At 41.8% G+C, this 72089-nt stretch overlaps 2 long non-coding RNA genes and 2 other non-coding genes across 5 annotated transcripts; 3 read left to right on the top strand and 1 right to left on the bottom strand.

The window, feature by feature from the left end:
• Positions 1-23861: 23861 nt before the first annotated feature.
• Positions 23862-39730, bottom strand: LOC121719379. Its single transcript, XR_006034259.1, has 3 exons — positions 39634-39730; positions 38592-38687; positions 23862-23929 (listed from the first exon to the last, which is right to left on the bottom strand). It is a non-coding gene; the product is annotated as an uncharacterized LOC121719379 (long non-coding RNA).
• Positions 39731-51153: 11423 nt separating this feature from the next.
• Positions 51154-51238, top strand: trnal-uaa. Its single transcript has one exon. It is a non-coding gene; the product is annotated as a tRNA-Leu (tRNA).
• Positions 51239-51370: 132 nt separating this feature from the next.
• LOC121722601 lies at positions 51371-58941 on the top strand. Of its 2 annotated transcripts, XR_006034884.1 has the most exons (6): positions 51371-52474; positions 52595-52677; positions 52803-52850; positions 52980-53241; positions 53335-53575; positions 56635-58941. It is a non-coding gene; the product is annotated as an uncharacterized LOC121722601 (long non-coding RNA). The 2 variants fall into 2 exon arrangements; XR_006034883.1 differs by having other exon boundaries at positions 51371-52677.
• A 4210-nt stretch (positions 58942-63151) lies between these two features.
• trnaf-gaa lies at positions 63152-63224 on the top strand. The gene has a single exon. It is a non-coding gene; the product is annotated as a tRNA-Phe (tRNA).
• The last annotated feature ends 8865 nt before the right edge of the window (positions 63225-72089 follow it).

The following is a 72089-nucleotide window of genomic DNA, read 5'->3' as shown; positions in this document are numbered from 1 at the left end:
TAACTATCCCAGTAGACGATGCTCACTATCCCAGTAGACGATGCTCAATGCTGCCAGCCCTCTTTGGGTCCCTTCCTGCTCCTTTTTATCAGTGTTCTTTCCCCGGTAGGCCGTACTCTGTACACTGAATGTGTTTTCCGGTAGGCCGTTCCCTGTTTGATTAGGCCGTACACTGTTGAATTAGGGCACAACCTGTTGAATTAGGGCACAACCTGTTAAATTAGGCTGCACGCTGTTGAACTAGGCCGCATCCTGTTGAATTAGGCTGCACACTGTTGAATTAGGCCACGCCCTGTTGAATTAGGCCACACCCTGTTGAATTAGGGTATAAACTGTTGAATTAGGCCGCACCCTGTTGAATTAGGCCACACCCTGTTGAATTAGGGTACAAACTGTTGAATTAGGCCACACCCTATTGAATTAAGCTGTACACTGTTGAATTAGGCCACATCCTGTTGAATTAAGCCGTACACTGTTGAATTAGGCCACATCCTGTTGAATTAGGCCGCACACTCAATCTCTGCTCTTTCCTTCATGTGTCTTGTCCTTCACTCCTCTCTCTGCATCTGTCCTGGAATGTGTTTCCTTGCAGTGTTTTTAACCAATCACGAAGAGACTAGCGATAAAGTGTGTTCCAAATGTTAATCATTTATCTGATAGTTTGAAGATGCATCCCTGGGATCTTCCTCCTCTTCGTCTTTTGGATCTCTGTCCTCATCACTCACCATCAACTTCCCTCATTCTCTCTCTCTCCTTCTTCTCTTTCTGTTGCTCTGTATCTCTCTCTCTATCCCTCATTCTCTCTCTCCGCTGCTCTCTGTTGCTCTGTATCTCTCTCTCTATCCCTCATTCTCTCTCTCCGCTGCTCTCTGTTGCTCTGTATCTCTCTCTCTATCCCTCATTCTCTCTCTCCGCTGCTCTCTGTTGCTCTGCATCTCTCTCTCCTTCTTCTTTCTGTTGCTCCTTATTACTCTCTCTATCCCTCTAGCTGGAGGGTGTGTGACTTGTTAAAGAGCTGGAGTGTGTGGGACTTGCTGAAGGGCTGGAGGGTGTGTGACCTGTTAACGAGCTGGAGGGTGTGTGACCTGCTGCTGATGGCCTTCGGTCAGTCAGCGTGTTCTTTGCTGGTGACCATTACAACAGGCTGCTGCATTGGGCTTGTGCTTGTCCATCTGAATTATGAATGTAATTATGCTGATAAGCTCCATTATTAAAACACAGTTTACAGCCGAGAGGAGTGGACTGCCATTAAACATTCATCCAACTGCCCCACTCAGTCTTGTCACCTCTTTGGAAAAGAAATGCAGATAAGAGTCAGGTAGAAAATGAGTGATTCTAGTCAGGACAGTTGTAGCTGCAGGCACTCTGCTCCTCACCTGCTCTTCCTCTCCTGCTCTTCCTCACCTGCTCTTCCTCTCCTGCTCTTCCTCACCTGCTCTTCCTCTCCTGCTCTTCCTCTCCTGCTCTTCCTCACAGTGGTCGTCTTCACAGCCAGACAGCAACACACAGACTTGCACCCAAACATCCTTTCTGTGCCCAGATACAAAGATATTCATTTTATCTCCATTCATAGAACTCAAGCAGTAAATGGAGGCAAGATACTTTCACACCCATTGGGCCATGTGTGACTACACACACACGCGCGCGCACACACACACACACACACACACACACACACACACACACACACACACACACACACACACACACACACACACACACACACACACACACACAGACTGGAGTAATCAACACACTGGTGAGGAACCAGGACATGCAAACACACTCGCACATGTGAACTTACACATTTGACTTAGGGGTGCACCAGGGTTTCCGCTGTCCGGTAATCGCCAACAAACAACAAAATTAAATCACTCCGGTCAAATTGTCCGATTGAAATTGGCTAATAATCCCGTCTCCCTAACACAATCTGAATTTAATCATGAGAAGCCTATAGGCTACTAAAGCAAGAATACGTCCTTTGGCTATGTTTTAAAGGAACAGGCTCTACCGTTTGAAAGTTATTAAACAACACGCATATGCTGCATTTCAAATAGGAAGCGCACGCTTAAAATGTCTGTTAAACAACAAACGAATGAGTGAGACGGTTCAAACATGGCCAGGCCCAGGCAGACTAGCCTTAAAAGATTTTTTCAGAGGCCCGAAGTGATGGATGATGGTGTCCGGTCAGTTCCACCACCACCAGAGAAAAAGCCGCAGTGTCAGGCGTATCTGTCAGAATCAGTGACGTTGGAAGTGGAGGTGCGGCCGCACCAACAAACTTTTGTCATTTTCCGTGTAGACAGACCCATGGCTACAATGGACATGCAACTGTGTTCTATTCCCAGAGCATGCGTTCTCTGTCTATGATCTGCACGGTTAGGGCCTCCTCGACAAGGAGATTGCTGGTCCGCGGATCATTTGCGGCACAATCGAATAATAGCCTATCATTGAACCGCGGACCGAAAGAAAAATAAACTAAACATTGTCCAGAATAGGAGATATTTCTTAATTTAGTGTTAAGCTTGGTGTTTGGTTAAGTTTGGTGTAAGCGCTCATTCAATGTGTGTGCGCATCTGCGCAAGTGAAAGTGTTGAACCACTGGAGATAACAAACAACGTAGCCTATTTAAAACAACGAACGAAGCGGATTCTTTCTGTCCATGAAAACAGCATAGAGACTGGCTAGATCTTTAAATTGACACTACAGTAGTTAAGCATGTTTAAGTTAGACTAATGAACATGTTGCATTCTATACAGCCTGATTATGTAATTCTTTAAGCTACATTGCCTGTCTCCAGTTTTCCTCAACATGACTAATAATAAAGCGATAACAGGATATTTGACCGGCATATCATCGAAATGTACGGAAAACGAAACCTCTGCCGGTAACCATTTTTTTCTAGAGGAAACTCTGGCGTGCACACTCACACAGGTGAACTTACACAGGTGACTTGGCCGTGTTGCGAGCAGAGATGAAAGAGCCGTTTTACTTCTTCTCTCAGTCTTTGCGTGCTGGGGACTCATAATTCCCAAAGTCTGATTGACAGGTATATGTAATTACCACCATGCACCCGTCCCTTTTAATTGAATTCTCGTTCAATACGCCTTAATCAAATGAAAAGGTGTGATTGAATCCGTGGCATCTATTTGGTTTAATTTGTGGCATTAAATCCGGATGGAGCTCCATGGTAGGACATACTAATGCCTGTGTTACAGCAGAGCGACCTGGCTGCCTAGATTACATTACTCCTCTGTCTGAGCTCATAGATGGAGAATGATACAATGAAATGATATGAAAAGGAAAAAAATAAGCTCTCAATTTATCTTGTTCTGTTTGTGTGTGTGTGTGTGTGTGCATGTGTGTGTGCGTGCGTGTGTGTGTGTGTGTGTGTGTGTGTATGCAGTCAATAGTCAATTACAAATTGTTACAATTTAAGGACATGGAATTTCTGATCGGTATTGATATCTTGAGGGATGCTGGCAGATATTATGCATAGTTTATAATACATAGCTGTTAGCATGCACGATACATAGTTTATAATACATAGCTGTTAGCATGCACGGTACATAGTTTATAATACATAGCTGTTAGTATGCACTGTACATAATTTATAATACATAGCTGTTAGCATGCACGGTACATAGTTTATAATACTGTAATGATCTGAGCCTAGCTGTTTATGACTGTGCTCCCATGATGCTGTGCAGTGTGTGTATGTGTATAATGTTCATGTGCTAAACCATGCAAGTTACCAATGTTGTACGTCCTGTCTGTCGTGTTTATGTTTATAGTTGATTACAGTGTTCATAACCGGGTCTAACTAGTGTGTGTTGAAGATACAGCCTCACCGGGATGTTTAGTGCTGGAGCATAGGGCCAGGTCTGGCCCGGAATTATGTGTTCGTGTGTTTTGGTGCTTACCAATAAACCAATAAAAACCATTCTGAGACAACTGTGCAGTTTGTTACAATACATAGCTGTTAGCATGCACGGTGCATAGTTTATAATACATAGCTGTTAGCATGCACGGTGCATAGTTTATAATACATAGCTGTTAGCATGCACGATAGCAATGTCATCTGGCCTTTCCCACACAGAAACAGACAGGCGAAGAGAAAAAAAAACTCTTCTTGAATTTAATATTCATCATATTAATGAAATATTTTCTTTATTATTGATATGTCTACATGTACATGACAGACTAAGGGTGAGTTATTCTGAAAAGAAGCTGTGAAAAAATGGATACATGTCAAAAGAAAAGAAAAATCAATGGAGTTTAATGCACTTTTAACTGGATGTGAATCTGATCCAATGATTTTATATCAGTCAGTCTGTTTGTCAAAGGCTTGATTCTGAAAACCCTGCCTCCTTACAGTCAGTAGGCCTTTCTGAAAGCAGACCTTGACAGGCAGGCTAGCGTGACCTTGATAGGCAGGCTATAGCGTGACCTTGAGAGGTAGGCTAGCATGGATTATTATCAGAGACTTTCTAATGAGGAGACACAGCAATATGTCCTAAAAAACTATTTGACTATTAAAAGCAAATATATCGGCGCAATGTATGATTCGTATTTGAACCTGAAGCATAGACGGTGGCGCAGTAATATCAACGTGCAATGAGTCTTCCAACAGAAATCAATGGGATTTTACAAAATGCCAAATAAAAGATGACAGAAACTGTATTTCGCTACGCTACTTGTTTTGGAACATCAACGAACACCACTAACCACTCTGTGAGTTGTACAGTTTTGAAAACGAACGTTAAGGGTTGTTTTAGGACATGTTTGAGTAACCTACGTATGCCCATTGCCAGCCACCATGAGAAGTCAAAGGCGATTCAAAACGAGTCAAAAAAGTCGAGACGGGACCAATCGTCAAAATTTCGGTGTCCACCACTCTAGTTCATCCAAAACAAACCAGAAAAGGGCCTTAAAGTGCTAAAAACCGGAATTTTCCTTTAAAAGCCTTTGTGAAATTGGCTGCCTATTTACCGGATGGCCTGGGTCGCTTCGAGCGTAGGCTAGGCTACGTTATATGGCCTTCGGCCTTGTACCTACGGCTAAATTACCAACCCCACTTCCACTTGTAAATATGCCAACAAGAACGAGACGTGTCCTGGGGAGTTTCTGTTTGTATACTTGAAATATGGATGACATCAGGTAGCCTAGCCTACTGGAAACAACAGGCTATGACCAAAATGGAGGATCTTCGACGGAGGTTCCTACCTAGTGGGGGGATATTTTCAGATGGGGGTGGGTAGTCAGCGCCCTATATGGCTCTGGGGGTAATATTCACATTTTCCTTATTGTGACGTCTCAATAAAGGAGATTTCTGACTAACTCACCGAAGCACATACAGTAGTTTTAGAGAGACATCAACCTCTCTCAACTAACCAACAAAAACTTGCATGGTTTTGTTTTGCACCTGGAGTGTTTGTAAAAGCATCAGAGACCCAAATAGAAGAACAAAAGCACAGAAAAGGGAGTTTTGCATAATATGGCCCCTTTTAAAAAAGAACAAAAACTATAATTTCTCCTGGGAGAAATTGCTGAATACGTACAATCCTGCCACATTGAGAGAACTCCACATAACTATCAACAATAATTAATATTTTTTCATTATTATTATTTATTATTATTATTATTATTAGTAGTAGTAGTAGTGTTACTGTTGTATTTGTTATTTTTAACTTTTCTTTTTTTTATTGTTTGTATTTATTTGTATTTGTATTCTTCATTTCATTGAATGTCATTTTTAGTTCTATCATCATATAATGAGCGCATTCCATGCAGCCAATAAATGTGTTCGAATCAGTTTATTGGGAATAAACCAAATATGTGTGTGTCTTGTAAACATCTTATTCTGATTGAAATAAACCGAAAAAAAGTCAATATTCGGTTTACTAATAAACCGTTTGCACACCCTAGCATATGCCTGTTTTATACGGAATATTGGGTCATGAAAACACCTTAAACGGAATATGCTCACAGAAGGAAGAGTGTTGTAGGCCTGCGAGGAGGTGACTTAGTGTCCAGTGGCCTTGTATCTGGCAGTCATTTCATTGTTTTATTACCTGATGAAAATGACTTCCTTTTATAGAAGGCCATGCAGGGGAATCACACAGCAGAGTCAAACACAAATCATTTTGGAGTGTCAGACAATAAATCTACTCTTTTGGTCAAATCACTATAATGAAGAATAATGCATGTAGTTGTTTAAATGGGCTTTATTGGCCCTGACTACTATCATTAGTTTGATCTTCACGGTTGTTTGACTTTGTCATGTCTCACTAGTCAGATTTGTTTTTGACACTTGATACCACTGGTACCACATTTCCATTTGGAGGGCATATAACACTACACGGCACAGCAGCTAGGAGGCCATGGCTACATTTGAGGGCTATCTAATACAGTGGGAGCAGCTAGACTCTTATTTGGCACGAGGGGAAACACACAGGACCAGGTTACATAAGGTCATCTGAGTCCTCCTGCTGTCAGTCAACCAATCATATCTGGCTCTCCAGATGCATGGGCTGTGCCCTGAGCAGAGGAGGCTGAGGAAACGAAACTTTCACTGTGGTAATTAAAGATCCCATGGCACTTATCGCAAAGAACAGGGGATTCCCCGGTGTCCTGGCTAAATTTCCAACCTGGCTCATTCAATCTGGCCCCCTAATCATCCCCCACTGTAATTGGCTCATTCACTCCCTCACTCTCCACCTCAAGCTGGTGTGTGGTGAGCATTCTGGTGCATAATGGCTGTCGTGCATCACCCAGGTGGGTGCTACACATTGGTGGTTAGTGAGGTCCCCCCTTCCATGTGAAGCACTTTGAGTGTTGAGAAAAGCGCTATAAATGTAACATGTTGTTGTTGTTGCAAATTTTCAAAGGAAAGTTCAATGCATTAAATATACATACATTTTAAAGGGGAGGAATGTAGACACATTTTAAAGGGGAGGGATGTACATACATTTTAAAGGGGAGGTGAAGGATCAGCTTGACCCCCCCCCCCCCATGAATGATTGACGGATGCTCCAGACGTTGGTCCCTACCCTCTAATTCTGCTTATAAAAAACAGCAGGAGCAGAGGAAGTGAGAATAAAACAAGTCTTCTAGAAGATGGGCTGCTGGGAGTTGCGTTTTTTTTTTGCCATGTCATCAATAACAAGGACAGCCAGTAAGCTCCAATCGCCCACTCTCTCAGTGTTTGCCAATATTGAAAGAGAAAAAGAAGCTACTCTATGGAGGCCATCAAGATGCTTAAACCCTGACAAGGAGAGATAGACAGAGTTTTAAAAATGGAAGGAGGGAGAGAGTGAGAGAGAGAGTAATGTAGAGGCAGACAAAGAGCGATTAATGCGTTCAAGGTTTCACATGAATTTTTAGTCTGCTCAGTGTCACCATTTAAGCCTCTCTCATCAAATGGATCCATATAACACTCTTTCTCTCTCTCTCTCTTTTTCTCTCTCTCTCTCACACTCACACACGTTCCATCAGAGTGGCCGCACTAAAACAAGATAGGAGAGAAATCACACACACAAACACACACACACACACACACACACGTTCCATCAGAGTGGCCGCACTAAAACAAGATAGGAGAGAAATCACACACACACACACACACACACACACACACACACACACACACGTTGCATCAGAGTGGCCGCACTAAAACAAGATAGGAGAGAAATGACACCCGTGTCCCTCCCACCCCTTGTCCATCCAGGATGATAAATGAGCAGACAGCAGCGGCGTGTTTTAGTGTTTGTCTGGTGAACAGGAGCGAGAGAGACAGCAGAGGGGCTGTTAGAGAGAGAGAGAGGAGGGGGAGAGAGGGAGGGAGGGAGAGAGGCAGCAGAGGGGCTGTTAGAGAGAGAGAGGAGGGGGAGAGAGGGAGGGAGGGAGAGAGGGAGAGAGGCAGCAGAGGGGCTGTTAGAGAGAGGGAGGAGGGGGAGAGAGGGAGAGGGGGAGAAAAGGAGGGGAGATAGGGAGGGAGAGAGGAAGGGGGGGGGGGTATCAGTAAGTGTCTTCATTAAAGGCTACATGCCCAGAGTGGAGCAGCGTGCTGGAATCTCACTAATTGGAACAAGTCGAGCACATTTGTTTCAGTAACGGGGGCAGCATTCTGATGAAGAACAGAACAGATAGAGGAAGGAGGGGGAGGGAGGGAGGGAGAGAGAGAGGCAAGGAGGGAGAGAGATGGGGGGGTAGTGATGGGGAGGTGAGCAGGAGAGTAAAGGAGGAGAAGTGATGTCTTGTCTCCTGCTCGGCAGATGCTAACACGACCTTCTGTCACCAAGCTGTCGCCACCTTACTGCACACACACACACACATACACACTGGCACACACACACCTTTTCTCTGAATGAGTAACAGCTCCTTTCCACTGCCCTGGCGTGTGTCTCTGTGTGTTCTATCTCTTTTATCACCCCACTCCACCTCTCTTCTCATCCTCTCTTTCTCTTCTCATCCTCTCTTTCTCTTCTCATCCTCTCTTTCTCTCTCTCCTCATCTTATCTTCATTATCTTCTTCACTCACCTTTCCTTCTAGTCCATCTCCATCTGTTCTCTCCTCCTCTCTTCTCTTCTTTCCTCTCCTCTGTTTACCACCTCATCCTCTCCTCTCCTCTCTTCTTTCCTCTCCTCTGTTTACACCTCCTCCTCTCCTCTCTCTCTTCTTTTCTTTCCTCTCCTCTGTTTACCACCTCCTCCTCTCCTCCTCTCTTCCCTGTTGTGATACTGCGGAGTCCTCCTGTGGGCTGATGGAGGGGGTGAGGAGTCACACTATAGTCCAGCTCATGATTATGATACAAGCAACACCTTCTCTCTCACTAAGACAGCCTCTTGTGTGTGTGTGTGTGTGCGTGCATGCATGTGTGTGTGTGTGTGTGCGTGTGTGTGTGCATGCGTGCGTGCATGTGTGTGTGTGTGCATGCGTGCGCGTGAGTGTGAGTGTGTGTGCTTGTGTGCGTGCGCGTGAGTGTGTGTGTGTGCGTGCATGCGTGTGTGTGTGTGTGTGCATGCTTGCGTGTGTGTGTGTGCGTGTGTGTATGTGTGCGTGTGCGGGTTTGTGTGTGTGTGTGCGTGCTTGTGTGTGTGTGTGTGCCCCGAGATGGATGGAGATCAGTGGAGTGTTCAAGGTGCTGGCTGTTACTCAGTATTTGGCATTGGGGTTTGTTCAGGCAGCCAGCCCTTACTCTCACTCTTTATCTTTCTTTCTATCTCTCTCTCTCTGTACCCTCCTCTCCATCCCTCTCTCCACCTCACTGTGTATATCTCCTCTCTCTCCACCATTCATCCCTCTCTCTATCTCTTTTTAATCCTCCCATTCTTGTCTGTCCTCCCTACTCACCTTTTTCTTTCTTTGTTATTCCCCCCCTCCGCATTTCCATCATACTTGCCCCCTCTCCCTCCATCATACTTGCCCCTCCCCTCTCCCTCCATCATACTTGCCCCCTCTCCCTCCATCATACTTGCCCCCTCTCCCTCCATCATACTTGCCCCCTCTCCCTCCAACATACTTGCCCCTCCCCTCTCCCTCCAACATACTTGCCCCTCCCCTCTCCCTCCATCATACTTGCCCCCTCTTCCTCATCATACTTGCCCCCTCTCCTCTCCCTCCATCATAATTGCCCCTCTCCTCTTCCTCCATCATAATTGCCCCCTCTCCTCTTCTCCAACATACTTGCCCCCTCCCCTTTCCGCATCACCATGTAACTGTTATAAATGGGTTGAGCTGCCTGTTTATTTGCCCGTGGTACTGCCGAGAGCATGTGAGTGCACGCTTGTGTAAGTGTAAGAGAGGGAGAGAAAGAGAGAGTGTGTGTGTGTGTGTGTGTATGTGTGATAAATGATGGTCCCTACACACACTTTATTCCAGTAGTTTGGTTGCAGGAAGTAAAGGTCATGACCTTTTAACAGCTCAGTGAATGGGAGAGCACACCGAGACAGGGTCCTACCCAGGATGCACCTCATGCCTGGCGAACCATATTCCACCTACCCAAGATGCACCTCATGCCTGGCAAATGAAATTCCATATTTCTGGGAAAACAGCCATAGTCCTGAGACACTGAAATTGGATTTTCTAATTATTTCAACTCATTGTGTATGGTCTAGTTGGTCCAAGTTGATTTAACTGGTTGATTTAACTGAATAGTACTGGGTGATTTAACTGAATAGTACTGGTTGATTTAACTGAATCGTGCTGGTTGATTTAACTGAATAGTACTGGTTAGTTCCGGTTGTCTCAATTTGCCATATAACTTATGGCCACAATATGTCCTCCATGTGCATTGGCTGATCCTGCCAGCATTAAATTGCCAGCTCATCCACCAATCCACACAGACAACATATGTTTGTGTTCACCAATCCACACAGACAACATACGTTTGTGTTCACCAATCCACCCAGACAATAGATGTTTGTGTTCACTAATCCACACAGTAGGCCTGTAGCGAAGCCTCAACGTCATATTTTTGCGTCGATGCTTCGCCACAGCTCGCCACACACACGTGGAAGACCAAAACTTTGCAGAATCAAGGACGAAACAGCAACCTTCTCACAGAATTCCCAACAAAGCCCTGCAAAAAGCCCCAATTAAAGAAAAAGTCCTAAAAAACAGCTTGCCCTAAATCATCGAAGGTATGGGAATACTTCAAATTTAGTCCCAAACGTAAAGGTATCGTTATTTGCGCTCTTTGCCAAATGGAGTTGGTATACCACACAGGCACAACAGCAATGTGGGAGCATCTGAAACGGAGGCACCCCCAGCTGCTAAACAGCTGCTAGATCTAGCTAATGGGAGCAAACAGATTGCAGTAGCTTTTAACGTTATCTGACTAACATTAGCTAACTAATGCAACTTAACGTTAGTCATACTGTGATCATTTACGAGTCGTACATAACATTAGACTAACGTTAGCCAGCTTATAGTATCATGATTCAGTACGCTAGTTCACCAATGTCAACTAACGGAGCCAAGCAATGTCCAGGCCAGGTTGGGACCAGTGGTGTAGGCTATTTATTATATGTGATACGCAGGACTATGCAGTATACCCACTTGAAAAGCATCACCACCATCTCAGTACACCCACTTAAAATAGGCGAGGATACGTATAAACATTTGGGGTTGATCACAGTATACAGCTAACAGCTAACTATAGACTACACCACTGGTTGGGACTGTAAAACTGAAAACAGGAATTTTATATTGTGTTAAACACTCTCAGAAATGTCAATACTGTGCATTGCACAGTGTTGTTTTTTGCACTACAACTTTTGAATTTTTTGAACAAGAGAGTTATGTTGGTATTGTAAAAGAGTAAACAGGCTGGCCTTTCATTTTGTATAACAGTAAAATAATTGTATTTATTTTATTTTGTGTAAAGCAGAAGATTTTTTGCTGTGCAAAACTGTTGTTTAATAAAGTATTTTATTAAGATTTTTTTGGTATTTATTTGAGATACATTATGATTTTTATTAATCCAGCAACAGAAAAATAATTGTTAGATTAATCGTCTAATTAGTCGTTAGATTAGTCGACTAATCGATAAAATAATCGCCCGATTAATCGTTTAATAAATAATCATTTACCCCCAGCCCTAGCACCCTTGTGTTCACCTGTGATGTATCACCTCATTGGCCTGTTTGTGAAAATGTAGACGGTAGTGAGAACTTGAGGGGGGCCATTTTGTGTCCTCTCTGAGGCTCTAATAGTGTGTTTGGGTTTTCCTGGACTCAGCTGGCTATCAGCAATGGTGTGTGTGTGTGTGTGTGTGTGTGTGTATGTGTGTGTGTACTCTGCTGGGGGGCGGTAATGACAGGTGACAGTATGTGTTAATGCAGGCGTGATCATCTGCAATGTGACTCATGTACATTTGTTTTTCTTTTTTCTGACAGGCACTAATGAAGACGCCTTTGTCTGTTTTAAGCCCCCCTGTGCTCACAAACTGGCCTCATCGCCACAATGGGATACAACACCTCAGCCTGCTGTGCGTCATTCTATTGATGTGTGTGCTTGTTGTGTGTGTGTGTGTGTGTGTGTGTGTGTGTGTGTGTGTTTTGAAGCTGGTGAGGTGATGGGTCTCCCCTGTAGGGCTGTGTTCTCCTCCACAAACACAAAGTGTGTGTTTAACAGGCCTGTGGGCCTTTGTGGAGCTGCGGCTGCTTTAAAGAGACTAGAGGGAGTTTGGATCAGAGGACACAGAGGCCCATGCTGCTGGAAGCCATGCTGCTGTGTGCTGCGCAAACTTTTTAATGACACACACACACACTCCTCCTATGCAGAAACACACAAAATATAGATGACACAGATACAGACACATCAACAAAGAAAACAATAGTCACAAATGTCACAGCCAGACCCAAACATGGCTATGTTGAAGCTTACACATGTATGTTAATGACCAGGGCTTCAAGCCGAAACGTTAGCCACCCCATTATCATGCTGACAGTCCCTCTCTGTTGTCCTAGATTCCACCCACAATGCCACCACGATGTAAACGTCACGCAGGTCAAGTGTAGGACGTTCAATGCCACCGCGATGTAAACGTCACGCTCAGGTCAAGTGTAGGACGTTCAATGCCCCCTCGATTGAAGCCTGACTGCTTCAAATTCATTTTTTGTGGTTGTAAAGCTAAAATACTCTGATAGTGGTCCAATCAAAATGCTCTGATAGTGTACAAATCAAAATGCTCTGATAGTGCACAAAGCAAAATGTCTCAGCTTATTTAGGTTCTTCTCATTTTCTTTTATTTGCCTTATTAGACTATTTTATCAGTTAATTGCTAGCAATGCAGTCTTTGACACAATGTGACTATTTATCTTGTTTTAGCACTGAATTGCCCTTACCTCACTGAGTCGTTCACCTGCCTTCCACCTTAACACCACTGGCGCCTTAATGCAGGGGCTTACCTGGGCTTCAGCCCAGGGGCCTCGACCAATGAGGGGCCTCCTAATAATAATAATGATTATCAATAATAATAAACGGTTGTGTCCGTATTCGCGGCGTCAGTCATTAGCCTACTCTGGAGCTAGCCTAAATAATTGAACACTTCGCACAATGACATCCTTGCAGAGGCCCCCTTTGTCTTCTCTTCTAAAGTGTAACAAAATGTAACAAAACTTAATAAATCCCAACGGGTGTGTAGAGGAGCTAGAGGAGAGGCTGAAACTGACTGACAAACTTACAAACTCTGGAGATAACGTGGGTAGGATTGAAGCAACGATAAACGAATGACGTGGATTCCTGTAACTGTCCATGAAAACAGAAGGCATAGCAGGTAAATATCGTAGCAAATAGCCTGGCAATGAAACCGCTTTAAAAACATGTATTTCACTTGTCTCACTGGAGTGAACGCAGAACATGGGCTGTTGCGCAAAGAAATTAATTAGTGATCTGCATCTCCGTTTATCAAAAGCTAAGTTTGTGCTAACCCATTCGTTATGTTTTCTCCATTGTTAACGTGAGATATGTCTCCATGTAGGGTACGTAGTGATAATGCATAAGGTAGCCAATGTTCACGTCACATGAGCCAGCTGCTTGTTCTGTAGGCTAAAAGTATTTCTGTCCCTCCCAAGCTGCGCTAAAATGGTGTGTTAAGTAGACAGAATTTCTAAAAACCTCCTGGGGAACCCCCCGACAAGACAAACACATGCACGTTTTAGAAGCTTGAAACGTCCATATATGTAACCCATTTTTTAACTTAGCCTGCTACAGCCAGTGTTGTAAAAGTTCAACGCTTGTTTTCGTGCAGTACGCTAGCCTTTTTGATAAGCGATGTCATGGGTAGGCTGACGTGATTAAGGAGGGCTTTCTGTTCCTGTTTATGTAAATGTTTTACATAGGCTCAATAATGATAGGCTACACTGCATGTTAGGCTTTATTAACCAAAAGCGCACGTTATGTAAATAGGCGGGTCAGATCGTGGGACGAGTTTCATTTAATCATAATTAATATTTATGGGGGGGTACATGTAGCCCAGGAGCCTCAGGTGGTATTAAGGCATCCCTGCTTAACACCGCCTCAAGCATCACTAAGCACAGGTTGGTAGCAGGGTAGATGAGAGGCCAGTAACCCGAGGACAACAGCCCGGCGGAGGCACCATCACGCAGCAGAACTGACCAGAGGAGACACAATTAGCCTCGGAACACCTTATAACACCAGGCCTAGACAGAAACGGAAGCTGTCAGGGAAATCTGAGATACAGTAGATAGGTACTATTGATCCCCAAGGGAAAATTCAAGAACATTTACAGTAACCAGTTAGTAAGCATGCCTGATGGCTGGCTTTAGAAATGGTGTATGTGTATACAGTATGTGTGTCATGCCAACTGATGTGTGAAGGATAACTGCTGTCTTACAAAACACACATTGCTGAACTGCATCTGTTGCCAGGGGCAAGGATATACATGTACACTCGCAACCATCCAGACCTGTGTACTTAAACTGCCATATAACACAAGTACACTAGCATGCAGGTTGAACAGCAAAACTGCCACCAAGGTCATTTTGACCATTTAGAAAGTTGCATGTACAACGACTTTATTTAAGAGAAATATAATCTTGCTGGTGAATATAAACTTTACAATCTAGGGGTAAAAATGACCCTTATGGCAGTTCTACATAATGTGGTATGTAAGTAGATAGGCAAACATGCAAACACACAACATAAATCTACACAAGTCTGTGTGTGTGTGTGCAGGCACTTGTCTGTTGATTACGGAACAGTGATTAATCTCAGGTCTGACTGCACACACACTAACTGTGAAGCACAGCAGAAGCACTGCTACTTGGGTGCAGAGATATCATGCAGCACATGAGCACCTTTTCTCACTCGCCACAGCACAAGCGACCACACACACACACACACACCCAAGTAGCTGTGCTTCTGCGTCTGTGCTTCACTCCAATGGACGAGGTGCACGAAAGGCTCTCAGTGAGCGTGTTTGTTTCCTGTGGAGCCAGGTGTGTTTGAACCTGCCGCTATTCTGAATGTAATTAGTGTCTACACGTCCTTCTGTATCGTAACATGCTGATTCACTAGGTGCAACACCTAACCGGGTCCTTGTAGATTACATTCAGAATAGCGGCAGGTACACACCTGGCTCCACAGGAAACAAACAAGCTCACCGAGAGCCTTTCGTGCAACTAGTCCATATAGTCTCAAGTCAATACCTGACTAGGAAATTGCCTGGTCTTAATCCGCATTGCCATTTGTCCTCATTGTGAATACGCAGGCCACAAGCAGTAACTAGGGATTTTCTTTTTGTGCACTCACTTCATACTGTACTCACGACATGCTGTTCCTTTAACTGTGCATGTAAACATACTGACTGTGACACAGGCACACACAGGACCACACACACACACACACACAGACACACACACACACATACACACACACAGGACCACCTCTGCATTCTGCTGAGTGGCAGGCTGGCAGTGCTCGTCCATTAGCTTCCTGCTGCGCTCCCTCAGTGTGTGTGGGCATTGGCAGCCATCAGACCGGCGACTTCATCACACGCCAGCCTTGACAGCCACACCACTAACAAGACATGTCCTGCCCTCTCTGGACCAGAGTCTGGTCTCCTTTAGAACTGCGTAAACACTCTGTATGGCCACACCACTAACAAGACATGTCCAGCCCTCTCTGGACCAGAGTCTGGTCTCCTCTAGAACGGCGTAAACACTCTGTATGGCTGGTGTCCTATATAAGTAAGTATAAGTAAGTATAAGTATATATACTCTTTTGATCCCGTGAGGGAAATTTGGTCTCTGCAATTATCCCAATCCGTGAATTAGTGAAACACACACAGCACACAGTGATCACACAGTGAGGTGAAGCACACACTAATCCCAGCACAGTGAGCTGCCTGCAACAACAGTGGCTGGTTGCCGGTTTGAACCCCGACCAGTAGGAACGGCTGAAGTACCATTGAGCAAGGCACCTAACCCCTCACTGCTCCCCGAGCACCGCGGGATTAGTGTGTGCTTCACCTCACTGTGTGTTCACTGTGTGCTGAGTGTGTTTCACTAATTCACGGATTGGGATAAATGCAGAGACCAAATTTCTCTCACGGGATCAAAAGAGTATATATACTTATATACTTATACTTAATGTTACTCTACTCTGAGCTGGAGACTCCTGCACATATGATGTCCTAATGTTACTCTGCTCTGAGCTGGTCACTGTCCTGCACATATGATGTCCTAATGTTACTCTGCTCTGAGCTGGTCACTGTCCTGCACATATGATGTCCTAATTTTACTCTACTCTGAGCTGGTCACTATACACCAGAGAGGCTTTACTGCAAGGACAGAAAGGACAACCCCCCCCCCCCCCCCCTCTGGAACCTGTCACCTCAATTTAAAACTGAAGTCTTTAAACATTTATGAAGATAGTCTCTCTTAAAGGACACACAGGCAAGGACAAAATAGGTGTTGTTGATGTGTCTCTGTCTCTGTGTGTGTGTGTGTGTGTGAGCGCGCGTATCTGATGGTGTGCGTGTGTGTGTGTGCGTATCTGATAGTGTGCGTGTGTGTGTGTGTGTGTCCAGGTTTGGGTTTTAACCTCACATAGATTGCTAAGGTAATTCATGGTTATGGAGAACCCTCTTCAAACTACTGCACAGGATTGAAGCGTTAGTGAAAGAACTGTCACCAATCTACCCATTTACGGTCCTCCTCCCCCTTGCCTCTGTGTTGAGTGTGTGTGCATGTGTGTGTGTGTACATGTGTGTGTGGAGGCTAAAATAGATGTCATCCATCTACGGCGTTCACGGTCCTCCTCCCGTTCGTTCCTCTTGCCCTCTGTGTTCTCACTGGCCCAATCAGTAAATAAATAAACAAATACACAGCTTTAGGTGAATAAGTAAATAAATAAACAAAATCACAGCTTTAGGTAAATAAGTAAATAAATAAAAAAAACACAGCTTTAGGTGGATGAAGTTTGTGTCATTTGTGTTGAAATGAAAACAGTCCTTCTCAGTGAGTGGCTATAGGCTGACATTAGATGGCTAATTTGATAGAATGTGCATGTGTGTGTATGAAGACGTTATGCCTCTTAACAGGACCCTGTCTCAAATGTGTATGAACACGTTATGCCTCTTAACAGGACCCTGTCTCAAATGTGTATGAACACGTTATGCCTCTTAACAGGACCCTGTCTCAAATGTGTATGAACACGTTATGCCTCTTAACAGGACCCTGTCTCAAATGTGTATGAACACGTTATGCCTCTTAACAGGACCCTGTCTCAAATGATGCACAGGGCAACTGCAACGAGTCACGTAGAGAGACACGTCTCTTATAATATATATAAATAATTTCGTTTGTTTTGTGAGTGTGTGTGTGTTTGTTTCTCTCTCTCTCTCTTTCTCTCTCTCTTCCCCATCTCTCTCTCTCTCTCTCTGTTTGTCTCTCCTAGTCCGTATCCATCTAAATTGTTTGTCTAATTCCCTCTCATTAGAAGGTCTGTGTGTGTTTGGGTCTCCAAACAAAAGCCTTGGCTGACTGATTAGGGGTTGGGGGGTATAGATCCCCTCTATTGAATTAGAGCTCACTCTTCTGCCGCAGACAGAGCTTTATTATATTGCCACAGTCCCCCAGAGCTACTGCCAACTGCCTCACGGCATGTGTGGGTGTGGTGGAGGGTGTGTGTATGTAATATGTGTATGTCATAATCAAAGTCAAGTTTATTTCATCCATTATAATTGAAATTACAGTTCTTAATCCTCCCATTTATGCACACAAACATACTCATGGTTAAAGAAAAATCAACAGTAACAAAAGGACAAATAGAAGACTTAGTTAAAAATAACACAGGGTCCTGTCAATTGACCTATCGCAAGCCCCGCCCATCGAACACGGATGAGCCAATGGCAGTCCAGTAGCTCCACACATGCAGACAAACTCCGACAGCTTTACCTTATGGCTCCATAGAAATGCATTGGGAGCAGCTGATTTTTTTCCGCTTTTATGGGATTGTATAGTGATGTAAGTTGAAAAAGGACGGCCAAACGACATGTGTGGGATTAACGCAACACCGATACACAGAATAATGGCTTTCAATCTTGATTATGCTTTTTTGTAATTATGTTAAATTAGATTAAATTCTCTCCTCCCAGTCAGCTCCCTCCTATTTTAAGCAAAGGGTTAACTTACTCCTTAGCAAACCATAATGAAACAGTGCTCCACCACATCTGTGGATTAAGCCGCACAGTCAACTCAATATAACTAAGACAAACAAGGATGTTTATTGTTCTCAGCATGTGTATAATATGATTGTCACTAACGTTACCATAGTTAGCTAACCGCTGCTAACGTGCTAGCATCGCCTCGTCAGAAAAGCATAGGGATGTGCACAGTGTAACATTTATTCGCCATAAATTAATAAAGTTGAAGTCGCTCTGCAATGTAGATTATGTTTCCGTTTATTTGCAGTACCATGTTCATGGTACATGACATCAGGGATGTATTACTGCACGGGCCTACCGGGCCCAGGCCCAGGGGCCCAAGGGGTCAGGGGGCCCTGAAGCCCAAGCCTTTGCATGGAATCATTGCCTCAATATCAACAAATCAGGATGTAGGCTATGAATCTGATTGAATTTAGTATTGGCCATCCCCAAAATGCACCAGAATACAGGAAATCACATCAAACAAATTAAAAAATTTCTGGGGGAGGACCCCCAAACCTCCCCTCCCACATATACGAAAATGAGTGCGGGGCCCTTAATACATCTGGGCCCAGGGGCCTGAAAGTTCATAATCCGCCCATGCATGACATGACCCGATGTCCTTGTGATATGCATGCAAGTCTATCTAGAACAGCTACTGTAGGTATTAATATCAGTGAGTCCCACTCGCCCCCCGTCTAAGTTTGTCACCCAACAAACCAAGATATTAATTTGTGTGTCTCCATATCATACTGGAGTTGTTAAATGGATTCTAAATGAAATCAGGTCCGTGGCTCTGTAAAAGAGCCTCTTGGGTTGTAACTTTTACAGACAGGGTTACAGCTACCATTGAAGTTCTAGTCAACTCCGGTCTGAGGCTGTCGGACTTAGCAACAGTAACTAAGGGGGGCGGGACTAAGCGAAGGGTCGATTCCAAGTACCATCTAAAGTGCTGTCCCAGTGCAAGCTGAAGGTTCTGATATGAGGTTCTAGAACTCTTCCCATTCAACTAATATAGAGGGAAAGTTATGGATCCCCACCATAATTCCTTGAGCCTTTTTGTCCAAGTGGTCCATCTACTTTGTCAACAGAGATCCATTTCCACAGTCGTCCTGTACTGACTTCATTAATGTTGGCCTTCTTCATCACTTGCCCCTGCACAATCAATGTTGGCCTTCAGCACACACATAATTGGCATAGTGGCAGCAGAAGGGTTTGTGGCAGGAGTGTGGAGCTGTATTAAAGGCAGCAGAAGGGTTTGTGGCAGGAGTGTGGAGCTGTATTAAAGGCAGCAGAAGGGTTTGTGGCAGGAGTGTGGAGCTGTATTAAAGGCAGCAGAAGGGTTTGTGGCAGGAGTGTGGAGCTGTATTAAAGGCAGCAGAAGGGTTTGTGGCAGGAGTGTGGAGCTGTATTAAAGGCAGCAGAAGGGTTTGTGGCAGGAGTGTGGAGCTGTATTAAAGGCAGCAGAAGGGTTTGTGGCAGGAGTGTGGAGCTGTATTAAAGGCAGCAGAAGGGTTTGTGGCAGGAGTGTGGAGCTGTATTAAAGGCAGCAGAAGGGTTTGTGGCAGGAGTGTGGAGCTGTATTAAAGGCAGCAGAAGGGTTTGTGGCAGGAGTGTGGAGCTGTATTAAAGGCAGCAGAAGGGTTTGTGGCAGGAGTGTGGAGCTGTATTAAAGGCAGCAGAAGGGTTTGTGGCAGGAGTGTGGAGCTGTATTAAAGGCAGCAGAAGGGTTTGTGGCAGGAGTGTGGAGCTGTATTAAAGGCAGCAGAAGGGTTTGTGGCAGGAGTGTGGAGCTGTATTAAAGGCAGCAGAAGGGTTTGTGGCAGGAGTGTGGAGCTGTATTAAAGGCAGCGGAATCTCAGCCATTGGATGTTGAAAGCAGATTGTGCCTCTCTCATGTGTGTGCCGGTGTGCAGTCTGCTTTAGTGTTCTTTACATTCCTCTAGTCTAAATAATAAACAGCACAACACAGAACCAAGGCTGTTATGGCATGCACATGTTTTTTTACCCATTCTGGTTCCCCTGTTGTATCAAACTCAGCAGGCTTTAAAGATTTAATCCATGAAGTTATTTATGTTTGACAACTTGCATTCTGCTCTAGGTCAATACAGCCCCTTATGATCATCAAAACAAATAAACAAACAAACACAAACATGGCCCCAGCTGCTCGGAATTGGCCTCCCGCTACGATTATTGATTCCCAAAGCAAAAACAAGCATTCTGGAGAACTTCACAGGCTTGCAGGAGTGCTGTTATTGGCTGTCATGCTGAGATTTATGTGTTATGTGGGTGTGTACAGTATGTATGAGCATGTATCAGTGGCATCTGATGTATGTGTATATGTGGGTGTGTATGATGTATCAGTGGCAGCTGATGTATATGTGGGAGTGTATTGGTATGTATGTATCAGTGGCAGCTGATGTATGTGTATATGTGGGAGTGTATTAGTATGTATGTATCAGTAGCAGCTGATGTATGTGTATATGTGGGTGTGTATGTATGAGTATGTATCAGTAGCAGCTGATGTATGTGTATATGTGGGAGTGTAAGAGTATCAGTGGCAGCTGATGTATGTTTATATGTGGGTGTGTATGATGTATCAGTAGCAGCTGATGTATGTGTATATGTGGGTGTGTATGAGTATGTATCAGTAGCAGCTGATGTATGTGTATACGGTATGTGGGTGTGTATGATGTATCAGTAGCAGCCGATGTATGTGTATATGTGGGTGTGTATTAGTATGTATGTATCAGCGGCAGGCTGACAGCTGCTGGTTTTAAAAGTATCAGATGTGTGCGAGATGGAATTGTAGATCTAAGGGTCCCCCCACCTGTTCCTCCAACCCAGTATCGCAAGGATTTCTTGTACTGTCACCAGGGTTTCCGTTGTCTGGTAATTGCCGGATATTGGCCTGAAAAAAAAATTAAATGTCCGACAAAATTAAATCTCTCCGTTCAAATTGTCCGATTGAAATTGGCTAATAATCCCGTCCCCCTAACACAATCTGAATTTGAGAATAAATTGATGGCACAATAACTTTTACAAAAGACCAGAAAACAAGAGTTTTAAGACATTTGTTAAGACATTTGTGGAGAAGAAGGATGGTTTGTGTGTTCTTCCTACATCTCACAGTAAGCTAGTTAGGTCTATCCAATTGAGTGCAGAGGCATTCCTCCCCTGTATCGGTTGAAACACGCCCCATAATTATGTTCCAATGGAGCAGTATTAGACTCATACTCTGACTAGAATTTGAGTATGACAACGTCAGGCTACTTCTGAATGACTGTTTCAGTTATCTGCTCCACTAGAACATACTACCCCCTCCTTCCCCTGCTGCCCCAAGCATTCCTCCTCCTCCACACTTATCCCTTTTTAATGATGTGGCTTAATTGCTCCATTTTTCCTTAATTTTGTTCTGTTTTCACTGTTGTTGTTTCTTTCTTTTAACATTGTGCTGTCCCTTTTCCCCTGTGATGAAACAGAATAATAAAACAGTTACAGTAGGTCCAGTTCTCGCTCCTTTCTTATGTTTATTAGAGCTGCTTGCTCTGGAGACGCAGTTGAGGTAAAAGCCCTGAAGAGCCATTCTCTTGTTAGGACACAAACACAAAGCTGAAACAAAGTAAAGCGCATGGAAGCCCATTAACTATGGATGAGTTCAGGCTAGCTGTTAGCATTAGTGTAGCGCATGGAGGCCCATTAACTATGGATGAGTTCAGACTAGCTGTTAGGATTAGTGTAGCGCATGGAGGCCCATTAACTATGGATGAGTTCAGACTAGCTGTTAGGATTAGTTTTAGCGTAGCGAAGGCAGCTACCCACAGGCCTGATGGGGGTGGCGGGGTAGAGATTCCTAATGATTGATGCCCAAAAATAAAGAAACACACACACACACATAGGGTCTGTTCGAAACAGTAAAATCTGGTGTCTTTTAAGATATCTAACTGGGGAGCGAGGCAGCAAGTGCTGTTCGAAACCGAAAAAACATTTTTTGCTGCCTTCTAAGATATCTTAGATTTCCCAAAGAAAGGTTGTTTTTGAAGGCAGCATCATGCACACTTCATGATCCCTGTCACCCATAATCCTTTGCGGCAATGTCTGAAACAGCTGTGAAAAGTAAACGGTAATGGCTGCTGAATCTGTTGAAATGTGATTTGTGTGATATTATTTTGCTTAGATTTGTAGATTTTATACCATTGTTATAACCATTGATAGTGACTGGTGTGATATATGTGCCGCCCGTCAAATGTCTACTGTTAGCCTGCTAGCTTACGTAAGCTAGTTTAGTTTAATGTTCCGGCTTTTGCTAACGTCATACCGTAGTGTCACTGTAAAAAAGAAATGGTTGCGACAACTCAAATTTTCTAGGCAACCATCATGTCAAGAGATTTTTGAGTTTTCTCAACTCAAGTTTACTACTGTTGACCTTACAAAGGTTTTTGAGTTTAGCCAACTGAGTTTTTTTGTTGCCCTTACAATTTGAGTTTAGCCAACTTCGTTTTTTGTTGACCTTACAAAGGTTTTTGAGTTTAGCCAACTTTAAGTTTTTTGTTGACCAAACCAGGTTATTTTTCTTACAATAACAAAGAAAGGTTTGTTTTATTAGCATGTAGTTCTACCTTCAACAGTTTATCTTTCTCAAGTTCATTGAAGTTAATTATACATTTAGGTACATCATAGATCTCAATACAAGTTTCAAGTTTTTGCCTGAAATTGCACTGTGCCTATTTACAAGGACATTGTTCCCACCTCTTTTGGGGCCCACCTGTTTGAAACAGTCAAAATAACTGTATAATGACTCACACAGAGTTACAGAGGCTAGAGGCATTTACTTTGTTGGTTCAATGAGTGTATAAGATAAACTATACATCTGTACAACTAATATTGGATAATAAAACATGAAGATTCAATTTCTATGGATTCTTGTGAATATTTCAGTACCCAATATGTTGCATCTACTTATGGTGCTGCAGCTACACTGCAGCCAGATGTCAGGGTAGCACCAAAAGCGGAGGAGGGGGAGGGGGGCATTTTGGATCAAATGTAATTGAGACATAATAAAATTAATCTGAAAATGTAAAGCACTATACAGATTTTACATGGAAAAAGGTGTCATTTTTGGATTCCCAAGAGCCAAAGCTTTGAAATGGTGTATAACATTACTATGCTACATAGCAATATGGTGCATACAATTGATTTAGAATGTTGGGGGGAGGTGGGGGAGGGGGGTAACCGTCCCGCCGGTGGGTCATGAGGATTAAAGTAAGAATTATCACACAAATCTGTGTGTGCATGCCATGTTTATTTCTCAGGAAACACGTAAAAACATTTGGCACTGAGCATATATGCAACTCTTGAACTGGGAACTGCCTAAACAGACAAATGGAACTTCCCTTGTATTGACCAGAGGGTAAAAGAGAAATGACTCAACAGTCTACAGACATTTACTGCAAAAGCTTTGTTTTGAGAGACCTGATGCGCTGTGAGCATTGGGACCCAAGCTCAAAAAAGATGGTCTGAATTGCTTCAAAGGTATACTTCAGCAATTTTGGATATTCAATGTTTATGGCATACAAAAGGCCAAAGAGGTATGCAAAGGCAGTCTGGAGGTCAGATAAGTCATGCAGTATTATGCGACCTTCCAACACAACAGCTACATCTCGCACAGTTGGTGATGTGGTGGCATCATCTTCATAGACAGTCAGAATGCCAACAGACACACCTCGGACCACAGCATCCGCAGGGTCAGTCTGCTAAAGAATTCAGAAACAATAAAGCAAAACAGTTACACCGATATTCTACCATCATTATGCTACGGACTTTTCCATTCAACTCCTACTCCAAAAGCAACCCAGTAGAGTGTGGGAATTAAAGTTAGTCCGGAGTGAATCAACACATGGGCATGTTGTTTCTGTTGCCGAGTGCTACCGATAGGTATGAGAATGACAGAATATCATGCAGGATAGACCAAATAGCGAAACGGCTGCCAACTCTAACCGATGAGGGCATGCAAGTTTCGTGTCCTTATGCCCCCAACTTTTAGCGTTAGCTGCCAGTTCTTAAATTCGGTCTACGTTGTACACATTGCTGTTGTTATGATAACCATCAACAGCACTCAGCAGATATCTGTGTGTGTGTGTATATTTATGTGTGTGTGAGTGTGTATGTCTGTGTGTATGTATGTCTGTATGTGTGAATATGTGTATGTGTGTGTGTGTGAGAGAATATGTGTGTGTGTGTGTGTGTGTGTGTGTGTGTGTGTGTGTGTGTGTGTGTGTGTGTGAGTGTGTATATCTGTGTGTGTGAGTATGTATGTGTGTGTGTATCTGTGTGTGAGTGTGTGTATGTGTGTGTGTATGTCTCTGTATGTGTGTTTGTATGAGTATGTGTATGTGTGTGTGTTTGTAGGTGTAGAAGTATGTGTGCATCTAGATACACCATTCTATCCCACCGGTCACTATTGTGACTGTTAACATGTTTACTCATTCTGCAAACACACCAAAGACATTTGAATAATTATAAATGTATATATCATAACTAGACATCTTAAAGACCATGTGTACAAAAAATATTTGTCCTATGTTAATTTTAACATACTTTGAAAACCTTTTATTTGGGAGCTGTGAGGCCGTCATCCTCTTCTCAAGGTGCAACCAGGAAGTAAACAGCTCTGGTCATGTGACAATTTACTCAAAACATTTGACACTGCACATATGGCAATTTATTCAGATATCTTGATATCAGGCATAATTGTCATGTACATGCAAGCCATTTCTGTCCACTAGTTAACTAGTGAGCCATTTCTGTGTGAGCTAGTTAACTAGTGACAGCCAAAATGCTCACTAGGTAACTAGTAAAGCCCAGATTCTCTCTAGTTAACTAGTTCATATGTTTCATATCTTACTAGTTAACTAGGAATGCTCAGCATGTTCACTAGTTAACTAGTGGACACTGAAATGTGCACTAGTTAACTAGTTTAAAGACTTCTATATTTTACTAGTCAAATAGTAAGGTACAAAAATGTTTACTAGCTGACTACTGAATGTCAAATTCCCACTTGTTAACTTCTATGTAATTTGGCCAGCCGCTTGAGCATTTATTCTGATATCTTGATATCAGGCCAACATGCAAGCCATTTTTGTCAACTAGTTAACTAGTGAGCCATGTTTGTGCACACCAGTTAATTAGTGACGGCATACATGCCCACTAGTTAACTAGTGACGGCATACATGCCCACTAGTTAACTAGTGAACACATATTAGCTTCACTAGTTAACTAGTGAGAGCCAGAAATGTCCACTAGTTAACTAGTAAAGGCCAAATAGCATACCAGTCAGCTAGTTGAAGGCTTTTGGGTCTCACTAGTTAACTAGTGACAGCCATAAATGTGCACATGTTTACTAGTGAAGCCACAACTCCTCACTAGTCAACTAGTTGGAGTAGGTCAATGTCACTAGTTAACCAGTGAACCATAAATGGCTTACTAGCTAGCTAGGTGATGGCAGCAGGCTCACTAGTTAACTAGTTGATGCATCCTTTGTCCAAACTAGTTAACTAGTGAGGTCATAAATGTATACTAGTAAACTAGTTGAAGCCTAAATTCACACTAGTCAGCTAGTGGCGCAGAATTAAAATTAGGAGGCGGAGAACTCTGGAAATTGAGGCTTTCTATTGGCTCCCTATGTCCAAATAGAACATGACAACCAATCACAGCGCAGAATTTCACAAAATCCCACCCACAACATTTGCATGTGGCACACAAGTTAACATGCTGGCCAAAGGAACTTTAACTAGTAAACTAGTGGCTTCAATGCATGGGCGGACTGGCCATCTGGCATACCGGGCATTTTCCCGGTGGGCCGACGCGCCTTTTGGGCCGATAGAATAGGCTATATATAATTTAATCATTTTGGCCAACGATCGGCCCAAAGGAAGGACAACCAGCGGCCCATTGGTTACATTTCCATATTGACACTCGACTGATCCAATAACAGCTCACGTCATGCCCCACCCCTCGCATTTTGGCTCAGAGCCAGGATTTTGTGAGCGCATCAAAAGTTAATCGAAGTTGCCTACACGAAATTGCGGCGGGTGCCGGTAGTGACAATAGTGCAAAAGTAACACCAATGTAGAAGCTTCAAAAATACAATATTGCAAGTAGGCTGGCATATGTCAGCAACATGTTGAAGTTCGTTGAGTTTAAACGAGGATGTAAGCAAGCAGAGCAGAGGGACAGTGAGCAGGTGGTGGAGCCTAGTTGAGGCTACATGATAAGAACTCAGTGGTGGAGCAGGAAGGCTATGCGTGACATGCCATGCTGACGATGATGATTATGATGACTTATTAATTGCGATAATGTAATGATATGGTAATGATAACGTAAGGCCGTGCTGTGATTATAATAACAAATAGCGCAACTTAAATGTTCTAAATGAATGATTTGTAAACCCGGACAGCAAAAGAGTGTCAAATCGATGTTAATTGTTGGTCAGATTGATCAGTTTCCGTCAGACGCCCAAAATTTAACATCGATGGCATGAGTGGTGGTTGGTCTCTCAAAGTAGAGCGTCGAAAGGGTTCTATCTTGGAAGGGTTATCATGGTAAAGATGGGCTAAAAGACTGTAGACTGACGGAAATGTAGGCATACAAAACGCAGCTGCTAGAATTCTAACAAAAACAAAAAGAAGCGAGCATATTAGGCCTACTCCAGTCTTAAGGTCCTTACACTGGCTTCCAGTCAGCTACAGAATTGATTTTAAAGTATTACTTCTTGTTTTTAAAGCATTTAATGGCATTGGCCCAAATTACATACACGACCTGTTCAAACAGTATATCCCAAATAAACCACTCAGGTCTCAAAACAAAAAACTTTTAATGGAGCCCACCACTAAAACCAAATGTGGTGAAGCAGCTTTTAGTGTGTATGCAGCTAAACTTTGGAACAGACAACCTGATGAAATTAAAGATGCTCCAACTGTTTCTGTTTTAAAAAACAGACTTAAGACAAAGCTTTTTAATGATGCATGTTACTACCTTTTAAAAAGTTTTTTTTTTTTTTTTTAATTGTTTGTTTTATCTTGAATTTGACTATTTATTTCTTATATTTAGGATTTTATCTTCTTTTTATCCTTTATTTGAGTATTTATCTTTTACCCTTGTTTTCTACCCAGCATTTGATCTTCTATTTATATTTTATTCTTCATCTTGCTTTAACTTTGTATCTTGTTTTTCTGATAAACTGTTCATTAGCATCTGTAAAAGCACATTGAAATGCTCTTATTGTATGAAATGCGCTATATAAATAAATCTGCCTTGCCTTGCCTTGCCTTACAAAACATCAAGTCATATTCATGCACAAGCCAACTAATATACAGTAACCTATACGATAGGCTACTGGAAGACATTAAAGATAATTAGTTAATGTAGCTATAATGTTCCAAAATGTACCAGCAATGTAGTATAGCCTACAGGAATAAAATATTTCCAGCAACAGCCCTGTTTATTTTGTGTTGTTTCAGTTGTCCTGTGGTTGGTTGGGTTGCAACTTGTCCTACAGTGATTAACGTCTACAACAATAGGTAATTAGCTCTTTACACATAGGCTTCAGTAACTGTTTGGTGCTGCTGTCAGTTAAGCATTGTATAGTTTAAATGTAGCCTATTGAATAATTTGAAATGATACTTTGAATTCAAGCAGAAACTCTTCTTTAATAATTGCTTGTATAGACTAGGCTACTTGAATATGGAAATCATGTGCTCCATGGCTACCTCTGATCAGTCAGAGTGATAGCCAATTAGGCCTACATCACTTTCAGTGCTCCATGACAGTTAAAAATATATGCATATTTAAGGGTAATGCAAAGATTTTGTATTTAATTAGGTGTGCCCGACCGATTTGAGGGCCGCTTGGGCCAAATATGCCAGGGCCGATTTTTGGTCCCAGTCCGCCCCTGCTTCAATGTGACACTTACATGTAAACTAGTGAAGGCAGAACTGCTCACTAGTTAACTAGTGAAGACACAAATGCCCACTAGTTAACTAGTGAGGTCTAAAAAGTGTCACTAGTTTACTAGTGTGCCCCAAAACACCCACTAGTGAACTAGTGATGGCAATTTCCATTCGACTAGTTAACTAGTGAGGTGCAAAAAGTGTCACTAGTTTACTAGTGTGCTCCAAAACGCCCACTAGTTAACTAGTGAAGGCCATTTCAGCCCCACTAGTTAACTAGTGAGATGCCAAAATGGTCACTTGTTAACATGTAAAGGCAAAAATACCCTCTATAGTTTACTAGTGAGGGTGTTGTGGGCCTTACTAGTTAACTAGTGGCATGTATATTTTGTTCACTAGTTAACTAGTTAAACCTAAAAAGAGAAACAAGCTGACCGTTTTTGTCCACTAGTTAACTAGTGGAACAATTGAAGTCTCACTAGTTTGCATGTGTGGCAGTGAAGCAGCTCACTAGTTAACTAGTGTCTGAAACGGCTATTACGCAAATGAGAGGGTGGGTAGAAGACTCCTATTGGGTATTATGTAAGAATCCCACCCAGTCTAAATGTAAATTTACTGTTCATAGCCATAGACAGTAAAAGAAATGGACGAACAGACTCCGTCGTTTTCAATGGGAGGGCACTGAGTCAAATAGAACGATTTTTCAGTTGGTCCCCCCAGTACTGCGCAGACTCGCACTTAACTTTGTGACGTTAGCCATCGAACTAAATCATATGATAGATAGGCTATACAGAAATTCTTCTCACACTTCCTTTGCCTTCAAAGTTAAACATTTATTTAAGTATTATTATTAATATCATCCTCACAAGTGATATCAAGTCGTGTTAGTGTTGAAACTACCACACATGATCATCTTTAAAAACAGTCATGGTAAAACAAACGAAAAAGTTATAGCCTAGCACTGCTACCTAGCACTAGAAGCTAATCTTCTTAACACTTTTCTGACCTACGCTCAATCCATCGAAAACCTCTGAAATGATTATCGTTAGTGCCGAGTTTCATTAGGTTTACTTGCCTCTATCCAATGCTTTACCTTAACATACAATGGTATTGTAGGCTACATAGCTTTGTTCATGAGTTTCCGTTTTAGCTGAGCCTGTTTTGCCTTCTATTGTTTATGTAGATAATACAGAAGCTACAATGTCGGTACAGGATATATGCTATATGAAGTTATTAAAAAAAAAGGATTAAAAAATCCTAAAATGAATGGGCTTCTATGGGGTTAGCAGAGAAGTGGTCCCTCCAGCCTACATTGATTCTTCTACTTCCGGGAATTCGCCTGCCCCCTTGTTCATAGCCTCGCGATCAGGTCCTGATGGGTGCCCCTAGTGGCTAAAGTGACACACTGCTCTGCAACGGTACTTCAGTATAGATAGTAAAGCAGAGCCTGCAGTGTGCAGTATCTCATATTCTGTCAAAATGTTTTTTTTTAATAATAACAGGGAAACCCCATGATTTAACAAGTGAGCTCTTAGTGATCCACACCAAAGATTCAAGGGATCGATTTTAATATTATTCTTTGTTTATTGTTGCTAGGCAACCACAGACATAAATGTATCCATTCAGTCGCGCTTTTCTGATTAATAACTGAAAAACAAAAGATTGTACACATTAACTGCACATGGTTTCAAAAGTAATTAAAAGCTCAAAGATCAAGAAAAAGACTTCATGCACTTCTAAGGAATTGAACCCTGGTCTCCCACATGATCTCCTGCTGCTTAACCACTTGAGCTAGTCTTGGCACAACAGCAATGGCAATACTATCATCAATGTTCATGTTACTGAAACGTATATAAATGCCTCCAGTTTTATCGCGATTTTCAGACTAATAACTGAAAAACTAAAGATTGTAGGCTACACATTAACTGAACGAAGATTACAACAATAGCCTACACCACAACTTTGTCACTAGACATGTTATCAAAACACATTTTTATGCTCAAACGATCTTAGTTTATAAAAGTTTGCTCTTAGAACAGCCTGGACGAAGTCAGCCATGTTTTCTAGGTTTCTGAGTCCTAAATGGACCAATCAAAATCCTTGTTCCGCCTTCTTCATTTGCATGCAAGTGCGACATTGCGCACTAGTTAAAGGCCGTGTTGCAGGGTTCATTTTCCAACGAATTTGCACATTGTAATAAACATTTAAACTGTTATCCATTGTATTTGATGTTGTTGGGTATCACAAAACGGAATATTATACGAAAAAGCAGGTACTATTTCACAGCGTTTGAAGTGATTCTCCTTTCCCCCACATTGCATTGCATTATGTCACCTTGGGGAGACTACAGACCAAAGCCCACTTTGAGACCCTTGAGAATAATGAGAGAGGAGTAAAGAGAGACGAGTATGGGATTGTTCAGCAGTAGATAGCGCAGATTATAGATAAATAGATAGGCTATAGATAGCCTAGATATGTATATAGACAGGTAGATAGATAACTAGATAGATCATGTCATATGCTGGTCACGGGGGGAGCTCCTTGACCAGCGGCCAAAATGCACTCGCTTTCCTAGTTACTGCAGCTCTCCACCACAGTTTCCATCGGGACGGCACAGCCCACACAAGCACCTGCAAAACTGCGACCAGCCCATATTATCTCCCTCTTTGGTAAGCCGTACCTTGACGATGTCAATGGCAATCAATCACGAGCAGTAGTTATCGAAAATATTCATGCTGAAGACACGACCAGCCTAATCGGCGGCTAGAAGCTAAGTTTGCAACAACAGGGGTGGCTCACAGGTGGGACTAGAAAGTTAGCCCATAGCTAGCTATCATGATGCTTTATATTCTGATCTTCTGACCGGTAGCCTACTTATCTGAACTAACGACATGATCCTGATACTGACAATTTACAGGCCTCCAAAACATTCAGTTAAAGTTTTTCTTGAAGAGCTAGGTGAACTGCTATCAGTTGTTTGCATAGAGTTTGACTGTCTTATTATATCAGGGGATCTAAACTTGCATGTGGATAATCCTGAAAACAATTATGCCAAGGAATTCATTGCACTAATCGATACTTTCTCCCTAACACAGCATGTACAGGGGCCAACACACTCTCTCGGCCATACCCTCGACCTTGTTATCACAAAGGGTCTCGATGTCTCTACAGCTGTTAAAGACCTGGCCTTATCTGATCATTTCTGCGTGTTCTTTGATGTGTCTATGTCCCCACACACTCAAAACACAGCTATGATGGTAAAAAGGAGAATCATAAATGATCAGACAAGTGCTCTCTTTGAGCAAGCACTTTCACTAAAGTCAAGTCAACTGTCAGACTCTGAAGACTTATTTGATCACTTTAATGCAAAAATGGCCAACATTATGGATGACATTGCTCCATTACAATTCAAGAAAGTTAAGGACAAACAGAAAGCACCATGGAGGCAAAATCCAGCAGTTAAACTTCTAAAAAGAGAGTGTAGGAAGACTGAAAGAAAATGGCGTAAATACAAACTTCAGATCCACTATGAAATCCATAAAGAGATGCTCTGCACATATAACTCTGAAATATGCAAAGCAAGACAGTCTTTCTTTTCTAACATTATCAATAGAAGTTCAAATAACACTCGTATTCTATTTTCAACTGTTGATAAGTTAACAAATCCCCCCTCACAATTAGCGCCTGAACTTCTCTCAACTAATAAATGCAATGAGTTTTCATCTTTTTTTAAAGGTAAAATTGACAAAATCAGACTCAACATATCTGCTCAATTACAAATTCAACAACCTGAACTTCCAGCAACAAACAGAGGGAAACTAAACTTGATGTCAGAGTTCAGCTTGATAGACTACGAAACACTTGAAAAAACAGTACAGAATCTCAGCTCTTCCACATGTGTCTTAGACACTCTGCCTACCAATTTCTTCAAAACTGTTTTTCACCTCATAGCGGCGGATGTCCTTCAAATTGTAAATGTATCACTGCTGTCTGGCACTTTTCCTAAGTCACTGAAAACAGCTGTTGTAAAGCCACTTCTCAAGAAGAATAACCTGGATGCCTCCATGCTAAACAATTACAGGCCCATATCCAATCTACCTTTTATTGGCAAAGTTATTGAAAAAGTAGTCTTTAATCAATTAACCACCTTCCTAACATCAAATGGGTATTTTGATTACTTTCAGTCTGGTTTTCGGGCAAATCACAGCACTGAAACAGCTCTCATTAAAGTTTCCAATGACATACGCCTCAACACAGATTCAGGTAAAACATCAGTCCTAGTGCTACTGGACCTTAGTGCAGCATTTGACACTGTTGATCACAATATTTTACTACACAGACTAGAACATTGGGTTGGATTTACAGGCATAGTTGTCAGCTGGCTAAAATCATATCTACAAGAAAGGAGCTTCTTTGTTGCCATCGGAAACTGTACCTCAACACCAACGTCCTTGACCTGTGGTGTTCCCCAGGGGTCGATCTTGGGGCCACTATTATTCAACCTCTATATGCTCCCACTTGGACAAATCATTCAAAATAATTTGATTTCATATCATAGCTATGCAGATGACACACAAATTTACTTAGCTCTATCACCAAACGACTATGGTCCTCTTGAATCTATGTGTCAGTGTATAGAACAAATCAACACCTGGATGTCTCAAAATTTTCTTCAGCTGAACAAAGAAAAAACTGAAGTAATTATATTTGGTAAAAATGAGGAAAGACTTAGGGTTGCCACTCTCCTTGACACAAAAGGGTTGAAGGCAAAGGATACTGTTAAAAATCTTGGTGTATTAATTGACAGTGATCTAAATTTCAACAGCCACATGAAAGCGATAACTAAATCAGCTTTTTACCACCTCAAAAATATTGCCAAACTCAGAGGGCTGATGTCAAAACATGACTTAGAAAAACTCATTCATGCATTTATCTCCAGCAGGGTTGATTACTGCAATGGACTGTTCACAGGCCTTCCTAAAAAAGACTATTAAACAGCTTCAGGTGATACAAAATGCAGCAGCTAGGACTCTAACAAAAACTAAAAGAACTGACCACATTACTCCAATTCTTAAGTCCTTGCACTGGCTTCCAGTAAGTCACAGAATTGACTTTAAAGCACTATTGCTTGTTTATAAATCAGTAAATGGAGCAGGACCTAAATACTTGTCAGACATGCTTCAGCAGTACACACCTTCTCGTCCTCTCAGGTCCCAGGTGAAAAACCTGCTAGGAAAACCTACAGTTAGAACTAAACATGGTGAAGCAGCTTTTAGCTGCTATGCGGCTCAGCTGTGGAACCAACTTTCGGATGACATTAAAAAGGCCCCAACTGTAGGCAGTTTTAAATCTAGACTTAAGACCAAAAATGTCTCAGATGCTTTCTGCTAACTGTGCCGAGTTACAAATTCTGAATCTGCCTTGATAATTATTCTACTTTGTCTTTTATTACTTTTTTACTACTTTTGCCTTTGTTTTTGCTTACTAATTATTCTTTATTTTTAAATGATTTTACTTTGTGTTTTATGTTTTCTTTTTATTATGATCTTTACCTTTTAACTATTCTTTGACTATATTGCCCTTCTATGCTTTTATTTGTTATTATTGTTTGGTTTTGTTAATGTAAAGCACATTGAATGACCTCTGTGTATGAAATGTGCTATATAAATAAACTTGACTTGACTTGACTTGACTTGATCACTATCACTAGATATAAAAGAAACTGTTGACTTTCACTCAGTGCTGTTCTCTGACAGTAACAAAAAAAGTGTCGTAACGTTATAAGCATAATGCATTGAACTGAATAGGTGCATTATGTAGCCTCATAACGAGGCCTCTCAAATTCAGAAAATTGCATTAAACTAAAATCGGAAGACATTGTTATCTTTGTTAGACCATAGGGTCGTTGTCATATAAATGCTGTAACGAAATTCGAAGTGTAAATATACAAAGTTTATGTTGAAAGTGTAACCGTGACCGTTTCCCATAGGAATGAATGTAAAACACCCTCCAAAACAAGACCTCCCGAAATTCAGAAAAAATTACTAAATTGATATCAGGCATCGTTATTACCATTGGTAGATGATAGGGTAGTTGTGATATAAATGCTGTGACGAAATATACAAACTTTATGTTGAAAGTGTAACCGCGATGTCCATTGAAATGCATTGAAATGAATGAAGCGCAGATCATGTAGTCCCCAAAGTGACGTCATCACCGAATTCCGTAAAAAAACCCCGCTAATGCTAAAAACAACAAAAACTGGCATTTAACACCATTTGGAGACATTTTTAAAAATGATATACATATATTGAGTCCTTTATGTACCCATTAATCAACAGTGGTAGTTAACCTGCAACACAGGCTTTAACTAGTGGCCAATGTTACGTCCCACTAGTTAACTAGTTGCACAAAATGCCAGCCGTTTGTGTATTTATTCAAATTCCACTAGTTTACTAGTGTGAGGGACATTTTTATCCTGCTAGTTCATTATGGACAGTGTTTTGTCCTCACTAGCTAACATGTAAGGCTCAAAATGCCCTCTATAAGCTAGTGAAAGGCATTATAATGCAGATGTGTTCACTAGTTAACTAGTGAGCATGTCCTGTTCCATTAATAGTGAACTAGTAAGGCCAACCATGTCAACTAGTTAACTAGTGAAGGCCAATTTGTCACTAGTTAACTAGTAAGAGTACCTTTTGCATTACTAGTGAACTAGATAGCTCCAAAAACAGCCACTAGTGTGTGTCCACTAGTTAACTAGTGGCTGACAAAAACGGTCAGCTTGTTTGTGTTTTTAGGTGTAACTAGTTAACTAGTGAACAAAATATGCATGCCACTAGTTAACTAATAAGGCCCACAACACCCTCACTAGTAACCCTAGAGTGTGGGTTGTGGATGGGATTTCGTGAAATTCTGCACAGTGATTGGTTGTCATGTTCTATTTGGACATAGGGAGCCAATAGAAAGCCTCAATTTCCAGAATTCTCTGCCTCCTAATTTGAATTCTGCGCCACTAGTTGACTAGTGTGAATTTTGTCTTGAACTAGTATACTAGTATACATTTATGACCTCACTAGTTAACTTGTTTGGACAAATGATGCATCAACTAGTTAACTAGTGACATTGACCTACTGCAACTAGTTAAGTAGTGAGGTGTTTTGCCTTCACTAGTAAACATGTGCACATTTTTGGCTGTCACTAGTTAACTAGCGAGACCCAAAAGCCTTTAACTAGCTGACTGGTATGCATTTTGGCCTTTACTAGTTAACTAGTAGACATTTCTGGCTCGTAAAATAGTGAGCCTTTTGGCTCCCACTAGTTAACTAGTGTGCATATTTTGGCCCTCACTAGTTAACTAGTTCACACAAACATGGCTCACTAGTTAACTAGTTGACAAAAATGGCTTACATGTACATGACAATTATGCCTGATATCAAGATATCAGAATAAATGCTCAATCGGCTTGCCATATGCACACATTTCATTGAAACACTATATTGTTTCAATATTTACTGAAAGAGTATTGGGATATTCCCCAGTTACAGTTTTAGAGGCTTATAAGTACATATATTTTTTTTCGGTCACGATGGGGTGAAATGGGTTAAGGACATGCAACCCTATGATAGATTTTGCTCTGTCACAATCTAAAAGGGACAGATGCTAGAGCATAAATACCATCACCCATTAGTATACCAGTTACCAGAAGTAGTTTAACATCAATCCTTGCAACACACATCTGGACTGATGAACCGCTCATGGAATGACAGAAAGTGCGTTTGAGCATCTGGGGATATGTTCCAAAGTTTATTATGTTCAAAATGATCAGAATACGCTTAAAAATAATATCATCAGTGGTAACACCACAGATACATTTTTAAAGTCTATTAAACAAAGAAATCACTTAGGGACCGTTCGTTATTTATAAACGGGATCACCGGAGGGATTTTGAGAACTTCGATCAAGAGTTGCATGACCCTCCCCTGCCTGCGCTATAATTTTCAACGACCCTCCAGCAGCATTTTCAAAACTGAAATGACCCTCCCCGGCCAATTGTCGATGTCTTCCGCCCACGCTTTTACGCGGTATGAAAACACATCTACGTGTGCTACCGCCCTATAACCAACCTCTGCTTTCTGATCTTACACATCACACTTCACCAAGATGGTGGCCATTTCAGTAGATTTACTCACTAACATTGTTGTGGAAACACAATAAGCATGGAAACTAAATGCACACTTCCTGCAACTGCATTAGCCTACTTGAAAAGTTACTCCTCTAGTAAGTATTCACATGAAATAAAACAATAAAGCATTGAGACCATTCAACAAAGCACACTGGGTAATAACAAATTCAACACATGAACTTGTTGCTATGGACTCGTCTCTAGGCTTCCTCAGTCATTGTAAAGCTGCCGAAGCTGAACATTATCCAAAACTCAATTTTTTAGACGAGCGTCAATTTGGGAGCTTGCTACACTCCTTCCTTCTCAAATGGCTTTAAAAAGCCGTTTGCACAATTTCACAAATAATCACAGGGACCGAAGAATAACTAACTTTTTCCGGGTTTATCATTTTAACGTTTCCCCGCTGTCTTGCCGTTTTAATATTTTCCCGTAGAATATCCCATATTACTGTACTCTCATAACATTAGTCCTGCATTCTGGCCTGTCTCTGTGTTGTTCTGTTGTTACCCCTAGCCCCTCCAGTGAAACAGATGTATTCAAATCATCGTTTTGCTTGCTTGAATGCGAACTCAGAGTGATGTTAACCTAGGCCTATTTAAGTTAACAACGTGGTTGTCGTGAGAGCACGATTCATCAGCGCTTGCAGTGTTCGGCCGTAGGCTATGCCTACGTGCGCACCTGCCAGGCTACTCAGCTAGACAAAGAATTCCCCCTGTATATTCACTCCAAGTTGGCCTACCATAACTTACCAACTACACTGTAGACCATAAACTGGCTATTTATATGACCAAATGTATTTGTTCAACTTTATGAAGCAGAATTACGCACTGCTATTTGGAAGTAACACATTTTTGTTGGCAGGAGAGAGAATGACAGCGATTAACAAATTGCACTTGTTGCTGGTTACCAATAAATACTATATATATTTTTTTGCAAACAACAAAAACAGAAAGGATGGAGACAGCAAAGCTAGAGATGGGCAGGAACGATGTCAATTGGTAGAAATGCTTGTCAAAATGTTAGGAGCTGGATGTGTGGATGAATGAAGCACAAGTGTGCTTTATGTTAAGCATGCACACTGTTTAAAGTTAGGCTACACGGTAAACTACAAGTAAACCAAAGTTAAATTTAACTTTTTTAGGGCTGGATAAAGTTGACCAAATGGATATAGGCTGTTAGGCGTGAATAAAGTAGGCTACTTTGTTGCTCCAACCCTTCCAAAGTTAATGGAGACGAATGTTGACATTTTCCGTATTTTGTGTGAGAAACCCGGGAAATCTCCCTTATTTTCATTGTTCAATGTTGACAGAGCTATGGAACGAAAGAGAACGTTATATGGCGACAGAAATCAACAATCAAACAAGCCACTTGGACTTTTTGCTGTTTTCATTAATACAAAAGATGGGTGACCCTGCCTCCTAAACAAAAAAAAGTTAGGTGACCCTCCCCTCAACAAAGAATAAAAAGACATGAAACGTCCCACATACTCGACGCACCCGACCAGTAGCGCGACAATGTGACGTCACAGAAGCGCCGTAACCATTTATACTCGCGCGTGGTGGTCGCAACACTAGTTGCAATATTCTCCTGAACAGAGGTGTCGCTGTTGTGAAAAGACTAACATTAACTACTTACACAGCAGAAGAAGCTGCAGTAAGAAACACCAGTAGCTAGCCTCTGTGATGGTACTTCAGACTTTGGTTGCTACTATTCACAACTACCATCATCATTATCATGTAGTTTCCAAGGTGTGTGCACAGGTAGATAGATGGATATATAGATAGGTACTTTAGTCATCCCGAGGGAAATTTTAATAATTTAAACAGTTTAGTTAGCTAGCTAGCTAGCTAGCAGCTGGCTCAGTTTGTGTAATTTCCTGAAGTGGAAAGAGATTTTGTTCAGGCCTTAATAGATATTCTTTGTTTGAAAATAAATCGTTTCTATTCTTTCCTCTTAATTCCATGTGTTGCAACTCTCACTGGTAACTTTGTTAACTTATCCAGCAAATTATTAAAAATTCACGATTGTAACAAAACACTGCAACTCGCTTGCCCTCGAACTAGTCCATCTTCCTGTTTCCGCCTTGTCGCGCTCGTCTGAAAAAAAATGAGTGGTGCGCTACCTCGCGCTACACGGCCAAAACCCTGGCGCGCCAGAGAGATCTACGTCATTTTGACGTCACATTGTCGCGCTACCGGTCGGGTGCGTCAGGTATGTAGAAGCCTTGACCCTCCCCTATTTTCCTCCGGTGGCCCCGTTTATAAATAACGAACGGTCCCTTACCAAACACTTCAAGAAAAACTTTGACGTGTCCTCACGGATGAAGATGGGTAGTCCTCTCAGAGCTGTTGTCTTTCGTTGAGATGCAATGTCACTTGTCTAAAGATAATACCAACACACAAATACAAACACCATTCACATAGTGCAAAACTGAAGATAAACAGTGTAAATGAAATGCAAATTAAACTGTAGATATTAAATGTAAAACTTGTTTGTTTAGCTGTTAACATTTCTACTGGAGAAGTATACTGTAAATTCACAATGCCAGTAAAAAAGCAAGTGAACTGCTCTTCAGAAAATGAAAATTTGCCAGAGCACCTTGCTACAGGGAGAATGTTTTGTGGAATGGTAACAATGACCAATATGGCACTGAAAAATCAAACAAACAATCTGCTCCCTTTGTATGTGCAGTTGGTGGATCATGACTGATTTGATGCCTCACAGACAACCTCCATCAATAATAATTCCCAGGTTTATCAACATTTCAATAGTCTAATGATCTTAAGCTGCTACATTAACATCATTCTCAACACATCCTAGGAACATGGAAATAGTGTCATGGGACAAGATACCTCTCTAGGTTTGATTTAGTTATCAGTAGCCCAGGCTTGAGTGTAGGTTCAAACAGGATTAGTTCAAAAAGTTCACTTTTGCCACCAACATTATGTAAAGTATCAACATACTGAGTTTGGGATTTAGGTCACATGAGTGAGGCATTGGCCATATTTAGGGACACCGAACATCACCGAATATAACATAAAGTGATTACTAATGGGAACATAATTGCTCACATAACTGTCCAGTTCACCTCTGTGACAATTAACTGTGACAATGCTACCATTAGTAATCGCTGTATATTGTTATTGGCAATGTTCAGGGTCCCTAAATATGGCCGCCGCCACACTCATGTGATGTAAATCCCGAACTCAATTGTGTTTATCTACACTAGTGACTTGGATGAGACTCATAACCAATAAATGCAGAAAACTAGGCAATTAAAAAGGAAAGAGTTCACATACATAATCAGCTTCAGGCACTTACTCACCTCTTCATCAAGCTTATCCAGGAGGTCTTCCATCGCTGGACCAAATGTTCCCTTCTTTGCCCAGTAGAGTTTTAATAGGCGAGGCACATATTTGTCAAGTGACACAGGGAAAGTGACCAGGAGGTTCTTGCTAGTGACCTGATAAAACTATTAATCAGCTCTGCTACGCTGGCAGCACAGCAGGCTCTATTAAGACAAATTAGCAAAACACATTACAGGAGCCTCATAACCACACACACACACACACACACACACACACACCTGAGTGTGAAGACAGAAGCAGAAAGAATGTGCGAGAGCCAGAGTGTGTGTGTGTGTGTGTGTGAAACACATAGAGAGTGTGTGTCTGAGAAACATAGAGCGCTCACATATATGAGCAAATTTGCATAGACTATATGTTGAATTAATCTTTAAATGATTTAGAAAATTATGTGTGTGTGTGTGTGTGACAAAGACAGCTTATGAACGTGTGTGTTTAAGCTTGTATCTATGGAAATATGTGACTATGTATGTGAGAGAGAGAGAGAGAGACTGAGAGCTTATGCGTGTGTGTGTGTATGTTACTGGTGAGTGTGTGTTTTAATCCTCTGACAGAGATAGAAAAGTGTCTCATGGCTGGATTAGCTCTGTCCTCATCACAGACGCTGCTCTTTTATCTGCTGTCAATGCAGCGCGGCAAGTGAAGAGCAAGAAGCAAGGCCACAGAACTTCATGAAGGGCATCTCATCTTTCCTCTCTCTCTCTCTCTCTCTCTCACACACACACACACACACACACACACACACACACACACAGAGAAATGTATTGTCACTGGCAAATGGCCTGTTTCTGTGAACATCATATCAGGTAAAGCAATAATGACTGCAGTGTACACATATAATGGAATATTCAACATGGTAAAGACAACCCATTTAAATGGTGCTTATGATGTGATGAGGAAATATGCTTAAAATGTCTTCTCTCTTTTAGACATGAGTGTGTGTGTGTGTGTGCGTGACGGAGAGAGAGTGAGAGAGAGAGAGAGAAATGTGTGTTGTTTTTAACGGATTCCTCTTTTCATCTCACACTCAGGATGGTATTTATTTTCCTATTTTCTTGTAGAAAAACAATGTGACATTGTGGGGAAACTGATTTTCTCCCACCAAACAGGAATGGTGTAGAAGGAGCAGAGCCAAGGGAGAGAAGGGAAGAGAAGGCTTTGGCAGACTGAACATCAATAAAAGCCATTAAAGCTGAAGATGAGGAACAGAGAAGGCAATCTACCGTCTGCACTGTGCTACTGCGGCTCAGCTGTGTTTTAATTACAACACACACGCACACACACACACGCACACACACATATACACATACACACACCTACACACAAGCAGTCTGAAACTTACACACACACATACACACAGGCACACACCTACACACAAGCAGTCTGAAACTTACACACACACACACACAAGCAGTCTGAAACTTACACACACACACACCTACACACAAGCAATCTGACACACACAAACACACACACATGCATACACACACACACATCTACACACACATATTCACATACACATACTTACTCACAAACTCAGTACTATAGAGACAAAAGGCAGGAAAAAAACAAAAGGAAAGAAAAAAACAATTTACAGAGAAAGAAAAGCCCCCTCTTCTTCTGAAAGAATAAAAGAGACAGAAATAGATCTTGGATTAAAAAAACTGTCACATCTTTAACCACACAGCTCTTCAGAACAGGAATGCCTGAAGAGAATGAGTTTTAATAATTCATTATTAATTTATCATGGCCCTGATAATAATCTCTCGATCTCATAAAGGAACATAAAATGTCTAGTGGACTACAAAGGGTAGCACTATTTTTACCTAATGAGAGAACCAGCGCTGGTATTTTCCTAATGAGAGAACCGGAGCTGGTATTTTCCTAATGACAGAACCATAGAGCTGGTCTTTTCCTAATGAGAGAATTTCAGTCACGCCAAAGACATGTTCTCAAATAGGAGCAGATGCCAACTCCGCCAGAGACTGTGTGAGATGCCCACAGGAGTGAACATGTGTGGTATCTGTAGGCATGCCCATGTGTTATTACTGCGTGAGATGCCCACATGAGAGTGCGGTATCTGTAGGCATGCCCATGTGTTATTACTGCGTGAGATGCCCACAGGAGCGAACATGTGCGGTATCTGTAGGCATGCCCATGTGTTATTACTGCGTGAGATGAGCTGCGTGAGGTAATGTGTTTTTGGTTCCGTTCACTCTGGCTCTGTTAGAAATGGAAGACAGCTGCCTGCTGCCTCCCTCCCTACATAGAGAGCGGTCTCACTAGACATGACTTTAGATTGAATGCATCTTTCAAAAATGAGCGTAGCACTCTAGAATCTTTGGTTAACACAGTCAGCCTTTGCTGACTACATTACCCACAGTCCTCCAGAGTTGGGAAGAGTGAGATGGATATCTAAAACAGATTTGTACCAGATCTTTTGTTCCAGCTGTTCAGACCCCTACAGCAGTGGAGCCAGAGCCTTTCTAATGAGGAGGCACAGCACTCTAAGAATCCTCCCTAGAAATGTATGGGGTTAGTTTTCTATAGCCAGAGCCTTTCTAATGTAGCCTGACGAGCCAGACCCACATTAAAATGTAGGGTCTGGGCACTCCCTGTTCGCAGTGCTCAGTCCAAGGGGCGGGATAATCGGTTGTCTTTCAAATTCCCTCTGCACGCAATAGGACAGCGCTGAGTCCCATGCGTTTCCCACCAGCGGAGCTAGTTGCTAGCCAACTTTTGCCAACTTAAAAAAAGCTTAACTCGTGTCACACTGTTGGCCAACAGCAACATCCATCTTCTTTGTTTTCAAGTAGCAGGGAATTCAAGCCAAACCGTTGCAACTCTGCCATCAATCATTATGTTAAGCCCGCCTAATAACTCTATACACGATTTGATTGGCCTGATAGAAGTTTAATTTTTCGAGCTCACAAGCCAACGGAGAGTTGCTAGACTAGCCCTGGAAGCAAATGTAATTTGCTGCCGCTAGGGTGCGTCTAGATTTCTAGGCTATTTCTAATGAGGAGACACAGCACTCTAAGAATCCTCCCTAGAAATGTATGGGGTTAGTTCGTAACAGTTGTCTACTCATATCCCATACCTTACTGTAATGGAAGAAACCAATTACATGTTTTTAAGCCTCATGTTAGTGATTTGGGGGTAGGTAAAGTGCATACGGAGAGTATTCACAGTGCTTCACTTTTCCACATTCTGTTATGTTTCAGATTCATCTTAACATGGATTCAATTCATTGTCTTCTCATCAATCTACACAAAATACTCACACAAAAAACAAGGGCACACCTCTCTTTATATAAGGTCTTACAGTTGATGGTGTATGTCAGAGTAAAAACCAAGCCACGAGGTCGAGAGAATTGTCCGTAGACCTGTGAGACAGCGTTGTGTGAAGACAGATCTGGGGAAGGGTACAAGAACATTTCTGCAGTATTGAAAGTGCCCAGGAGCACAGTAGCCTCCATCATTCTCAAATGGAAAAGTTTGGAACAACCAACAGTCTTCCTAGATCTGGTCACTCAGCCTAACTGAGTAATTCAGGACAAAGGACCTTGGTCAGACACCAAGGACCCAATGGTCACTATGAATGACATCCAGAGTTCCTTTGAGAGGATGAGAGAAGCGTACAGAAGGACAAACATCAGTGCAGCTCAGTGCCTGGTTTCTTCCACACACACCGTTGGGAATTAGGGCCAAATAACTCAGTCTTCATCAGGGCAGATGATTTACTTCTCATGGTCTGAGAGGCGTTCAGGTGCTTTTGGGGAAACTCCCGGCAAAACATGGCCTCCATCTGGCCACTCTACTATAAAGGCCTGATTGGTGGAGAGCTGCACTGATGTAAGGCCTGATTGGTGGAGAGCTGCACTGATGTAAGGCCTGATTGGTGGAGTGCTGCACTGATGTAAGGCCTGATTGGTGGAGAGCTGCACTGATGTTTGTCCTTCTTTACGCTTCTCTCGTCCTCTCAAAGGAAGACGTGTTGTGACTGGTGGCATAGGAGGGTCCTGTGGGCCAATGAGAGGAAGCCTTGTTGTTGTAACTGGTCCTGTGGGCCAATGAGAGGAAGCCTTGCTGTTGTGACTGGTGGCATGGGAGGGTCCTGTGGGCCAATGAGAGGAAGCCTTGCTATTGTGACTGGTCCTGTGGGCCAATGAGAGGAAGCCTTGCTGTTGTGACTGGTCCTGTGGGCCATTCCTATGACGCGCACTATACGCGCAGGGATCTGATTGTTCCACACGGACCGTTGTTCAGGAAGCACACCACTAGCGCGTGAATCGTGATACATGTACTGTACATAGCTGGCGCGATGGCGGAGTCAAGGTGTCCATATATGGCAGAGAATGTCTAAAGTTTTCAAGTAAAGTTTTGGGATCATTACATACTCAAAAATGAAAAGAACAAGCATCTGAACCAAAAACATCCACTCCATGCTGTTTCACCAAGCGTCAATAAAGTAGGCTATCTATCAATCTATCTAGCCTATCTATCATCTATCTACGTAGCCTATAGCCTACATTGATGTTGGCTGATTTTAATCACATACTGTATTTGTAGCGATGTCGTGATATAATGTTTAGCTTTGATGTTTTTAAGAAGTAAACTCATTCACGTTCAATTGCAAGACAGTATGCCTAGAAGAACCCCTTCTTATACACACATGCATGCACCCTCATCTTCCCTCACGCACCGCATGCGTACACACACACACACACACACACACACACACAGGTTGCTAGGTTACCATAGCAAATAGGCTCACCCCAGAAATTATTTTTTAGTAGCCTAATGGTAAAATTATTTGTTAGCCTAATGGTAGGCTATTTGTTAGTAGCCTAATGGTAAAATTAGCTAAAAAAATTAGCTTAGTTTTTTTTAGCCTAATGTTGGAGTTAGAATAAATACCTCTGTGCCAACTGCTTGATCATTTTACAGCCATGTAATTTCCGTTATGCATTATTTGTTTTGGTTGTTTAAAAATGCAAAAAAAAAAGTATCCGATTAATCGCTTAATCGATCGATAAAATGCTAGATTACCTGTAATCGATTACAAAAAGAATCGATAGCTGCAGCCCTAGTCCTGTGGGCCAATGGGAGGAAGCCTTGCTGTTGTGACTGGTCCTGTGGGCCAATGGGAGGAAGCCTTGCTGTTGTGACTGGACCTGTGGGCCAATGGGAGGAAGCCTTGCTGTTGTGACTGGTCCTGTGGGTCAATGAGAGGGTCCTGTGGGCCGACATGTGCTGATGCTGACATGAAGACTCCTCAGACCCACACTGTGTCTCCAGGAAAGAAAAAGATCCTGTCCTTTACTGTGGCTTTCATGTCTTTTTTATAAAGTTGACATGACATTTCTTTTAATCTCCTCTCTCTCTCTCTCTCTCTCTCTCTGTCCTCTCACCCCTCTCACTCTCTACACTCTGTCTTTCTTTCTCCTCTCTTTTAATCTCTTCTCATCGTTTTCCTTTCTCCCCTTCTTTTGAAGGACAGGCCTCTCCATGGGACTCACACGCACAATCGCTATGGAAACATCATTTCATGGGGGGAGTTTAAGGACCCCTACTGCTCTCTCTCTTTCTCCACAAACAAACACACACAAGCACACGCACGTATGCACGCACGCCAGAGACACGCACACACATTCACAAAACAGAAAGAATCACAGACACAAAACAAATTTATTTGCTATTGATGTTGGTGCGGCCATACATCATGCACTGAAGACAAAGTTGACTGATATTTATCCAGAACAACAGAGGATGAGATGCAGGAAATGCACACTTACACTACACATAAAGCTAATGCACACTCACACTATACATACAGCTAATGCACACTCACACTACACATACAGCTAATGCACACTCACGCTACACATACAGCTAATGCACACTCACGCTGCACATAAAGTATAAAGCTAATGCACACTTACACTACACATACAGCTAATGCACACTTACACTACACATAAAGAATAAAGCTAATGCACACTTACACTACACATAAAGCTAATGCACACTTACACTACAAATAAAGCTAATGCACACTTACACTACACATAAAGCTAATGCACTCTCACACTACACATAAAGCATTAAGCTAATGCACACTTATACTACACATAAAGCTAATGCACACTCACGCTACACATAAAGCTAATCACACTTACACTACACATACAGCTAATGCACACTTACACATAAAGCTAATGCACATTTACACATAGAGCTAATGCACACTTACACTACACATAAAGCTAGCTAATGCACACTTACACTACACATAAAGCTAATGCACACATAAAGCATAAAGCTAATGCACACTTACACTACACATAAAGCTAATGCACACATAAAGCATAAAGCTAATGCACACTTACACTACACATAAAGCTAATGCACACTTACAATACACATAAAGCTAATGTCATTTCACATCTTTCTTATAAACGCACACAGCAGAATATCCTACATCATCACAGAAAGTAGGTTTATTCCCTCTTTTCCTCCATCCTTTCCAAGCTCTTTTCATCCCTCTCTACCCCACTCTCGCCCTCCTCCCCCTTTTCCCATCAAGTGAATTCTCTTCTATAGAGGGGTGACAGCCCGCTGTGTGTGCACTTGTGTTTTGGAGTGCAAGCTCTCACTGGTGCGAATCTTGATAAATTCTTGGCTACTCCCAGGCTTGGTCAGAGCTCTCGCTGGTGCGGTCCTTGAGAAATCCCTGGCTACTTCCAGGCTTGGTCAGCAGTGCCGTGTGTCATTCGCTTTTATTTTTAGAGCCTTTCAAATTCTAATGAGAGTAACCTCTCCTGGAAGGCCTGGAGGGCCCCAGGGAGTACTGGAGCTAGTGCTGCCCACAGAGAGGAGGCCTTGGTGGGGAGCTCACCGGCAGTGGACCCCTGAGCTCCCTGGAGCTCAGACAGAGAGCAGAAACCCCTGTGACTCTCATCTCCTCTGTTCTTTCAGGACCCCCTCCCATCTTGCTCTCTCTCTCTGTCTCTCTCTCTTTTCCTCGCTCTCTCTCTCTTCTCTCTCTTCCTCGCTCTCTCCCTCTGTGTCTTCTCTCTTTCTGTCTCGTCTCTCTCTCTCTTCGTTCTTAACATATCTATTTCTCTCCTGTTTCCTTTGCTGTACATGGAGAAGAAGAGCACTGATTAAATTAATGCAAATCACATTGAGTACACACACACACACATACATACCACATACACACACACACACACACACCACACCACACACACATACACACCACACACACACACATACATACCACATACACACACACACACACACACCACACCACACCACACACACATACACACCACACACATACACACCACACACACACATACACATACACACCACACACACACACACCACACACACATACACACCACACACACCACACCACACACACAAACACCACACACACATACACACCACACACACACATACATACCACACACACACATACATACCACACACACCACACACACATACAGGGTGCGAGTTAGGGGGGAGTTAGGGGGGGGCAGGGCCACCTGAGCTCCCCTGGAAACATGGCACAGTATGTGAAGTTGTGGAAGAGCTCTAATATATTTATATGATGGCCAAATAAATTATATTTTGGCCATGGTTTTCCCTAAAATGTGTAAAATAAGAGAAATAAAATTGTATTTTGAGTTCATGATTCATGAAAAAAGTGCCTGCTTGCACGTTAGCGGCGCGAAACGTGGAAGCGCTGCCCGCAGCTCCACCCACTAACCACTCACACGAGCTCGTTCAGTTAGCAGCACTGTCGTCGAAAAGGTGCCGCTGGCTGCTCTTATCGTGTGTGTTTGGCTCTGTGTACAGCCTTATAGGCTATAGCCCATGTGATTGTGAAACAATGTAAGTTGTTGAGTAATTCTAATTCTAACATAGACCTATGGCACCAGCCGTGTGCCACGGATTTCCTCTTTATAATACATATCTATGCTGTTGCTATTAGTGACAGGATCAGCATTTAAACTTCTTTATAATACATGTCTATGCTGTTGCTATTAGTGACAGGATCAGCATTTAAACTTCTTTATAATACATGTCTATGCTGTTGCTATTAATGACAGGATCAGCATTTAAACTTCTTTATAATACATGTCTATGCTGTTGCTATTAATGACAGGATCAGCATTTAAACTTCTTTATAATACATGTCTATGCTGTTGCTATTAGTGACAGGATCAGCATTTAAACTTCTTTATAATACAGTACATGTCTATGCTGTTGCTATTAGTGACAGGATCAGCATTTAAACTTTGCCCCCCTCCAAAAAAAATAAATAAAATAATCGCCCGTACCCGCCCCGCCCCCCGGAGACCGTGATATAACTCGCACACTGCACACACACACACTGCACACACACACTGCGCACACACACACACTACACACACTACACACACACACCACACACTACACACACTGCACACACACATCCCACACACACACACACACACACACACACACCACACACATACACCACACACTACACACCACACACACTACACACCACACACACACACACTACACACACACACACATATACACACCAAACGCACACACCAGTCTGTACTAGAAACACAAAGGTCAATGCCTTCATGTATGATTTATTTAATTTTATTCAACTTCCTTCTACACCTCCTTCTCTGTCTACATAGATATTCTAAAATGTTGGTACACCTAAAAAGATTAGTATGTAGATGTATTTGATCTTGTTTTCAGACGTTCAGTAAGGGATAATGTATAGAACGCCGGTCATTATGGGGAAAATAAGTCCCGACAAGGCGAATCGGACCCCGACGCGCCAGCGGAGGGGTCTTGTTTTGCCCTGAAGGGACTTATTTTCCCATAATGACCGGCGTTCTATACATTATCCCGCTTATTATACGGCTACTTGCCAAAACGAAAAAACAAACTCCATGATATGTCTCTTTACACTTATTTGTTACCGTTTCGTCGTGGCTTTTGCTGAGAAACAAATAGTTCGCATCACACGCTGAACTTGAATCAAACATTCTTTAGAACACAGCTGATCAACCGTCTGCTTTCACTTTTGAATGAAGTTCAAGTTGCCATTGACAGCGGTCATTCTTGTTTTCAGAGGTCCTTTCCCAAGAAATAATGACCGCTAGAACTTTCGGAAATCCCATTCAAGTCAATGGAGCATTCTACTTGCATTGTGAAGAGCCGTATAATAAGTAAGGCATAATGTATTGTCCTCCGGTAATTATCAGAAAATAAGTCCCGACAGGGAGAACAGAACCCCGACGCGCAGCGGAGGGGGTTTGCTTCGACCTGAAGGGACTTATTTTCTGACACTGTTCTGTAGGCTACAATGGTCGCAATACAGAAATATGCGCGTGTTAGTTTAGTTAGAGATTATTGTTATTATTATTATTATTATTTTACCTTACGTTACCTACACCAAAGCTGAATAAAATTATGCAAGATCAAAGTAACCTAAGGTCTGATGGTCTGCGATTTTTGTTTTTAGACCATTTCAAACAAATCATTAGTCTAACGTGACGGCATCACCTTTGATGGACATTTATTTCCTTTCGTCTATATTTGACGATGAGGGATTAACATGAATGTCTATCTGACGGACCCCCACGTCGGAAAACAACGCAGAAGGTACACCTTTCTCGTTGGAATTTGACGCCAAGGACCCTTGACCATGCGTCAGACTTTTGACGAGTAGGGAGTGAGACTGGGTTGGATTTTTTTTATTAGAATAGGCCTATAGATATTAAGATAATAAATCATTATGCAAGTACTTTCACTTTTAATACTTAAAGTACATTTAAAATCAGGTACTTTTTACTTTTACTTAAGTAGGGTTGGCATTGTGGTACTTTTAATTTTACTAAAGTAAATATTTCTCTGCTTATTTGTACTTTTACTTAAGTACTGAGTTTCAGTACTTCCTCCACCACTGCCGCCTACACTGAAAACTGATTGGTTGATTTAGCGAAACAGGCCAATCGGGAGGCTCTCTGTCTTTGTCACGGACTGAGCCGTGACGTGCTCACGCAGCGTGCAGCCAGCCAAACGCCGGCGCTAACATTCAAACTGTCCTGCCGCTGTTCTCCGTGTAATATCACTGTCATTACCGTTTGCTCTGTTGTATTCCTGGTTCTCTATTCACAATGTCATTTACCACCGTTCACCATAAATGCCAGCTAGCATGCGTTGTTGTTTAAGGTGCAGGGAAAGGCCTACCGGCATTCTTAAGTAGCAAATGTTTGTGCATGACTCCATTCACATTACTCAAACTATATACATTGTCATTTCCATCTCCCATCTGTATCAATGTCTTCTGGTAGCAAGTAATGAAAATACCCACACTGGCTGTCAAACTTCTCATTTATTTAGTTAAACCTTCGTAATTACAACTCTGTACACAGTTAACTCACCACCATCCCGAACTCCGTTTCAACTTCCTGGTTTAACGTGGGGAAGCCGAGGGAATGTTCCACTAGGTTGAAATAGAGGGGTTTCGCGGGTGATTGGTGGTGGGAACCATTATTGCAGGGGTGTTTTTGTGTTTATCACTAATATGGGTTTTTCTCTTTACAAATGTGATTTTGGTGGGGGAAACATTTTGTATGTATTTCTATATTTGCTGTTTGCTTGTTTGGTTTATTATTTGGTTAATTGATTTTTGTTAGCAATGGGGCAATCTAGTGGGAGGGGCTACAGCTAGCCTAAGGCTGTATTAGGCCCCATGGCCTCAGTTGCAGTGGGTCTGTGCAGAGAGAGAGAACTGTAAATGAGAATTGTGGACTGGTTAAGTGTGCAGGGTCTTTTGAGACATAGCCTGGCAACTTGATGCCTATTTATTTTCTTTTTGAACAGTTTTTGTTTTGCATTTTTGCTCATCTTGACACTGAATATTTGCACGTATTAGAAAAAATATTTTTGAAAAAATAAAAAAAAAATAAACAAAAGACCTTTTTTGGAAACTTGCATCTTCCCTGACTCCGCCATCGGTTATCCTGCCAGTAGTTATTATCATGAACTATCTGTCAAAATAAGCCCCGCCCCCTGAAACGTCATAAATCACGTCATAACCACGCCTCCTTTTTATGCAAATTAGCCACGTGGTTGTCGCCACGTGTTGTTTGTTATTGTTATTGTTTTGTGAGTCATGTGACAGTCATGTGACTGGTGTCAAACCCCTGGGCGGCCATATTGGATGTAAAGTCATGTGACAGTCATGTGTCTGGTGTCAAACAATGCCACGCCCCCTTGGCATCCATATTGGATGTAGTGTCATGTGACAGTCATGTGCCTGATGTCAAACCCCTGGGCGGCCATATTGGCCCCCAAACCCCCATGTGTGTTTTGTGGATAATGGGGGATCAGATAAACTTTGTAAGAGTTGTATATGTTTAGTGGTAAATGGGGCTAAATACAAAGTGTGCTGCTAGGATGGACGAGTGGTTAAGGCGTTGGACTTAAGAACCAATGGATGTTTGTATCCTCGTGGGTTCGACCCCCACTCCTAGCAACTATATTAATGGCTGAGAGTAGAATGAAGTTTACTTTTATTTTTTGATGAGTCCTAGAGATGTTGAGAGATATGGACTAAAAAATATTTTTTTTAAATAAAAAGTTTAAATTGGTTACCATATTACTAGGCGCTTTGGTTAAAAAGGTGTCAGCCAAATCCCATATACTGTAATTTTTATAACTAGAATCATGGGGTCGTGTGTGTGTGTGTGTGTGTGTGTGTGTGTGTGTGACCAAATGGGTCTATGTCTGGAGGAGGGGTTGGGTCTATGCCCGGAGGAGGTGTTGGGCCCGGGCATGTCTCTGAGTTTATTGTTTGAAGTCCCCTTCATGTGTCTTATCAAACAGTTGGCTCGGCTCAGGCGTGCTGTTTAACTGACTACAATCACAATGGTTAATTATGTATGTATGTATTGGGGGTCTATGATTCCCCCACACTTTGTAGAGGAGGTGTTGGGTCCGGACATGTCTCTGAGTTTATTGTTTGAAGACCCTTTCATGTATGCACCATATAGAGGGCTAGACGCTGTCGTCCTGTTTAACTGATTACATACACAGATGTATCTGTGAGAACTGTATATGGCTAGTGACAACTGTATGCATGCACGTAGAGTCATTATAATGATGTGTTTTGGTTGTGCTAGGTAGCCATGTGTCTGCCCTGATGTTGCTAACTACTCTGCATAGGGGGATGTAAGCAGTTAGTGTATGGGGGGTTAGGATCAAACAATTAAACGGGTGATGGCCGGAACCGGAGACTTGCTGTCTGATGTTGCTAACTACTATTCATATGGGGATGTAAGCAGTTAGTGTATGGGGCTTAGGATCAAACAATTAAACGGTGATGCTGGTTAGAACCGGAGACATGGTGTCTGATATTGCCAACTACTATGCATATCAGGATGTAAGTAGTTAGTGTATTGGACAGAGGATCAAACAATTAAAAACGTATTGGCAGGGGGTGGCGACTGTCTGGATCTGCATTTGTAATAAGGCCTATGGCATACAGTAGGCGGGGTGATGAGGGTCGTGGTCAATGTTCCGTTGACCAATTGAAGGCCTGGGGGCCAAACCTACAAACTAATGTAATGACATATTACCGGCCTACATTTTGAATGGTCAGCCCCTAAGGTTTAAAAATCCCTGTTAGAACATTCTGCCAGGTATTCATCAGTCTTCATCATTGACTTGTCTGTAGTCAGAAGATAGCTGTGCAGCATGGACCTCAGTACATGTGAGTATGTATTTGCATTAAGATCTATTTACCCTTACTGTCAATGGTTGTCTATAACATACATGAAATACTTTAATTGCCATTAACGCATTTTTGTTTTTTTGTTTTTGTTTTTAACAGTTTGTCAATCCTTGGTGGTTCATTGAATACAACTGGTGATCCTATAGCATCTAATGTTAGACCCGGATATCTAAGCCTACTTTGTAAGACCCCCCCAAGCTAAATATTACCTTGTGTGGAGATTTGTATTTGTTTATTCCTGTTTCCTATTCTTTTTATTAGTAGGCTATTTGTTAATAGTGTATTCTGATTGTTTCTACATTTTCAGTGCATGGTGATATACTTGACAAGGCAGAGGGTGATTGTGCTTCTGAAGGTATGGTTTCCCTGGAATTTACTGCTTGATATCGTGTCTTAATCTAAAAGTGTTTCTTTTTTATATTTACACATTCAATATCCATCCTATTTCATAGCCACGAGACCGGTTCTACCTGATGATAATCAGGTCATCAGAGACTCCGACACAACAGAGTCCATTCTGCCTGGCGAACACGAATTGGATATACCGATCGGGGTGTCTGAAGTGGAGGACACATCGAGTAGGCCTACCCCCACGGGGTCTACAGCCGCTACAGCGGGGGTATCATCCGACGTCCGTATCTATCACAAAGCAACTGAGAAGCGTCGTCATTGCGATGTTGAAGAAGATCTAAACGAAACTGAGGGGTCTGCTAAGCGGTTATATGTGGGTGTTCAAGAAACGATTGGTAAGATGAAATTCACCAATATCTGTTTATGATCAAATAAAACATGGGCTAGGCGCTCCCATAGTAGGCTAATGTGTTCGCTATCATTTACAGATCTGACTACAACGGATGACGCTATAGGCCTTGGAGACGCATCTATCAACAACGGGGTTGCTTATTCAAAGGACTATCGACCTATTGTCAAGACTCAATCAGAGGATATCAACCGCGCGGATTTATGGACTGATACACAACTTGAAACATGGGATATTAATGGAACGGATTTTGATGACATATCTGACTGGGATATACTAAACGCTGTGGAGGCCAACGAATACTGTGAAGTTCATAAAAGGTCAGTTTTAACGGTTGTTGATATACCCTGCCCATGCAGTGACTGATGAGGCTAAAGAGGCCTACATCGAGGACTATTATGAGAAGGAGGGGATTAGGCTGGATCCTGATAAGATCTGTTTGAACCCAGCCGTAAGGCAAATAAACAAGTTGTTGCTCAACAGCCTCTGGGGTCGCTTCTCTATGAGAGAGAATTTGCCCACCACCGAAATGGTGAAAGACCCCGAGCAGTTTGCCCGATACATTTTTGGTTGTGAATATGATGTCACACACTTTTCATTTGTGTCTGATGATGTGGCCTTAGTCCAATGGCGTCATGTTGAGGGGAGTTGTGTACAGACCTCAGACATAAATGTGTTTGTGGGTGCATTCACCACCGCTCATGCTCGCCCTATTTAGGCCCTATTTAGGGGATCTCACAAATGAGCTGGATGATGGTGACTACATCACAGAATTCTGTTCAGCCGGACCGAAGACTTATGGCTATCGCACAGCCCGGGGTAAAACCTGTATGAAGGCGAAAGGCGTCACGCTTAATGCAGAGAATTCAAAACTGATCAGATTGGACACCCTCATTGGCCTTGTTGATCATTATGTGACTGACAGAGATAGTACACGACACATACGGGCTCGAACTGATAATATTGTGCGTAACAAGAAACATCTCATTCTAAAAAACAAAACTGGTGAGAAGAGGTTCAGGGTTGTTTACAACAAGAGGGTGCTACTACCCGACTACACAACTAGGCCATACGGATACTAAGGGGTATATGTCTATCATGGATAAATATAACACTGGCTTAAAAGAGGCCCCTGTATACGATTTCAGACTACAGCATCCATTTTCTTGTGTGATAAGCGGGCCTTCTAATTCTGGCAAGACATTTTTTGTAAAACAGTTGATAGCCAATATCGACACCCTTATTAGTGATGCAATTGAAAATATAGTGTATATTTATGATTGTTGGCAACCACTTTATGACGAATTGTTAAAGCTGAGAGATGTCAAATTTATTCAAGGAATACCTAACGCTCTAGATGATGATGAGTTATTACCCATATCAAAAACTAACCTGCTAATTATTGATGATGTGATGAAAGATGCCAGCAATAATACAGAAATAGAGAAGGTGTTCACACAGTATGTACATCATCGTAATCTTAGTGCCATTTACATGGTTCAGAATCTGTTCTTTCAGGGGAAATCTAGCAGAACAATCAGTTTGAACACTAATTATCTAATTGTTTTCAAAAACCCTAGAGATAACAACCAAATCAGTGTATTAGCGAGACAGATGTACCCCGGTAACACAAAATTCTTTCTTGAATCTTTTAAAAATGCCACTGAGAAACCCTACGGATATTTGTTGATTGACTATAAACCAAAAACCCCAGATTTGTACCGCCTCAGAACAGATTTGCTTTTGGAGCATCAGGCTGTCTATGTGCCGAAGAAAACAAACTGAGACACCGATATGTCTGAGAGAATCGGTAGAAATTTGCCTCTTTTGAGGCGTTTACTTAAAGCTAAACCGCCCCAGAGACGTGTCATTTTACATTCTGCGTCAGATGAGTTAATCTTAGCTCTCTGCGAGGTGACACTGAATATTCTTCGTGGTACTATACCCTTAACAGCTATACAATATAAAAAACTACGTAAAAATAAGATTTTGATAAAGTTACTGGCTGACAAGAAAATTGGCCTACGCACAAAGAGACGCACTATTAACCAGAAAGGTGGATTTCTCCTGCCCCTCTTGAGTGTTGCTCTGCCGTTCATAACCAGTCTGTTTACATCAAGACAGAGTTAGAAGTAATGGAGTACGCTGAGAAAATGTATCTGGTACCACAAAGACAATTGGACCGTTTAAAAAATGATGTCGTAACTACCCCACTGCGCCAGTCTGTTGAAAACGAGTTGGAAGTAGCTATGAAAAATGTTTTGAGTAAAACACACCTGACCCCTCATGAGAAGGCCCTGCATTATACGTCATTATTACAGAGATATTTGGCCCTGGTTAAACAGGGGGACCTTGAGACGAACACACTGACACTGAGTTTACCACTGCAGTCATCATCCGATGATGTGTCACAGAGTTTAGCAGTACAGGCTGCGCCCCCCACTTTTGAGAACAATCAGGTAGCCTCTGAGGTTTTAAAAAATATACCCCTGAGAAGCAAAAGGAATGCCGAGTATATATTAGCAAAGATGTACAACTCTCAAGGCATAGCATCGTGGGACGATTCGGGGTCTTTTGTTTTTAACGGCACAACCATTCCAGGTACGCATGTGTTTGATCTGGTAAAAAGTATCACCGGGCCACAAGCTGTGAGCCATCGCAGGCGACCTCAAGGATGGCATGAATTTCTGAGGGCTATTGCTATGCTAAACATCCCTCTTTCTACAATACCAAATAGACTAGTTAAAGATTCAATCACAGCACTGAAAAGAAATAGTACACCTACTCATACACCAGTTAGAGCGGTATCAGAATCCCCTGGTTTTTCAACACCTCAATTAGATGCAACAGCATGGCTTGAATTTTAGAAAATCTTGTAATGATTACTATGCATTGCTTATGCCTAATGTTCACAGATGTTGTAATATTTTGTAAATTGTAATTTTTCTGCTTTGTTTTTCTTATGTTTATAATGTTTTATAAGGTTGTATGACTTTTGATACATGTATGACTTATAATGTGTGTATTTCTATCCTTTTGTTTTTCAATAAAAACACCCAACTCTGAAATGTCATTTGACATGTTTATTTATTATGAAGCCTTTTCAACACTTTTTTAGATACTTATCATTGATCTGTGCATGCTGCACACATGTGAATATATTACACATGCATTTACAACCTTGTAATTTTTTCACAATTAATGACACCATATTATCATTTCTATTTAAATTTTCAGAATATTTAAGCATCACATCTTCATAGCCTAACCCTCTCAACATATGATACAGAAAGAAAACACAATGTTGACCACATGTGATAGACGTAAAGTCTTGCACCTGCTGGTTTGAATATAGCAGACGTTTACCCATGTTTTTCAGAAATGTGTATATGCTTGGAGGAAATATATCACTGTCTGGACGGTTCCCGAAGCTGTCGAAGAAACACACATCACCTTCTTCAGTTATGTACGTAGCTAACCAGTGTTCACCAGGTTGGTCTGAATTATGTGTATTAATTATCACAGAGGCTGGTAAATGATACACGGGTGTTTTAGGTAGTTGATCACAAGCCAATACCCCTAGAAAATGTGTATTTTTGGATATATTATCCATAATAGTCGATAATTCAACAGTATTCATGATCTTTCAGTAGTAGTCCATCAAAATCTGTCTTCGATTAGACACCTCAATTATACTGTCAAATACCGCATACACAATCAAATTTATTGTATTCGGCAACGGTTGTCTGAACCGCACTTCCAAACGGATATTGCCTGACTTTATTAATGACAGATGCTGGCCACACTCCTCGTCAGGCGTTAAATTAAAAGCAAAAATACTGTAACCGGACAAGTAATCCTGACGATTTATGACCAGTGCTTTGTTTTTCAGATGTCTTCCTGTGGATAACACCAATTGGTAAAACTCCCGTACGGCAGACGCTTCATTAAATTTCGGCTGTAGCGGCTTAGACGGGTATTGTTGTCCATCTACATAAACGGCTAGGAATTCCAGATCATAATGTTTAAACGCATAAGGATTTTTTGTGTATGAACCAGTATGGGCATCATTATCGACCATTGCTAATATGATGGATTTTGGTAACGCCCCCAGAAATAGGTTTTCCTGATTAGCCACCCGCGTACCAGCGGGTATTGAGAAATTTTTTAGACATACTCTATCAATAGGGTATTTAGCAGTGGTGGACTGCAATGCTTGCGCATGACCCAGTCTCACAGCCGGAGATACAGAAACTTTCTTCACAAAAAGACTTGCTGAAAGAATGTTGATTTTGTATGCTACAGCATCACTGCGCATTAAACAGAATTCATCCTTCGCTCTAGTTAGTCTTATTTTGATATCAATTCCGTTTAACATCAATTTTTCTTGAAAAAATATGTCGCTGTGGATTGGAGCTAACAATTCTACAACATTACTCGATTCAGAAAATGCAGCTCTCTTTGTGAGACCTTCGTTGGCCCCTCCAGGATCCCCGACATCCATATGGCCTGCTGTATCTTTGTAAAACAGCCCCGCAGAGAAAATGGTCTCCAGGGCCTCACGGTCATAATTCAATAGACAATCTATAATACAGCGGTATGGATAGGTGTTTGAGCTCTGCGATATGAGCCGATCCCCCAGTGTTATGTCGACCTGAGAGAAGATTGAGCCGCCAGGGTAGTTTATCAAACCCACAGGCGCCCCCGCTGGTAGGTCCGCCCCGTTGGGTAAGGTGATTTTTAACCTTGTATACAATAGCGAATTATTCAAATCAATATAGTCTTGACCATTTCCCGCGACAAAAAACTCCAGGGGTCCTGTGTCTGACAGAGCTGATATGGGAGGTATCTCAACATAGGTGTTTTTCTCTATAGCCGTTTGAGTCATAGGCACTGTAAAAAGATCCAACTCAGATTTGACACACTCCGCCGACATGCCGTGTATCAGAGCCATGGTTAGAATATGGATTTACGCCTCTTTTTAGCAGGTCTACTCCCCCGGTGTTTACTCTGAGCCTTCCTTTTCGACACTGATCTTTTCTTAGCCTTTACATTGTTTTTCTTTGTGTATCTTCCTCTTCTCACACCTGGCGGTCGTTTCATGTGTCTACGTTGCATTACTAACACCCCCGACCCCTCTTGACTGTTGTGGGCTTGCATGACGTTGCTCACCACATCACTGACGATATTTTTAGCTGCCGCTTTTAAATGCGGTTTAGCGATTCCAATACCCCTACGCAATAGAGGCATAGCCATTCTGTACAGACCTTTTAGGAGCGATCCCAAGCCGAATCCACCATACATGACAGGGCCCCCAGCGAACCCGTCAATATGGCCACCCGCCTGGTTTTGATAATATGTAACATAACGATGTGGGTCCGCGTAGGGATTAAATTCTTTCATTTTTAAATTCTTGGAAGTTGTTTTACCGGTCTGAAATGGAGTTTTGTAATCACTTTGCCGTACTTGAATGACACGTTGTGGTTTTGATCACTTTTCACCTCTATGGTAATGTCGTCAATGTGTGATTTAGACACACGTGCGTAGTGTGGTTTGTCGTAGCCGATTGTGACTATATTTTTGGTCTCCCCCGTTATTTCTACACATCGCAGGAGTGGTACATAATAGTCACCTACAACTTGGTGGTCTATAATGTCTGTATAGACAAATAATGTATATTCCCCGCCATACAAATCAGCAATGTGGGGGGCGTATCTACCGACGCTCCCGGGGGGTACCGCGAATGGAATCATGTCTTCAAAACCTAGAATCCTGGCTAGCTTCCCTCGGAATGTTAGCGAAACATCACTTTCGGATGATGTCACACGGACTTTGTGAAGTAGTTCATCATAGGTAAACTGTATATGAGACCCGACACTATTGATTTCTGCTATGATATCAGCAATGCTATTGTAGAAAGCTTCACGAAGTTCACCAACAATAAGGATGTTAGTAGCTGTATCGGTAATTGTGAATTTTGAATGTTTTTTGTGAAATGGAACCCATGTTTTGGGGTACATGAACTCAATTAAAGCGACCTCCCAAGCCCCCCTTAGTGTTAGTGTTTTTGCCAGTTTAGTTCTGTAGCTGGATATTCTATTGTCAGGATAAATATCGCGGCACGCATTGCTTGGTAAAGTCACATAAAACCCTTCGTCCTCCATGATGTCGCCGGTGTGAATAAGGATATGTATGTTGTGTTGTGATTTAAGACATTTTTTAAGCATCAACCACATCTTTTGCGGGGACCCACGAGTTAAATTTTGATGGCCAACCTAACCATTTTACCAATACCATATGCGTCCTACCTACTCTTTTGCTTTCCAAAATCTTTTCCACTTTGAAGGCCTTATCCCTGTTTATGAGGATTTTCTGCAACTCCTCTTCATAAAAGGTACCTTCTAACATGTCTCCATCATAGTCTTTCAACCTGTAAACAGGAGGGTTTCGATGTACACACTCTGCTATGGTGAAAAACTCACGTGTGTAGTTTTCCTCATACCCCTTTGTGAATGCACCTCTGACCTTAGATACTCTAACAAGCTCTCCTATTTTGTATTTGAACACAGATTTTTTGGCAGCTCCCGTCTTTACACCATACAGGTTTTTAAAGACCACATTTTCATTTTCTTTTGTCACATCCACAGGTCTCATTTTGATACTACGATGGTAACTGTTATTATAAGATGATACCATATCAGGTAAGACGTCACAGTAGCGTTTAGAGTTGGCGGCTGTTAGATAACGCCACATTCTTGATTTAATAGTTCTGTTGAATCGCTCCACGACACTAGCTTTTAATTCACTCCCAGTGGCGAAATGATGAATGTTGTTTTTATTCACGATCCTCTGGAAATGCTGGTTAAAAAATTCTTTCCCACGGTCAGTTTGCAACTTCTGGGGTATACGACCCTCTTCTATGATTGATTCAAAAGCAGAGGCAACCGCCATCCCTGATTTGTTTTTTTAAATACGCACCCATGCATATTTGCTAAAGACATCTATACACGTCAGCATATATTTAGCATGGTCATTCTCCCTGGAGTATATGGACATGTCAACCAGATCCGCTTGAAATTGCCTGTTGATACCATACACAATCACCCTATTCCTTTTGTAGTTGACACGCATAGGTTTATGAAGCGTGTACGCATCCTCCCCTGATAACCATTCAGCAACATCCTTATCGGACAGATGTACCCCTGTTTTTTTAAAGGCAGCTTCTTTTAATCTAGTTATACCCCCATATGAACCCTCACTTGAAGGTGTGTAGTAGATTGTATTTAGAACCTCCTCCATGACTCCCTCCATACAACTAATGACAGACCATGATGTGCATTCACAATCTTTTATTTGACAAGCAGGCTTACATATCCATCATGGGTAGAGAATCAAGGTAGTTTAAAAATTTAACACACACATCAAAGTCCTTAGCAACCAGAAATTCCACTAGGCTATTCACAACCTCATAGACATCCACAGACTCATTCTTACTTTGTTTGATGACACATACATCAGTTACATATGTACAAAGAGCTATGATATGCCTATCTTGAAAAACCCTTGCCGAATCATACACATGTTCTCTAAAATTTCATGCACTGTTACATGATACGCCTTGTTAACGGAGGATCCCATATTCAGTAGATCGGACCATTCTTCAGACAATGATCTAGCAAGCGTCATTTGATTTTTTAAGGCTTTAAAATGATGGTAAGGTACAGCAATATCAGTTGCATAACATGTAGATTCGTCTGCTATGACATTACACAGTAAGGCTGTTAGCTCATATTTCACACGCTCTTTTGGTGGGCCTGAACCACAGCACCAATTCCCCATTACCGTTAATTGTCCCAATATGTCAGAGTTTCAAGAATAATGTTTGTATCACAATCCTGTATGTGATTTTCCTTGAAAGTGTGTAAATACCCACAGATGTATGGTTCCCCTGTTAATTCGTAGACGATAGCTTCTACAGACCCCCAAATTTTTTGGGGATGGGTCTGATAGCCGTAATGTCCCAATAGATGATTCACGCTTTGCAGTAGAGGTCTTTTGTATAGCCGATGTTTTATATCCTCAACATTTGTTTGGAAGTAGTACGCATCTGGTTCAAAGAGGCAAGAATGTTGAATCTGGCTGGGGTGGTTTACTTGACATCCAAAACAGTCCCCCTGTAACTTCTGCGTGATGATGTGTTGCAGTGTAATACACACACAGGCCTTGATAAGTCCAAGAGGTAGCTCTGCCAAACAACCAACAAGGTCTTCACCAGTAGCTTTAGAAGTCCCGGTTCCATCTGCTGATGATACAGGGTTTAATGACACACCAATCTCTAAGTCTTCTGAACAATCTATCATGCCCACCCCACCGCAGGTATTTTGAAAGTATACACACGCATCAGACATCTTAACATCTGTTGAAGGCATCACGACAGTTCTGAACGTCTCGATGATCCGGCTGGTTTGATCGTATACAACCACTAACCATTCAAGGGGTGTAGTCTGGAGGGTGGCGACTTCTCCGCTACCCAATCATGTGTGACCTCTCCTTTATCTTCAGAGTCGTTTTTGTTACCGGTAGGAGGTACACCCGCAGGGGCGTCATCATCCACAAGATGGCATTCTCTAACATCCTCTTTATCATCCGTCAAAGTTAGCATCGCAAATCTCTCACACAAGTAATCCATGTCATAATGTATCATTTCTTGTTCAATTACTGATTCCTCTTGATAAAACATACTTCTTGAACTTTGATCCACACCATCAGGCCAAACATGCGCTTCAGTCATTTCAACTTCATCCACATATAGAGACATTGTATGATCTTCACAACAGCTCTGAGAGTAAAGGAACCCTTCGTATGAAAACCTCTTTTTAAGCTTCATGAACGAGGGGGCGCTGATTCCGGAGCGGCTTCTTCACAATGGTTGGCCAGTTCCAGATCATCTTGGCACGTCTGGAAGAGACATGCCTTGACGCCCTGGTATCTTTCCAAACCAGCACTCCATTTGAACAATCTATCAACCTTTTTGAAAACATCACTTAGAACATGCCGGTCTTTCCAAAGATACTCCACTTTAGGTGTATATGCGAATTCATTCAAATCTTTTTCATTATAATATGTAGGTCTTCTGTATGCACTGCTAGACAGGCGAATGAAATCCTGTGGACAGTTAGCATACATGTGGTAAGACTTGACATAGGCTGGACTATTCCATGATGCTGTGTAGCGACTGTCCATAGCAGGCTGTACAATATCCTTCCAAGAGTCCCTAAACATCACCCAATCTGCATCACAAAATGAAATGTGCGCCATGTCGTCTGAAAACGCCAAATCCGGAGATGTCAATGCGTATAGCTTCACACTGCGATCTTCCTTGTCAAAAACATAGCCTCCGATGCGCCCATCGTTCAACAACCATTGGTATTCCACGCCATCATTAGGTTTACTCAGAAAATTAACAAAAGTTTCAGGTCTCCTCCTTTGCGGTGCATAAGTCATTTCAGGATTCGATAGCTTAGCGCTAACAGGGGTGAGTGTAATCCGTCTCTTTGATTTTGCCGATTCAATCATGTCAGCCATGGTATGTTCTGTTCAAAATCACTGCTAACAATGATAGCTATACATCACCCACAGCTTTTATAATCTCAATCCTAGAGACACGCCGGGGCAAAACACACCCACTACAAAAGGGTTTATAGATAACCAGGCGTCTGCATACAGACGTCACTACTCATAAACAGGTCTTTTACAATGTTATCAGCACTAGTGTACGTAGGTAGTAGGCAGACCCCCGACATGAAAGGGGTCTCAAACAACACACTCAGAGACATGCCCGGACAAAACACCACCCCTACAAAGTAGGATGCATTGCATACCATTGAAGCCCTGCAGCCGAAATAGCTCAGTTGGGAGAGCGTTAGATTGAAAATCTAAAGATCCCTGGTTCGAATCCGGGTTCCGGCAACTCCATTTTCTTTTTTTTTTGTATTTAGCCCCATTTACCACTAAACATATACAACTCTTACAAAGTTTATCTGATCCCCCATTATCCACAAAACACACATGGGGGTTTGGGGGCCAATATGGCCGCCCAGGGGTTTGACATCAGGCACATGACTGTCACATGACACTACATCCAATATGGATGCCAAGGGGGCGTGGCATTGTTTGACAACAGACACATGACTGTCACATGACTTTACATCCAATATGGCCGCCCAGGGGTTTGACACCAGTCACATGACTGTCACATGACTCACAAAACAATAACAATAACAAACAACACGTGGCGACAACCACGTGGCTAATTTGCATAAAAAGGAGGCGTGGTTATGACGTGATTTATGACGTTTCACGGGGCGTGGCTTATTTTGACAGATAGTTCATGATAATAACTACTCCTGCCACAGTCTTGGATGCGCTCAGGCACACACGCACCACCCCTCTCTCTCTCTCCCGTTGTGTGCGCGCTACACTCAAATGCAAACACGCTCTTGCATGCACGTTCTTGATCGCTCACTCTAGATTCCGGGAGATTTTATCTAATTTGCGGGCGTCAGGCAGCTGCTATCAATATACGGGAGACTCCCAGAACTTCCGGGAGACTTGGGATGTCTGGATTGAGCAGTGCCAAGGGATAGTTCCCAGACCCTACATCTTGATGTGGGTATGGCTCGTCAGGCCAGGCCTCAATGGGTCTAGATAGAAATCCCATTGGCCATCTCTGGACAGAGCTGAAGCATGCAGTTTGTGGGAGGCATCCTGCAAAATTGAGGAGACAGAAGCAGTTTGGTTAGGAAGAGTCGGCAAAACTGTTGACAGATGCAGAAGACTCAATCAGAGCTACAGAAATTGTTTGTTAGAAGTGGTTGCCTCCCAAGGTTGTGCACTATATTACTAGGTGAAGGCTACCATCATTTTGTCAATACAATTTTCTATTGAGTTTTGTCAGTTCCAAATTATTGCAGAGAAAAATGGAGGGTTATTCTTTTTAAATGGAAGGGTACCAACAATTTCAACCATGACTGCATGTGCACAGAGACAAGCATATTATAATACACACTCACACATACAGACACACATTCACACATACTCACATATACAGACACACACTCACATATACAGACATACACTCACATATACAGACACACACTCACACATACTAACACACACTCACATATACAGACACACACACACACACTCACACATACTAACACACACTCACATATACAGAACCACATTCACATATACAGACACACACACACACACTCACACATACTAACACACACTCACATATACAGACACACACTCATATATACAGACACACACTCACACATACAGACACACACTCACACATACAGACACACACTCACACATACTAACACACACTTACGTACACAGACACACACTCACACATACTAACACACACTCACATATACAGACACACTCACATATACAGACACACACTCACATATACAGACACACACTCACATATACAGACATACACTCACATATACAGACACACACTCACATACTAACACACACTCACATATACAGACACACACACACACTCACACATACTAACACACACTCACATATACAGGCACACACTCACATATACAGACACACACTCACACATACAGACACACACTCACACATACTAACACACACTCACATATACAGACACACACTCACACATACAGACACACACTCACACATACAGACACACACTCACACATACTAACACACACTCACATATACAGACACACACTCACACATACTAACACACACTCAGATATACAGACACACACTCACATATACAGACACACACTCACACATACTAACAGACACTCATATATGCACACACATTCATGCACACCAACACACCCCATGCAGTGACTGGTGCTTAAGCCGCTGTGCCCTGGGGATGGCCTGCCTACCTATTATCACTGAGGAATAACGTGTGAGCGCATTAACCAGCAGACACCCCCCACCCCCCAACCCGGAGCCTTCTGGAACAGCGCTCAGTCAGGGCGGGGCAGGAGCGAGAGTAACGTCCCCACTCGCACTCCATTTCTCACTCTCACTGCCCTCCCCCCCTCCCCACATCACGGATCAGGCTAATCAAGTCCTAATGCTTGAACCTTCCGTCTGTATTTATGAGCACTCTCTTCTTTATCTCCCCCCTCTCCCACTCTTTCTTTCTCACTCACTCCATCTTTCTGTCTTACTGTCTAAAGCACTCACCACAGTCTCTTCTCCCTCTCTCTCTCTCTCCCTCCCTCTCTGTCTCTCTCCTATTATCTCTCTCTCTATCTGTCCATTCATTAAGTCATAGTTACACACACACAGACAGCCCTGTGCTTATTCTCTGTCTAATAGTCCTGCTGTGTCCTGTCTCATATATGTGGCCCTGCTGTGTCCTGTCTCATATATGTGGCCCCAGGCCCGTCGCTAGAAGGGGGAAAACAGGGAAAATATAAAACCTCGCAGTCATAATGAAGCGGAGTTATGCGTCTGGAAGCCAGAAAAGAAAGAAGAGAAAGGAAGAGGATGACAAGAAAAAACAAGATAGTGGTAAGTGATAAATTACACTGGATAAAATAGCTCTACTTGTCTTGTACAAATGGTGTAATGTCGCAGCAGGAAGGCTAGCCTAGCAAAAAATGTTTATGTTAACTAACTGCCTGACGGCCCATGCTGCTTGTAACAAACTAGAACAGTTAGCGCAACTTTTTTTTCGAACGGACGGAATATGGTTACATACTGTAATATGTTTATTAACGGGATAAGGAAGATGCAGATCTGTTCCAGAATCACTGTTTATCGTATTTAATGACATAACATTGCTATAGCTTTGTAATAGGTATTGATGAAAGTGGCATAGCTTCTCTGCTATACTAACTATTCGACCGTGATAATCTATTCTGCCCTACAAAGCCAAAGAGCAGTATCTGCAAAAATGCCAAGCTGAGAAAAACAGCTTTTTGTGTTTTTCTTACACCAAGTATAAGCATCAAATTATATTCAACAACAAGGGGTATAATTAGATAGATCAAAGTGAGGTGAATATTACATGGCCATACAATAACATTTTGCAGTAAGTGTAACAAGTGATCATAATCACTCAGTTTTTATATTAATTGAGGAGGTACTTACTACATTTTTAGTGAAGATATGCTGCTTGATGCCTTAACAATGGCAACTCTGTAATTTATAAACATTTATGTTAAAATGGAACAAAATCAATCGGGTATTCTTGTAGACTTTCATGTCAAGCAATATTGCATTGCTGCACACCAAAACCTAACCTTTGACACCTTTGCACACTGCTGCTTATATTTATTAAAGTATATGTTAATTACTTTTTGTAAAATCTGACTGACTATTTTGAATATGATACTTTCACTGGCATTTAATATTGTGAGACTATCCATGATAGACACCTAATGTGTGTGTGTGTGTGAATGGTAGTGTGCCTTTTTAGAAGAAAGTCCAGGGCCTTTCTTTAGCCCCAGTCTGTCCCTGCGCGCACACACACACACACACACACACACACACACACACACACACACACACAAACACACACACACACCCTATTAGAGTAAGGGCAAGTGAAACAAAGGCAGAATGCAGTAATGGCAATTGAAATCAAGGCAGTAAGGGCAGATACTGCACTCTGCCTTGGTTTCACTCTACTTTTCTATACAAACTGCAAACTAAAATGTAAATTTAGCTAAGAAATGTATTAGGTAGCCATATGACATTTTAACAGATTGAAGAGCAGATCATGTACTTCTTCTTTGTGCAAAACATTTTTTTTTTAAAAAGTGCAGATACTGCTCTTAGCCTTTGCAGGGCAATATTTACCAAATGGGGGTTAGGAAAACCACACAATAAATTCTGTGCATCAAAGCAGACTGGAACATTCATGTAGCAGTCTGCAGTATAATAGCAGTATTCATGCGCACCAGGTGCGTCTGTCTAATTCTCAAACAGCAGAATGCTTAAATGTTAAGCTACAAGTAGGCCTAGGTCAATGTATAACATTAGCTTGGGATGTTTTTTACAGTAAGCATTGGTAGTTGTGAAAGCAGCTGCATCCCTTCCAAATATCAAAATATGGAAATGCTAACATCTTTTCTTTCTCCCTCAAGGTGCTTTGCTTAAATTTCTCAGCCCTCAGGCTCTTCCTAAGGATACCTCCACTGATGAAGGTAGAGTGAATTTCTCTCACTGAGCTGAGCTGTTAATGACCATTTCCAATATGCTAACAGTGAAATGGTCAAATGTACTTCACAGGTAATTTCAGATTTTTTTTTTTTCAATTATTTTCCCAGGTACACCATCAACTTCATCCTCCATTCATGAGGAAGAAGCTGACATTGGATTTCATGGTACGGTGATGTTTTTGCAAATGTTCAAAATGTTCAAAACTAATGCACAGTATATATATGCAACAGCAGTATTTGCACTGTCAACATTTTTTATTTATATAAAGTGTGGGTGAACTTAAACTGTATGGCTATGCTGTGCTATGGCTGTCCTGTCTCATATGTGGCCGGGGACCCAAATGTGTGTGTAATAGCCACTCACTACTCCAACTCCCCTATAACTCAATTACCATGCCACCTTGTGTGTGTGTGTGTGTGTGTGTGTGTGTGTGTGTGTGTGTGCTTCAACTATGGCAAAAGAAAATAAGACATACAGTCAGACTTGGAATTTCACCATTTTGGGGGCAAGGCCACTTGGCCTTCAGTTGGGCATATTTGGTGGGGGGGGCACAAAGGCCACATGTCAGGGCACCAAGGCCAAAGTTAACTATACAGTAGTAAGCTATAAAAATGATCAAAGTTGTATTTAGCCTATTCACAGCACCTGCATCACTATATGAAACATTACAAAAACATGAAACATGACATATTACATAGAACTGTAAATCATCTAGCATTTTGTGATCATTAAGGCTACTTTCACAAACTCTTAGTCAGCTGTATATCCTCTGATTTTAATATTTACCGATAGCTAGGCGATATTTGTAACATTTATTTTGTATTTGGCCTGTTATCGAATCATGTAGAAAAATTTAAACACACCGTGAAGCTTAAAGCCCAAATTTGGAGACATGCATGTTGAAATTTGCTGCAAATTCAAAACCGGATTACTCTGGAAAAGACTAACTGTACAGGGGACTGCTTTACACCTTTGTGTTCGGTAGGTCTTCTGTTTATTTTGCTATATGACATAATATCAATAACACATGACATAACATCGTTTAAAAGCTGAGAAAAAGCTCTTTCATGTGATGTGATACTTGTGATGTCTGTGTGATGAGTAGGCTACTTCACGAGTAGTTCAACTGAGAAGAATGGGTGAATTTGGACGCACTTTATTTCTTACCGTGCGCTGTCACTTTCTCCACTGCATGAAAGACTAAATTAATTTGCACTTGTGAATGCTAAGATTATAAAAACCGCTATTAGTTGGACACAAAGCAGAATATTGAAAGAAGGGGGCACCGAGGCCACAGTAGCCTGTAAACCTCTGATTTTCAAAGGGGCATCACGGCCAACGCAAGGGGCAACGATGGCCATGGCCATCGTGGCCGCTGTGAAATTCCTACCCTGCATACAGTACAATTCTGTAATGATGTCAACAGAAACACAATCTGTGTCACCAGTGAATTGCAACTCAACTTGATCCTCTCTAACATGAACAAACTGCCTTTCAGTGGAAACTACTGAGTGCACTAGGAACCATTATATCGTTTAGTGTGTCCTTTACCTACATATAGTAGTTTAGTGTGTCCTTTACCTACATATAGTAGTTTATAGTAGTTTAGTGTGTCCTTTACCTACATATAGTAGTTTAGTGTGTCCATTACCTACATATAGTAGTTTAGTGTGTCCTTGATTACATATAGTAGTTTAGTGTGTCTTTTAGTTTAGTGTGTCCTTTCCCTATATAGTAGTTTAGTGTGTCCTTAACTACATATTAGGGATGGGCATAATTAATCGACGATCGATAGTTGATCATTAAGAATTTTGTTAATTTGTTGTCAATTAAACTAATGCAGGTTGCGTTACATAGTGTGTCTTGAAGCAATTAAATGAATCACTGTGTGGCAGCAATTAAACATTATAGCACCCGGGGACAATATTTGACGCTGTAGGCTACTCAGTTACCTACAAGTTTCCGTTTTGATTTATGAAGAGTTCACGGTGAAGTGTGGCCTGGGTCATGGGACCATTTTATCGTTTAAAAAACGATAACGTTAGTTCACTGCAAACACTGCGATGTAATAACTGCCTACCAGTAGGGCTATCAGTGCACGAGCAATAGAAGACATTGTTTCGATTTAACTCAATGAAATAAGAGCTCTTAATATTTTATATTGTTGGTTGGTTTAATACCTTGTTGTCAATGAAAATTCGTTGTCCTACACCATGGTGTCTCCATCACGTCGCTCTCAAGCTCAGTCACTTGCCGTCCCCTTCTGAGCTTGCAGGCTGAAACAGTAGGCCTAGGCTACTAGGCTGGCGGCATTCGAGCCTACGAATTTAATAAAGTAAATCATGCAATTCAAACTCAATTTAGGCTACTTAGCTATGCAATAAGGTTTCCATTACAGCACAGCACACGTTTTGAATGAATGAAAGCGGTTGCCTTGTCTCGCAAAAAACAGCAGGTGAAAATCCAGACTCTTTTAACTACATGAAATGTAATAGTGAGCCATCAAATACCTTCCAGATTTCAGTGCTCATCAGTCCCAACATTGAGCAATATAATCAAACTGTCCAAAAGTAAATTAAATCCCAAACCAAATGGAAAATCTTCTGCTTTTGATAGCGGTATGCGCTCCAAACGAAACGCATGTCTCACAACAAAACGCACGTAGAAATAAAGGCCTGCTCAATATAGCCTACGTCTGCCCCAAATAAAGCCCTGTGCTTTGCGCAGCCTAAGTAAATAAAAGACCCCTAAAGCCATAATTTGAGGATTTACGGCAGTTGTTTTTTTCATGAGGCTTTGTTAAATAGCCTAATTAATTGTAGGCTAATCTCTCACCCTCTTTCTCGACTCCGTGCCTTGGATAGTTTTGAGTTACATTTTGACAAAACCTGTCAGATCTAAGCATTATTATGTATTTGATTAAGTTATTGTTTAACATGATTCTTTTTTATAATTTATTATTTTGGAACAAATGAGGGCCTCTGTTTAATCTGAACGCCAGCTTGCATTCCGCTGCTTTAGAGCATGGCAGCTGAGCGCTTAATATCTTCAAGTTTAGCCTAACCTATCGTGCAGTTTAACTGCCACAAGTTATTCTTCTTGAGATAAATATCTCATCGAGGAAAAACACTGTATTTTTGTATTATCATTGCATTCTTAAATTTATAAAAAGTTAAATAAATAATGAATTTTAATATAGGCCTAGAAATATTAATGATTAATCGATAGTCGATCGTTAATTCTCCAGACGATCGACAAAGAAAATTGAATCGAATGCCCATCCCTACTAGTTTAGTGTGTCCTTTACCTACATACATGTATAGTAGTTTAGTGTGTCCTTTAGCTACATATAGTAGTTTAGTGTGTACTTTACCTACATATAATAGTAACAATGTAAATGTCTGAGACTTGACAGCAGTGAACATGATAGAGCCCATAATTCTCCCATCAGCTCAGCCTGATAAAGAAGCCATTAGAACTGGAGGCGGACTGAGAAAGAGAGAGAGAGAGAGATGGGGAGGTAGTGAGATATGGGGGAGGAGGGGGGGGGGGGCAGAAAGAAAAGGAAGCACAGAGAGAGAGAAAGAGAGAGAATTTGAAGCGTTTGCAAAAAAAAGAGAGAGAGAGAGAGAGAGAACCAAAGAAAGACAGATTTGTGTCCATTGTGTTCTGGGTTCCTTAGGGAGCCAGTAATCAGGCTGAAGGTAAATTGAATATGTTGCTGATAAGCCCTGTGTGTGTGTGTGTGTGTGTGTGTGTGCACTGTGAATGGTAGGGATGTCGCAGTGCATCCTGGGTAGAGAGCCTCTCATTGTTTTGTGGGCTCCTCCTGAGAGACAAACACTAAATTGGACAAATAAAACTACAGGGATTAGTTTAATACCTCAAAGAGGACTCCCATCACATGGATTATCAACACTGCATATTTATGTGTGTGCGTGTGTGTGTGTGTGTGTGTGTGTGTGTGTGTGTGTGTGTGTGTGTGTGTGTGTGTGTGTGTGTGTGTGTGTGAGAGAGAGAGAGAGTCCCTGTATTTATATCTGTTGAGTAAGCAGATGTGTTCTGTATTAATTGCGTTTGTGTTTGTCGCAAGCATATAGATATGTTTGTTGTTTTGTGTGAGTTTTGTTTTGTAGGATGAAATCTGTTCACAGATAGAGATGGTGTGTGTGACATTAATGATGGTTGAGTAAGTGACTTGTTGACAGGTTGCTGACTAGCGATGCCCTTCAGCTTTTTACAACCTCTCATAGTTGCACTATCAGCAGTGTTGGTGTTAGTAAGCAAGTGTGTGTTTGTGAGTGTGTTTATTTCTTTGTGTGTGTTTGTGAGTGTGTTTATTTCTTTGTGTGTGTTTGTGTGTTTATTTCTTTGTGTGTGTGTTTGTGTGCATGTGTGTGAGTGTGTTTATTTCTTTGTGTGTGTGTTTATGTGCAAGTGTGTGAGTGTGTTTATTTCTTTGTGTGTGTGTTTGTGTGCAAGTGTGTGTGCATATGTGTGCATTCTCAAATACCTGTGTATGAGTTTAAATAAAGTGTGTCTGTGTGTGATTACATTACTTCCCCTTTCAAGAACAACACATCTATGCAGACATGT

Source organism: Alosa sapidissima, chromosome 1 (assembly GCF_018492685.1).
Source record: "Alosa sapidissima isolate fAloSap1 chromosome 1, fAloSap1.pri, whole genome shotgun sequence".
Lineage (NCBI taxonomy): Eukaryota > Metazoa > Chordata > Actinopteri > Clupeiformes > Clupeidae > Alosa > Alosa sapidissima.
Note: the sequence above shows the minus strand (reverse complement) of the source record. Positions and strands in the feature narration are given on the sequence as shown.